We start from the raw sequence: 68,874 nt of genomic DNA, 5'->3' as shown, positions 1-68,874 counted from the left end.
CACTCCACCTCATTTTGTTTTTATTCTCTCCTCTCTATTAAGCTCTCTTGCTTCGTATTTCTGTGTGTGTGTGTGTGTGCGTGTCTGAAGAAACCTCTCCAAATCTCGAGACAGAGATCCTTGACCAGCTCTGATCCCTGCCTGGGGCCGACAGGATGAGAGTGGAGAGAAAGAAGTGGAAGAAAGAAGCAAGATTGAAATTTTAATAGGCTAAAGGGACTCAAGTCTTTTTCTTTAATAGCTGTCTCCCATATATCTCTAACCCCTCTTATCAAAACATTTATTCTAGCTGGGCTGTTACTTCTCCTCTTTCTCTGACACCATCTGTTTTTGTTTTATATGTGACTCTTCACTCGCCAGAACACTTTGTGCTTTTGCAATGGTATGAAGAATATTAAAAAGGAAAATCAAATAATGCCGGGTACAGGTGGTGCCACATGCTCTTTGTGTTTTCTTTTACTTAATTACGCACGTTATGTAATTGTGGGATTTCCATAACATGTTGAACAACTCGTGGCAGATACTGTGACGCCTGGAGACAAGTCCCTAGAAGATAAACAAACCGGTTTCCTGAAAGGTTTGTACGGCTGTCAGGTCTTCCCCCGACTTCCTTTAATCCACTTTTAGAACTGTCAAGCTTTCCATCGGCTCAAACAACATTTTTCTCTGAGGTTTTTTTTTTTTTTCAGCCATCAAGTTTTCTCTCTCGCCGTTGCTGCTTTACTGTCTTTGGCAGAAACCCTGGTCTTCCCTGTCTGTCGGTATGTGTCTGTATGGGCTGTGGGTGGATTAAATCTCACCCTGAGAGTCATCCGTGGTTTCTACTGGCAACAACACTGTCACAAGAGCTGACAGAGAAGATGTACATGTTTGTTTGCGTGTAGTGTGTTTGTGTACATGTATAGTATGTATACAGTTTGCGTCCACACGCCTTATGTGTGTTTGTATGTGTGTGTGATGGGAGAGCCCATTCTTGGCTGCAGCAGCAGAGAGAAGGTGTATTTGTGGGTTGTGAATTTCTAAATTTGTGTTGCTGTCTTGCTACACAGTTATGTGTTAGATGAACAGCACTGTGAGGAAATCCCATGTTTGAGCAGCGGAAGTCTGCTGGCAACGGGGGACAGTTTGAAAATTCACTCTTGCTGTAGTGTTGTGTGTGAGTGAGAACTGGGGGATCCTGTTGCTGTGAATCATTGGCAAGTTTTGGAGCTGCTGGAAAAGTATTTGCATTTCAGTCATTCCTCAGAGGAAATCAATACATATGTTTGAAGCAGTTTCTAATGTCTGTGGAGTACAAGAAGTTGAGTATTACAGGAATAGCCACTTGTTTAGATGAAATTATCCAGAGGCTTCACATTTTTCATGAATTGGCATTTTTTATTACAGTGTCAGAATTTGTTAAATTGATCACTTGTACCCATTTTACTTTATCAAACATTACTCCACTCCCTCCTTTTTCCCCTTAGTTTTGGGGAGACGTTATAGAATGGAAAATCACCCTGAGCTGTAATTAACCCCCCACTGCCTACGGGATCTACAGTCAGAGTGTGCGTGTGTGTGTGTGTGATTGTCTGTCGGAGTGCCAGGACGTGTGTGTGCTTGCCCGGCCAAGCCTAGGGACAGTCAGACACTCAGATTGTCTACACACACGCACACACACAAATGTATACACACACACACACACACACACACACACAATGCCCCCTCCTGCTTCCCTGCGGCTCTGAGCCAGCCGATCCAGGCTGGGATCCATCCTTGCCCGAGGGAAGGCCTCTCCTGCTGGGGCCACAATCCCGCTGACTGCCCATGGTCTGGACTTTATCCACTCCATCTGTGTGGCTAAGCGGAGACTTCAAGATTAGGCAGACTGATAAGACGGTAATAATTCTTTACTATCTGACAAAAACATAATCAGTAGGCTACACCAGCGTGCCTAGACAACAGCAGTCTGGAAGAACGTGCACACATCCTCTGCAGAGGGTTCTCAAATGACTGAAACACAATCAGAGAGGCATTCAGAGCCAAGATCTCTTTAGTGTATGTACAGTATGTTTATAAAGATGATTGGTTTTTGCAGAATAGTGCAGAGAGACAGATTTTTTTTTACAGTGCACTCCAACAAACATTGCAAAACAATGCATTTCAGCACAATACTAAAAATACAGCTGGACAAACTGCATTACAATGCATCATAATCACCCAGCAACTTGCAACATACAATATGTCACAAAACAATGCAACACAGCTCAACAACAGCACATTACAGTGTTGCAACACAACAACTTAAAAACACAGAAACAACAAAAACTTACATAACAGCACGGCTGTAAAAAATTTGCTACACTAAATCACTATAATTATTAGCTCCATTTTTCAGTTGATGAAATTAACTATATGTACAATTTTTAGGTGCGTAGACTCTGAGTATTTCTGTTTAATGCCACTTTATACTTTCAGATGAAAATATTGTACTTTTTTTCCAAAGCTACAGTTACTAGTTACTTTTTAGATTAAGACTCAGATCATTAGTTTATAGAATCTGTTTATGCATTACTAGAGATTCAGCTGGCCAAACATTTATAAAGGAGTTAAAATTAGCTCCACTTTGACCAACTACAACATTTAAATACTGTTCTTATGTTAACGCAGCAATAATGATAATTGAATAATATCCAAATTTAACACAGAGGGGACATTCTGCACAATGAGTACTTTGACCATAGATACTTTACGTACAGTATATTGCCAATACTTCAGCATGTTTTGAGTGAAGGACTTTTTTCCAAATTTTTTCATAGTGTGATTTTACTACCTTTACTTAATTTTACTTCAAGGAAATGGTTTAAAAATATATTTCCTTCTTGTGTGGTACATATCTCTCTACATTTTCTTAACTGATTTTTTTGACCTGATTTAAATCTGACATGCGCCAGTTGTGCTGTAAAAACTGTGTGGGTGATATTTGTTTCAGTTGCTTTTCTTTTTTACTGTTTAAAATGTATTGTTTTCTTTTTTATCTTATCAGCTGACCTTCCAGTTTGACTTATGTGTCTTTGTTACGCTTCTTCGATCTTATTATGGCTGTAGTGGGGTTGTTTTTGTGTTTTTCTGTGTTCCTGGTATAAAGTGAGCAGCTGGAGGGCGCGTTCCCAGCTCCTGCGATGGGCGGTGGGGAGAGGGAGGGGGTGGGGGAAAAAAATCACACTGCCTCGCTGCTATTGGTTGGTGTCACCTCTAGGGGTGGAGCCAACGCTAGACAAAACAGACAAGTTGCGCTCCAGTGATTTCAATCAAGAGTTGCAAGCGTTTGGTGTGTTACACTTGTCTAAATTGCTGCGAATACTACAGTAGAAGAGAAAACTTCGAGTTTAGTTAACGTGCGCCTATTTACGCATTTAAATCGTCAATTAGAGAGGCTTTCATTAATCCTCGCTTACTAGTTGAACTTGTTTCTGTGGAGAAGAGGAGCTATGGATTTGGTGCGTCTGGTGTGTTTGGCTCTGAGCATCTGCGCTTGGTTCGCCTCTGCGGAGAGACACAGCGTCTACTGGAACAGCTCAAACCCAAAGTAAGTGATAATCTGTGCGCGCGTCTGTTTGAGTAGTTGTAAAGGGTCAACCATACACTGCTGTCTGTGTGACTGTGTGTGCTTCTGCTGATGTCTCGAGTGGATTTAACTGTTTTGTTTCTTAAAATTTGACATCTGTAAAGTCTCATCCTATATTCTTAGTTACCTCAGGCCCCTGAGGCTGCTCACTCTGTTCACCTAAGCTGTTGTTGTTTTCATTCATGTGACAATTAAAGGGTTCGCGTGAGGTTTTAAAGTCAACCTTGTATGGTCCACGTTTAAACTCTCTTAACAGGATTGCTGCTTAGTGTATCAGGCTGCACAGTAGCAGTGTGGAGAAGCAAAGGATGGGCAGCAGATGCCCAGACAGATGGACAGATTCACCACTATATTTAACCGCAACACACATAGACACAGACACTGGCTACACTAATAGTAATAAATAGACTGACGAGTACCAACTTGGCCAGTGACGCTGTCTGTAGGGTCTGCACCTGTGTGTGCAGTGTGTCATGCAAAAACTAGTCTATTATTATTATTACTGATATCCCACCAAGACTCTGTCAGTAGGCTATAAAAGTGTTTTTCTCATTTGGGGAGAGTGGGCAAGCAAGCGTGTGTGTGTGTGTGTGTGTGTGTGTGTTTGTGTGTGTGTGTGTGAGTCACAGAGAGAGAGAGAGAGAGAGAGAGAGAGAGAGAGAGAGAGAGAGAGAGAGAGAGAGAGAGAGAGAGGCACATAATGCTGATTATTTTGTTTTGAGGTCAGAAATGTAATGCTATCCGACCACTCAGTGGAATCGATTGAGCTTGACAGACGCGCAATATCACAGCGCGATTTATTGAGCTTTTAGCGGCGCTTGAAGTATTATTTTATAACCGATCTGAAACAGAAGGACGGGTCCCTGCTTGCTGCTGCCGAGATAGGTCGATTAAAACCCGCCACCGAGACGAAACAAGGGCAAAAGCCATTATGGCCTTTTTAGTCTTGTCTTGATTACATTACTGGCTCTCTAATTGCCCTTTAACAACGACAATAGACGCAGGGCTTTAAAAAAAGGAGCCCCAACAAGGAAAACAATTGTCCTGATAATTGGATAAGGAGTCTAATGGAAAGTCCTGTCCTCATGAGGAGTGCTTGTGTCATGGGTTAGTCCATGTGTGACTCAGTGGCCCACCTGAGTTACACCTGAGTCACCTCAGACAAGAGGGCAGGGACTCTGGTTCAGGTAAAATGGAAGGGAGTTGTGTAAAACCAGAGGAGACTGGGTGAAAGGTGACACTGGATCTCTAAGTTTTAGTTCCTAAAAAAAAAAAAAAAAAATCTGATAAAGACAGAAAGATGTCAGAGAGAGCAAGAGGACAAGGGATGGTCTAATACAGAGTCAGATCTACTGTCAGTCTGCTGTCCCTAATCTGGCTCTGGACTATTTCTGCTGTCAAATGGGAGTTGCATAAGGACAATAAGCAAAATCATAATATAATGCTAATCCCTTTTTCGAGAAGGCTAAACATAGGCTCTGACACAGACAGACACTTCACACATCACTAACAGCTTGGCCATCACAAACATGTGAATAAATAGATTCAGTAAATGGCTATAAGTGCTTCTACTTCTATTTTATCTGCTACGAGAAGAAGAAAAATAGATGTCCTTAGAAAGTCAGAAACAGAGATATTTGCATGAGGACAATAATGGCAGCTAAAAGCCAAAGTGAAACTATAATCTGCTCGTATTGTATTTCTTTTGCCACATTTTACAGCTCAATCTCAAACCCAAACTCCCTCCTTCTTTTCTTTTCTTTTCTTTTTCTCCTCTCTTCTCCCATCTTCTCTCTTGTCTTGACTAAAAGCCCACCTGCCTCAGACTGTCCCCAGTGATCAATCAGTCACCTGTTCAGAGGATTATATAGATCCATCAGCAGCGGCTGAAGGCAGAGCGCTGTGGATAATTGATGCTAATTGATTCTTGGTCTGATTGTAAGCAGGGGTGATTTGTCTTTAGGTTGAGGACAGTGACCAGATGGCAGCAGTCTGCCTATTCATGTCGGGGAGTATAGAGATGTGAAGTACTGACAGTAGCTTAGGTGTGTGCGTGTGTTTTTCCTCTAAAGACAATTTACTGTACGTGTGTCTGTTTTTGTGTGTTTGGTTTCACTAACTTGTCAGTTCAACCTAATGATTATGACTTAATCCTTCCTTTTATACCCTGTAGGGATATGATACTGTTTTTCTCAGTCTGATCCAGTCTTGTTTTCACACTACATGTCTCTGCCTGTGTCGACTTTATGAGTGTGTGTGTGTGTGACAGAGAGAGGTTGAACTTGTGCTGCCCTTACCCAACTTTTAACGGGAAGTGATATTATTTTTTTGTTGTAGACTTGATTGTTTCTGTGTGTGTGCGCCGTCACGTCAGAGTAAAACAGGGAGTGGCCGTTACCGTAGGCAGCCTTACCGAGACATGATAAATGTGTGACTCACACTTACACACACTGGGGGGCAAGAGGGAGGACTTGGATGTTAATATTAGCCACAGCCAGCATTCCACCCCGCTGTTACTATACTCAACTCTGTCAGCTGTGTTCTTGTGTGTGTGTGTGTGTGTGTGTGTCTGTGTCTGTGTATGTGTATGTGTGTGTGTCTGTCTATGTGTGTCTGTACCTGTCTGTTCCTCTCCCCATCTTCACTCCTTTCCCTCTCTTTAACAGCTGGATCTCCTCCCAGACTGGCTGCTGGCCCTAAGCCCTCCATCTCCTTCTCTCAGCTTCAAGTGTATTCAAGATTTTCTGCACAGATATGGATGCTATTAACACAGAACTCCGCTGCCGCCTTTATGCCTGTTATCTCATTATTTGGCACCTTTCTTGCATCTCTAGCAGACTGAGATGCTTCCCACTATCTGCGCAAATATCTTTATCAGGACTTTGGTGTAATGTAATATTCTGTTTACGTGCATCTGTGTCTGGCTCTGTCTGCCTCGAAGCAGAGGGGGCCTGCCTCAACACGTTCATGCAGGCTGGAGAATGAATATGGGGTGAATGAAGGTGGTCGATGTCACCCCCCCCTCCCCCCCCATACCCGTCACCCCTCCCTGCCCTTCAATTCCAACTCCAACATTTTATATTTTGCTCCCTCTCTTTCCACTCATTATTTACCCCTCCCAAGCCTGTGTCCCGTCTGGTTTGTTGGCCGCTAATCTCACCACAATGAGAGCACACACACACTAACATAGATTACAGACGGCTTGTAATCTGACCATCTGACCCATAGACACAAAACCATCATCCTGCTGGCTATATTCTATATATATATATTTATGCTTCTGTGATCCTGTTATGTAACTTGGATATATTTCATTACTCTATTTCTTCTATAGTCTGTGTGTGTGTGTGTGTGTGTGTGTGTGTGTGTATGTGTGTGTATCTGGGTGGGTGGGTTATGGTGTTATGGTGTATATAAGTTACAAAACAAACCTGCAGTTGTCACAGTGGATCAGTCCTGACATAATCTCCCAGATGGGGTTCATCCTACATCAGAAAAAATCAATTACAAGCACCACAGGACATCTCCATTGAGTTTGTTATGAATGCTTCAATATCAAAAGGCTTTTGTAACTCCTGTCCTCTTACCTAACACGCTTATAAAGTACTTGCATACCTTCACACATGATAGCACACAGCAGCACCTGGGAATTAGTGACCACGTACAGTTTACAAACTGCAGTACGTATTTAATATCTGCGTTTCAGGTCTGTGAATGCCCCCCACACCCCTGTTCACAGAATCCATGTATCTCTGTTTTTTCTCTGCTCTTCCTCTCGCTTCCTTATCTGTGGTCCAGACTTCCTCTCCCTCCCCGCTCCCTCCCCTTTCTCCATCAGTCCCCCTCTTTCTCACAGACCTTCCTCTGTTTTTGCCTCAGTAGATTTCCACCGGAGGACAGAGCACCTCTTAGCCCTGAGAGAGGCCTACTTTTGCCAAACGTTATCATAGTATGAGTGGGCAAGCAAGCATGTGTGTGTGTGTGTGTGTATGTGTATGTGTGTGTGTGTATGTGTGTGTGTGTGTGCGTGGTGTACTATGCTCATTCATAGCATTTCAGACATACCTTGGCTTTGCTGTCCACTCATATAGCCCACCATCGCCCCCTGAAGGTCGGAATTAGCAATAATCAGATGGATTTGAGGATATTTAGTTTTGCCTCGATTAATTCAAAACTTTTTTTTTTTTCAAATATAAAGTTATTGAATATTTTATGTAAATTATTGGAAGTCACTGAACTTGTTCCCTCCGGCTCTCTCAGGCAGACAGACACAGATTAACTCTCTGTGACCCCCCAACATATTAAACAAAGCATGATACCGTTTGGCCTTTTTCTATTCATCACAGACAGAATGGAGAGGCTACAAAAAGGGTAACTGGGTGAAAAGATTTGGGGGGGGCAGAGAGGAGGAGGAGGAGGAGTAGGGGCGTGGATGCAGGGTGAGAGAAGGGTGAACTGGAGAAAGGGATTTGTGTTGAGAAATTAGCCTGGATGAAGAGCTCTGGTATATTATGTCAACGTTAAGAGAGGGGACAAAATAGAGGATAGGGAGAGGGGGGGGTGGGACGATTTAGTAAGAATAAAGGAGAGGGAGACAGAGGGAGGAGAGAGTGGACAGTGATGGATGAAGGGAGGGAAGAAGTTTGGAATTGAATGAGTGAGAAACGGCAGTGTTGACAATTTTAAACCCTCTCATTCTGCAAAGGGGCCAAAGGGATTCTCGGCATCTTAACTATATCATGCACGCGTGTATAAGCAAATGTATATTTGCAATCCGTGGAAGCTGAAGAGTTGAGTGCTTGGATTGATAATCCTGGCAGGAACTGCAGATTGTATTTGTGTGTAGTGGAGGAAGAATTCCCGCTGGGTGTCTTACTGCAAGAATATGAGATAGAGGAAGAATGGAGGTAGATTACATTGGAACCTAATATAGAAAGACATTTCAGTGTATTAGATTGGCTCTAATAGAGTATCCCACTAGTGAGCAGCTAAACCCATTAGAACCACTGACAGCTCCTCAGCCTGTGTGAAAGGAGGTGTGAATCTGCCATACCACAGCAGATTAATAGGGTATTACGTGTACACCTCAAAGTAAAAGTGTGCGAGAGTGTGACTGGAAATCTGATGAGTGTGCCATGTGAGAACATTGTCCAAACCGCAGCCCCCTGTTGTGACATTCCAGTGTGTGCACACTTACTACTGATTACCTGCAGAGCAAATGGTGGGGGATGCATCTGTTTAGTGTTTCAGTGGTGCTGACTCGCTCCCAGAGTGTGTTGTGTATGTGAAACAAATATCTTCAGCGCTGACTCAGATGCTGGTGTGTGTGAGAAGTTGCGACCCTGAACTCTAACCCCGGTGACCCGGCTGCCAGTTTGAAACACTCCCCAGAGAGAGGGGGAAAGACAGAGTTCCTGTGTCAGTTGTTTGACCAAAAACCAGTGAGAGCTCAGGGGACAAATGGAGGGACAGCAGAGTTGTCAGGGGGGAAAGGGGGGGTGGGGGGGGAGGAAAGAGGGATGGCAGGGGAAAAGAAAAGAAGAAGAGACAATGGCAAGGCTTCAAAGCTCCAGTGAAGCGGGCAAAGTGTCAAACAACTCACCTACTGTCGTAACCGCTAGTGCTACAACCATTTTATACCCTTACAACACACGCACCTTGCCCGCTGCCGCCAACGCTACAGTGACTTAGTAGTGAGAAATTACCTGGAGGAAGAAAGACTACAGCCACCTTCAACCCTTGCTGTTTACCCACACCTCAGTCACATACACACACACACACACACACACACACACTCAAACACACAAGGGGCTCCAGTAGGCCTTGATAAACAGATGTGCTCATGAGCCCGGGGCATGAGACACCCGGAATAAGGGTCTTCAGAGAATCCCTCTCCTGTGAAAACACACTCACATAGGCACGAGGGAAGAAACAGTGTGGAAATTAGGTTTGCAACAATGTTAGCACACTCACACACCTGGCTCCCAGTCTCACATAGCTATCACATTCATGCGACTTTCACTCTCCCGAGAACTGTCAGTCAGAGGCGAAGTAAGACGCGGGGAGATACAAGAGTCTCCAGCATGTCGAGAGCTTTGATGAGTGAGACGTAAAGTTGGAGCGTGAGGAGGATGGAGGGAGAGGACTTGTTAAAGACACGGTGGAACAAGATGGAATCAATGAATTGCAGTTTCTCCCAGTTCCTTGACTTCTTGTCACATAAAAATAACTCAATCCACCACACGAACTCTCATTCAAAGATAAACAAATTTCAGATGCTTTTGGAAAAACACTAAAAATGCACTCACAGTCATATGAGCACATATATTACACACATCCACACCAGTCAGGGCAGTGAAAGCTCCGTAGGGGGTAAGGTACAAGGGTTGAAGAGGCCCTGTAGCCTTCAGGCATTCTGTCTTTGGGGAGGGAAAGGGTATAATTACACCCCATTCATTCCTCCTCCCCTCCTTTTCTAAAGAACACATTGGCCCCAGACCCCTAACAGCTTTTAATTAGCAGCAATGGAGGAGGGGGAAATGAGGAGGTGAAGAGAAGGATAAAAGGAGAGTTTTTTTTTCTTACAAGCATGACTATGAGCCGTGAATGAAATTAGCAACAGAATCTTTCTGTTTTGTTGGCTTTTGACAAGCTTGTGTTTTCATGCGGAGGTCAGCCAGGCCACTAACAAGGACACAGTGTGGGAAAAAAGGTGTATCCTATACAATTTCAAACTATTCTTCACTTCAGAGGGAACCACTCCAAGATCTCCAAACATCTTGTTTTCTCCAACTCTGTTATTACTGGTTTGACTCAAAAGAAAACAAGTTACAATGAGAGTTGAGATTATTCCGCCAATTAGTGTCTTTCCCTTTCACTGACACACTTGCACTCCCAAACACACACACACACACACACATATACACACAAATAAAGGCGGCATCCACACCTGCACAGGAGTGTACACACTCACAAAGAACCTTTTTTTTGAGAGAGAGAGAGAGCACTGATTGCTGATTGGAGGGTGGAGATCAGCCTATTTGCCTTGAATAACAAGTGTAGAGCTGTGCTCAGCTAACAAAGCATGTTTTGACAGGTAGGTTAGCGCTAACCAATACACACACATACACACACACACACATAGGGGCAGGAAGGAGAGGTTAGAGGCCCACGTTTGGAGCCAGTGTGTCTGTGACTTGGCCAGGGGGTCCTAACAGGAGCCACAACAACAGGAGAGGGGGGGGGGGGGTCAGAGCCGCTACGTCCCACACTTTGATGCCGAGGCACACACTTACAACTCACATAAACAATGGCAGACACACAGGAGCTGTTTTGTTGTCACTTTCACTCTCACACAACACAGAAACACAAGCATCAACAAGCAGTCACTCAGTTTAAGCACAGATCAAATTTACGGATTAGAGCTTGTTACCCCCTGAGGTTGTAATCAGAGTAATACCCAAATTATCAATCTTTCTTCACCTGCCGGCTCTTGGCTGATCTGACAGCAGCAGTCACACATCACAGTTACCGGCATATTTCAGCCTCACCTGGATCATCATAACTTTAAAGGAACACATTTTTTACACATAAATTCTTTTCCCCAAGTTCTCTAAACGTGGAAATTTCACACAACTACCTGAATCCCTCCACTTATATTCATGCTGAACATTTTTGCCACAAATGTGCAGTGACTTTACAGGATTTGTACTTATTTTTCACTGTTTCTCTGCACTTCATTAGGACAACAAGCATGGGAAGTGAGCAAAGTGGAGACAAGACGGCTCAAAAGAGCCATAAAACTAAATGAAGGGTAAAGATGAAAAGAGAGAAGGAGAGCGGCAGCCTGACTGTCTCCACCCACTCTGTCTCTGTCTTTGAAATCAGAGAGAAATTGAGAGAAAGAGAGACAGATAGAGGCTGCAAATTAGGGTGAGAAATCTCAACAGTAGCTGCAACACTAATGGACAAACATCTAGGTGGAGAAATCTTTGTGAAAACTGTTTAAAAAAGACTTGACAGAAAGAGTCACTGAGTTGAACAGATAGAAAGAGGGAAGCAGTGGACCAACAGAGAAGGTGAAAAGAAGGATGGGGAGAGAGCTGTCATTTAAAATCTTGTCCACTTGTAAGCAGTTGAGAAGTGAATCTGCTGAAGGCGAAACGAGGAAAGAGAGAAGGAAGGTGTGTTAGTGGGATGGCGGTAGGGCTTTATGAAATTCTAGGTGTGTTTTTCTCGTCTGAAAACTAAGTGAACAAGTCCAGCCTGATCAGGCTCTTTCTAATTCTGTCACAGTGATGGGCTTGTGCAAGCACACTGAAACATGTCTACTAAAAAACACCCTCACGCGCTACCTGGCTTACGCCCTACTAGCTTTACCGGTGTATAAATGCGCCCCATGCGTGAGTAAGTTTGTTTTCTGTGTCTATGTGTGATCTGCCCTCATTATTCTTAACGGATGCGTTGTATGAGCCAGGTTTCCAGGGTGTGTGTTGAGCACGTGTACAAAATCCTAACAGACAGCTATAAGCCTCTATTATTCATGTTTTTATTCATATTGTAAAAAAAAATGCTGAAGGGTAGGACATTTGTCAGTAACCACCTCTTTCTTCCTATGTCCTTGCAGCTTCCTGTGGGATGAGTACACAGTGGAAGTGCGTATCAACGACTATCTGGACATCATCTGCCCCCATTACGCCCACGGCGAGGTGTCATCACATGCAGCTGAGCGCTATGTGCTGTACATGGTGGAGAAGGAGGACTACGAGGTGTGTAAACCTCACTCCTTCGACCAGCTCCGTTGGGAGTGCTCGCGGCCCTTCGCTCCCCATGCTCCTGAAAAATTCTCTGAGAAGTTCCAGCGTTTCACGCCCTTCACCTTGGGCAAGGAGTTCAAACAGGGAGAGAGCTATTATTATATCTGTAAGTATTTAATAGCAATATTCATTGCAGTATATAATCTTATCACGCTCCTGAGAAGCTTTCTTATATTAAAACTTTCCCTCTTTCTGACTCTTTTCCAGCCAAGCCAATGCATCACCATGGCGAGGATTGCCTGAGGCTGAGAGTGGATGTTGTCGGGCATAAAGGCTCTGGAAAGAACCATCTAGACAAATCCAAGGCAGAGGAGACAGGGAAAAGCTTGGATGGAGGAAAAGTGAAGTTTCCTGCTGCTGGAGGAGTGCATAACCCCTCTAACCGGCTCCCAGCAGGTGAGGATTGTTTTGTAAAAAAACATACCAGACAGATGCAAAATAGTTGCAACAGTCATGCATCTGAGAAGACCTCAACTGGGTGTGTTTACCATGACTGAATGATGAAATCCAATACTGACTCTTCCTCCCTTTTTTTTTTTTTTTTTTCTTAGACGATCCTGCTGTGATGGAGCCAAATGTTCAGAGGAGTATCGGCAGTTCAGGAACACAGCTGGACTCCTTGTCAGTCGTCTTTACCACAATCTCAGTCTTGTTATCCCTGATGCTACACTAAGGCTTGCTGGGACACCATAACAGAGACAATGCTATAACCTAATGCTGGTCATTGGGACCATGAACACTCAGAGATTTTTTTATGCAGATTTTTTATACGAGCATGGAGAGAGCTGTTGTTGCGTGTTTGTGTGTTTGATGTGTTTGTTTGCGTGAATGTGGAACGTTGATCGTTCCAAAGAAGAGGACCTCAAAGATGTTTTTTTTATTACTTTATTAAAAGGATGGCGATTCTCATTTTTGACCATTTAAGATGCACACTTTTTTTCAGCCGCTATGAGCAAAACTGTAAGCAAACCGATCAAAAATAATGAATTTATTAATATCTGATTGAAAATTACACAAGGATTACAACATCCTCATGATCATGTCTTTTTCAAATGTTCATATCATCGGTACAGTAATTTCTCAGACTCTCACTGCCATTTTTCTTCATTTACATGTAGCGAAATTATTAATTCTGTGTTTTGGAAATGTTGTCGGCTAATGCCAACGTTATGTAGGATTTTTGTCATGTTGTTGTGTAGCACTCAGCTCCCGGTTATTCAAGTATCTGTCAAAGCATCACTGTTACATTCACTCAAGAAGAGAAAATACACAGAATCAGGTACTGTGGTTTAAAATGCGCCATACATAAAATATCTGACACATAAGTAAACAAATTTGCTAATGGTTAAATCTCACTTGTATGGTTAAAAAAAAAAAGCCCAAATGATCCAAAAATCAGAAACAATCAATTCCAGAAAAATTGCATACATTTTTCAAGCCATAAATCATCATCAATCTATTAGTGTTGGAAACCACTTTAAGAGAATCAATTGTAAAAGTCATAGGTATTTTAGGGAGCTGCGCTTTTTCAGCGCTTATTGTTAATTTCTGTTGTCATGACAGTATGATGGTACACTGGCAGATGTTTGCAGATGCGATCCAATTGTTGTTATCAAACCTCAAACTGAAGGGATTTCCGAGAATATGTTTTGTTTTCTTATCAGACCTACTTCTTGTCATTTTGTAAATGTTTATATGTAAATTTGTACATAGAAAAAACTATAAGAAACTGTTTTAAGATGTGAAATATTTCAGTGAAATAAAAGAAATGTGATGTAATAAACATTTCTGTCTGTTTTTCATCAGTTAAATATATTTTTGCACTGAACACTGACGTCATTGAGATTTTGATGGATGACACAATGTTTTGGCAAAGCTATCCATCTCCTGTCCGATGAAATCTCTCCAGCCCCCCTCCACATTTCCACCCCCAGGTCTTTCCCAACCTCTATTTTCTCATCCCCTCTTCTCTGCCCTCTCTGTCTTTCATCCCTTGTGACACAGTTTGCTCTGGCTTAGATTTCACAGTCTGAAAACCAAACACTAGGGACGAGAGGGGGGACGATGAAGGAGCGAGAGAGCCGGTTAGTGCAGGGAGAGAGGCCCACAAGCAAACTGACAACTGGGTGTGAAGGTGTCACTCTCGCCTCCTTGCTCACACTCTTTCACTCTTTTTTTTTGCCCTTTCTTGCCCTGTCTTTACTACTCTGTGCATCCTCCTTGGAGGGAAAGCAGAAGATCCGTCTTCATTCCAACATAGGAATGAAGATGAGCACAGCACTCTGCAAACCTCAGAGCTGACTGAAAACTGTCAAAAGTCACCATCCCTTGTAAAACCACGCAACATATACATTCAAAACCAGATCATAAAAATGAGTTATTTGTTTTTCCATCATCACGTCATAGCTTCATATATTCACTGCAGATGATCACACAGTCGCAGGGAGCTTGTGCAATGTAACACCCATGTAGATGTACTGTGGGTTAATGCAAGGCAGCCTTTCAGTGTACCTGATGGAACAGACCAAACATGGTATTCGCTGTAATGTGGGACTCAGTAATGTGTCAGTTCAAGATGATGTCATATAGCAATATGCAACAATGCAGTCAGATTACATACTGTAATATGGACAATTTATCAATTATAACACAGAATAAACAAATTACCAGCAGCGGAGGAAGTCTGCATTTAATTTCCTGCTTGCATAAAAGTGAAGCAGATACTAATTGCAAAGAATGGTTTCTGTTATTGAATCATGTATATCTATAAATATCACTGTTGAAATCCCCCAAATTGGAAATATTAATACAAGGAAACAACAAAAATACCTACAATTTTAAATTTGTACAAAATGTATTAACTTCTCAAAAGGCAAAAACCCTCCTATCTCCAGTTTATGGGGATTCTCCATGCTTTCATTTCACTCTCTTCCTAAGATTGAGTATAAATTCTTTAAAACTTTGCAATATTTTATGATCTTGCAGTATCAGAATCAAGTTTATTGCCAAGTAGGTTTGCACATACAAAGAATTTACTTTGATGTTGTGATGCATAATGATCAAAAGATATGAAGTAAGAGAAAATACAAATATCACAAAAGTTGAGTCATCATAAATAATACAAAATAGAAATAGAACATTGCCATATATTTTGCAGAATGTATTTTGATGTATGAATCTCAATTTACAAAGTATTTGGTAACTATGACCATCAGATACGGCAGATGTAGTAGAGTAAAAAACATATTTTCACCTGAAATATTGTTGAGTCAAGGAAAAAAAATGAACATAGTTATTTTCCATCATTGATGGTTATAACCTGAAATATGTAATAGATGATATAATGAGTGTACTTTTGAAATACATGTGAATATTCTAAAGGTATGCAAACATCAATTCATTATTGGATTACACTAGCATATACATGTGAAGAGCATCTAAATATCAAGGATAGACAAATATATATTTGTAATATTAAATGTGCATTTTGTTTGCATAACACTGCAGGAGATTCACACAAAAAAGGAGAAGAAATTACAATTTAATAACAGAAAGATCAATTACGAGCCAGAAAGATAAAACTGCTCAACAGTTACAGTATTATAGAAAATGCCACTGAAGACATAACAAATTAAGTGAAAAAAAAAAAAATCAAATGTCAAACAGATGCAAAATTTAAACAAGACTAGAACAAAAAGAAAATGAAGGCGAGGAAAGGAGAAAATTATACATCAAAGACTGTTGTTAAAGGTCAAATTTGAGAGCTTTTTGAAAAGTGTAGAGCGAATGAGGATCTGTGGGAAGAGCTCTGCAGTGATTAGTCCGCTGAAAGCCTCATCTACCCCTTTCAGCTCTGATGCTCAGTCCTGACAGCTGGACACAGGAGGTGAAGCCGGCTGATCTGAGGGTCTGTGATGGTGGGCGAGGTAATAAAGGTAAGAAAGAAAGTTAATAAGGACTTTGTAGGTGATTAGAATGAATTTGACCTGAACTTTGCTGAAAGGGAAGGTAGCTGTAGTTTTAATTAAATGATGAAATATGGATTTCATGGACATCTTAAATGCTGGATGTAATATCTATGAAATTACTCTGAGTAAACTGGAATAGTCCACTGACCATTCCGCCCCAGTGGAATGCGTTTTCAACGTCATTTTGAACAAGATTGTGAGAGTGAAGGCACATTCAAAAACAATATGAACAAAATAAATGTCAACTCAAGGCCCACTTACTATTACTTAATATTACTATTACTATTCCTGCTCTGACATGCATTCAAAAGCTCCAGAAAACAACTATAAAATGGACCTCAAGTTATATTTCTTTTGTCAAAACAGGCATGAATTATGTTATTGTGATGATGTTTGCATGCACACCTCACATGTACATGCATTTATAACACAATTCAACTGTCTATATGTCATATTTTTTTACCCTACAATTTGTTTAACCAGTACATTTCAGAAAAGTCAAATATGCAAATATCCAACTGCTCATCAGTCGTTTCATTTTGACTCTTCTTGTTATGTGACGTTTATTTATCCTGTATATTAGTTTTGGGGATCAATAAAGTTGAATTGAACTGATCTGAACTTCTATGTTGCAGAAGCTCTCTGACTTCCTTCCATACGTTGAGTCAAAAACACAGATGTACTACAAGATTTTTAAAAAAATTATTATTATAATATTCTTATTATACATCCATGTAGAATCAAAACTCTTCAGCCAGCTCACTCAGTGCACCTTCCACGTTTCTTTACGTGATTACGTCACGCGCGAGTTCCGCCATCGTTTCAGCGCCCTATTGGAGCAAACACACCCACCTGTTTTATCACACAGCAAATCAGCTTGCAGAAAATCTCAGTACGCTGATTGCAAACACGGAAATCTAGCGAGAGAAGGAGCCCGTGGGACGTCAGCGCACTGTAGTTATTTGCTACCTTTAATTTCATTGCAGTTCCGGTTCCTTCTAATCAAAAGCGCGAAAAATACCAGAAGCGGCGGTGCATCTGTTTTTACCCCCGTTCTATGGATTTGTTGCAGCTGCTATCATGGGCTTGCATCGTGTTTACAGTCGGGATGTTCTCGACTGGACTGTAAGTTGTAATGCTCATTATAGTGACATGCAACATGGCAATTTTTCATCCTCATTTGTTTCTGCAACGTCATGTGTTTGGTAGTAAATAAGAGAGTGGTGAGATGGACGGAGCTGTTGTGAAACTGTTGCACTTGCTTGTTTGAACTCCTGTCAGCCACATGTAGGGATGGTGACTTGTGAAGGAGTAACTTTATCGCCTGTGTTGACTGTTTTTCTGCCTCTCTCTCTCTCTCTATTCTTGTGTGTGTTTGTAGGACCGACCTGAAGAAGATGCACGAATCCAAGAGTGCTGACAACATCCAGTTCCTCCCTTTCCTCACTACGTGTCTTAAGTGAGTGTGTTTGTGCACATACCCTGATTTTCCACTATGATCAGCATCACTGTGTCACACTCTGGTCAGCACATCTAATGCTCCTCTTGTTGTCATAGTAACCTGGGTTGGTTGTATTATGGGATTCTGAAGAGAGATCAAACAATTGTCCTGGTCAACGTTATCGGAGCTTTTCTGCAGATCCTCTATGTCGCCACGTACCTCCACTACACAAAACAAAAGGTCAGTATGCAGATGGAGGAGGTCCAGCTCAGTTTGGGTGTGTTGTGTACACACCTGTCTCTTAGCATCTTCCTGTGTTTCTTTTGTTTTGTTTTAGAGGCAGGTGATGACCCAGACGCTTGCTGCAGGAATGGTGCTGACCTGCGCTTGGTTCTACTTCACCACGTTTCTTCCGCCAGGAGACACTCGTCTCAGCCAGCTAGGCCTCACGTGCAGTGTGGTCACCGTCAGCATGTACCTGTCACCGCTCACTGACTTGGTATGAAACATATGCATTACAGGCAGCATGTAATAAGTCAAATGTACTTTTCTTTTCTTACTGGACTCGTATATCCCATTTACACCTGGTATTAACATGTGATCTGTATCTAGATACGTTATCTGGATAAGAAAAAAATGCATGTTAATGCAAGGTGTAAATGCACTTAGAAAGCATTGTGTTCAGATCTCGGCCAGGTGTAAATGCAATCTGTACAGTGTGACCACATTCACAAGTAAAAAAAAAAAAATCCATACAGCAAGTTGAAAGGTCACCTAAGTCCACGTCTGCCTGCCAGCTTATGCAAGACCTGCAAACGTTGGGAGTAGTAGAAGTGGATAAAAGTCTTCCCTCTTAACAAACAAATGACGCCAATCCGCAGCATTGCTTCCCGTGACCTAAGACTCGCCATGTTTGCTGAAAAGTCTGCCAGCCTCGCCCACCTAATTTGCATATCAAGATCCGATCTTAATGCAGGCACAGATGAGAAAAGGAGAGTGCATTTTAATACCAGGTATAAATGCAAAGACCCATAGACAGAAGAGTCATTATCAGGAATGTATCCAATTACAGATCATATGTTAATACCAGGTGTTAATTTGGCCATAGATAACGTATTGGGTGCTGAAACGATTAGTCCTCTAATCAATCAACAATTTTAATAATTGATTAATATTTTAAGGCATTTGTCAAGCAAAAAAGCCAAACGTTTGCTGGTTCCATCTTCTCAAATGTGAGGATTTGATGATTTTCTCCTTTTTACTTGTCTGTAAATTGCACATCTTTGGGTTCTGGATTCATCATTGGACAAAACTAGCAATTTGAAGTCAAATTGGGATCTCCCAAATTATGATGGTTGTTGTTGACACACATAAAAAAAAAAATTGTTTCGTATGATTTTTTTTTTTAGGAATTTATATGATTTCGGTAACTACCATAATGATACTCTTATTGTTTTATTACAATTTTTTTTTTGAAAGATGGTAAACAAGAGAGTGAGTTATCGCTCTGCTTTTAAGTGTAACTGTCATTTATGGTAACTTGTCATGGTTGCTTTTCCACCCATTAAAAACCAGAAAAAAACATGTCAAGCCGATTGCATTTCAAAGAGCAGCTTGAACATTATGCAGTCCATCATCCCAACGCCTCTGCATTATGTTGTTTATGTTCTGCGGCGCCGAAAATTAGATAAATCAAAGTAAATATGGCGCCATATAGCTGCCGCCATACAGTTTATCTAAACACAAAAGTCTGTTTTTTTAAATGCAAAGGTTGATTTTTGTAAATCAAGGGCTGTTTCTACATGTGTCACAGTCGATATCAACATTACAATATTCACTTGAAAACACACTTTGCTTTTTGCTTCACATTGTGTAACTTTACAACTTGCTGTGGCATGTCAGTGTGATTTCCACCTTAGACTCTTATTCAGTACGCAGCATATTTAGTCCTCCTCTCTGACCTTCTCCTCAACAATTATGTGCCATTGTGTCTCCCACACATAGTTTGCACAATCAGCTTTTATTTACCAGTGAAGACATAAATCCTCTGATCTCTCTCTTTCCTTTTTGTCTCTTTTTGTCATCTCGTTGCTCAGTCTACTATCCTGTTTGTCTCCTTCCCTCCATCTGCCTCCACCGCTCCAAATGACCCCCAGTCAGTCGGTTTCCTGTCTTTCTTCTCCTCATCTGTGTCTTCCTGTTATTCTCGGTCTCTGTCTGTTTATACCTTATATCCCCTTGGTTACATTCTGTTGTCTTATTACAGTCTATAAATATTGTGTTTGCACCTCAGAACTATTCAGAAATTACACTAAATGAGCAAACTTAACGCTAATCGTCATGATTATTATCTTTACCTACCTGAGCTTGTAGTTTTAAAGAGAGCATCTAGGTTGGTTCAACTTGGGTCTTATATTTGTTGTTTTGGACGTCATTCCTGTTGGTCGTAATAGAATATTACTCACTAAGTTAATTATTGATGTCCGGAAATTTAGCTAAAAAGAAGTCAATCACGAGCCATCAGACAATCAAACAAAATTGCAGCTTAGCCAAACTCATTTTAAAAAGAAAACAAAAGCAAATTGTCATAAACATCCATCACACTTTACAGGCTTTGACTTTCTGTACTCACCGTAGTCCTGCGCACACAGTTGTCCTGTGCAATTAGAGATTTTGAGTTTTGAGTTTCTTGCCTTGTCGAACTCCTTGCTCCAACATTGTAGTGATGTTGCCGTGTTCCCAGATATCAGCAATTATTTTGGTCAGTTTAATGTTACAGTAACCAATAGTAACAATGGCCAAAACCTAAAAAACAACCCCCAAGTTGTAATGAAGTTGTATTTACTTGTTAACCAATTGTTGCTCCCATCCTCTGTCTCCTCCCTTTCAGGTGGAGATTGTGCGTAGCGGTAATGTGCAGCGCTTATCCTTCCCTCTGACTGTAGCCACTTTCTTCACTTCAACCTCCTGGGTCCTCTACGGCCTCCAGCTGAACGACCACTACATCGTGGTACGACACAGAGAGAATATGCAACTGTGTCACATTGTTAACAGCATGTGTAAATACAGCTTTTAACGCTGATTTGATGAATGATTAATATCATTAATGTCTTATTTTTCTGCTTTTGTGTGTGTTTGTGTTCATCCCAGGTTCCAAACACCCCTGGAATCTTCACCAGCCTCATCAGATTTTATTTGTTTTGGAGATTTGCGTCTAATCAATCACCTTCCTATAAGGCTATGCAGATATGAGGGAAAGGGATATAAAAAGGGGGAAGTCATGACAGATGTGATGACTCCATGGATTGCTGCAGCAAAGCCGTCCCATCGATTGTCTTGACTGAAACAAACTGTTAGTGGGGCGACACCACTGCTAAAGTGGAGATAATGTCTTGTTTTTGTTGACTTTATCACTTCAGGAAGGGATATCAAGGAGCACAATTAATCAGAAAAGTGGTGAATTCAATTGAGTTCAGCAATTACAGATTTTTTTTTTCTGCAGCTATTTGTCAAACCTGCAACCTGTCTCCTCTTCATGTCTTTCAAGTGCCTTCTGTTAGGTCATGGTTGCCATTAAAGACCAATGGCATTTCCTGATCTACCAGAGTTTCTTATCTGTGCATAATCCAGTGAATTGGATTGAAACTTTCTTATGTCATATTATCCAAAGATTTTGTGGAGTTGTAACTTTAGCGGCTGCTATTTTAATATCTCATATGGTTGCTCTGTTTACTGTTACTCATATGTAGTATGAACCACTTTCATATCTATTCAGAGTTGCCTCTGTATCACCATATAGATGATATATTAAGTCATATCAGTGGCAGTAAGTTATATTTGTGTAGAATTGTTTTCTATACATTTTTATGTGAGATTTTTTTTTATACAGAATGTGTATAATGGTTTATGTCCAAGATCAAGTATTGTTAATGCTATTTTTATAAACTCTTATATATGAGATTAAATAAAATGCAAATGAAATTAACACCATAAGATTCGTTTACAACAATGAATGGTGCTTTTTTTTCTGGTGGTTGCTTGTCGTGGTTAATGGAGTCTCCTCATTATTATCTGTAATAAGGACATATGTTATGCAAATTAAACAGCTCTGTGTCAGCGCTGATCACTAATTTCTAAGGGATGTAAGATCTTAAAAGATGCCATGTAAATAAATTTTTACCTTCACCATCAGTGATGTTTATTTGCTGATTGCTTGTTAAGCTGTGAACATGGAAGAGATGAAACATATTTTTTTTTTAGCTCAGTAAAGCAAGAAAGCTGCACTTGACCCTTTGAAGTGGGAAGATATGCGCTGTAGTACGGAGGTTTTGTTTTGGGTGCAGTAATGAGCTTACATGCAGATGTGTGGATATGTGTGTGTGTGACTGGGGTGGTTGTGCAAGAAGAGACAAAAGCTTGTTTGATGGTGCAGCAGTGCGAATGAGCTTGTTTGTGTGAGTATGTTGATACAGAGAGGGCAATGGTGGGAAAGGCCACGCCAGAGGTTCTCATCTCATGTGTGTGTGTGTGTGTGTGTGTGTGTGTGTGTGTGTTACATTAGCCTCTCTTCCTGAGCTCAAAGAGCCTGCCCCTAACAGAGCACACAGACACAACACAGTATTGTGCTGAAATTGTGTGTTATGTAGGAGAAAAGCTAAGCTGAGAAGACTGGAGGTGGGAGATAAATGGACCATGGTTGAAAGAAGGAACAAGAAAGAAAAGGGGGAAAATGTGACAAAGCAGAAGGGAATGTAATGTAAATTAGACTGAGGTAGGAGACAGTAAACCTGGAACAAGAATAAAGGAATTCTTATGAGAAACTTGGATTTGACTTATGCTGTAATTTTGCTGTAAAATGATAAAAGTTTTATAAAGCAAGACAAGCTGTACTTAGGCAGCAGCTAAATGCTAACATCAGTAAATTAACATGAAGGTATAAATTTAGCATGTTAGCATGCTAAAATTTGCCAATTAGCACATAAAGTGCAGCTGAGGCTGAGTGGAATGTCATTAATATTTCAGGTATTTTGGTCATTATCCAAATGGACAAATTGAAATGTTGGCCAGGTGATGATGCTAGCTGAAAAGTCACCAAAGATATTAGCCTACAATTTCCTACATTTGTCGAGACATTTCACTCAAAACCACAAATGTGAACCTTGTGTTGACACTAGAGGTAGTGGTGACAGATGGGACTGACAAAAAGTAGTCCGATCAAAGCCTTTTTTTTCATTCAGGAAAAGCTGGGCTTTGTATAATTATCAGTCTTATCGCCTCTGTTCTTCTGTTTTATTAGTCAAACATAAAACCACAATAACAAAAAATTTATGACAGATCTATGACAGAATAATAACTGGTATAAAAAGAAGGTTTGAACTTAGTTGTAATAAACAACAAATGACATTTGGTTTTGACAGTTATCAATTATCAGTCATTCTGTGTTGAGCTGAGTCTACTTAACTCAATGCACTGTCTGTCTCAATCTACTTGGATGAGAGGAAGGGCCCATTTATTGGAATATAGCCTAACTTTTTGTCAGTGGAGACCAACTCAAATGGTACAAAAAGTATCCCAAATTATCACAACCCGCCCACAACTATTTTTAGCTGCCTAATTAAGTAAAAAGTAGCCCAACTGGGCGGAAGACTGCCCCATCTGGCAACACCGGCAAGAGGAAAAGTAAGGGGGTCCCCAAAGTCAGCAGGAATTATCGCCTAGAAACCATGAATATCTGTACAATATTTCATGTCAATCCATTCAGTTGTCGTTGAGATATTTATGTCCAAAGTGGTGGACAGACTGAGCTTTGCCAACAAGGCTATAAAAATGTATTTTAAGAAAACCTGAGACAGGATAGAGCAGGCGAGTGAGTCAGTTTCATCAGGTCTGCTCTTGACGAGAAATATAAGCCAACATGTCCTGATAAACAACGCAGATACAGTCAGCAGGAGAGTGGGAGCCTTGAGAATAGAAATTAGTCATTTAGGAGGAAAAGGAAGGTGGGTGTGGGGTGGTGGGGAGTTAGCGGTAAGAAAAATGAGTAAATGATGAGTTCTGGGAAGATAAGGGAGGATTGGATGTCGTCCATTCTAGGAGTAAAAAGGCAGACATCAATAAGGTTGGACGGACAAAAGCATGGAGTCAGATAGAATGGCTGGACACACCCCTCATTAGAAACTGTGGCTTTATTATGAAGAGACAACGTACAATGTGTTAGACAGGAAACCAAAGCACGGCCCAACACTGGTGTGTACACGTTTTTGGTCGACAGCCAAATAGTAACACGAGGCCTATGTTTTGTATATGAGTGTTTGTAGGGGTGTTGAGGAGGGTAATCAGCTGAACAATGAGTTCAGCTCACAAACAGGATCCCTCTGTTTCCTGAAGTAGAGACTGTCTCCTTAAACAACACACACACACACACACACATACACACAAGCTGACTCTTGTACTTTCACACACATCCTTTAAATCACAGGCGTATACACGTTATATGTACATTGTGCTACCATCTCTTAAGCAGACACTCCCACAGTCTCTCCCCCACAAACACCATGTGTGCATTTAGATGTCTATTTTTGTCATTATGGGCGAATTCTGATCCATGGGTTTTGTTTCCCCCGTAATTACACACAACAAAGTCCCTGCTAACATGCAGTCCGCTGCCAGGCTAGTGTGCATACTCAGCATATAAACACACACAGCGCACAGGGAGGCAGTCAGCAGCCTGTGCACTTTCTACCATCAGTAAAAACGCACCTGTCCCAGCTGCTGTTTTGAAGAGAACAAGAGGGGAAAGGAGGAATGTGCTTCTCTCAGTTTTCCTGCCAGCCCCTCACCCTTCGCCCACCTCCCTTGACTTGTTTATCTCATTATTCCCATGGTCAGCAATTACTCCTCCTCCTCTTCCACACTGTCATTTTATGTCTCTCTTGCTCTTTGTTGTGTTTTTCTTTGTCTTTTTTCCCAAATTGTATCTCTAATTACTTATATTTTCTTACTGCTCCATCTTGTACTCCTCTGAAATTATTTAGTGGTCCTGCTCCTACATTTATGAAATAGTCAGACAGCTGACTGCCATATTTTGTTCACTCAGATCATCTGAGTGATAATCAGGTCTGCTGCATGAAATTGTCAGCCAGTGTAAGATTTATATAGATTTTATGAGCAGAGGAGAGAGGAGCACACAAGCATTCTCACGTAAGAAAAAAAATCTGATGTGCAGCAGATTTCACAGATTTTCAGATTGACAGACACATAGAAGTCACCCAATTAACACTCATACTAAAGCTATATTTTTTTTTTATTGGTGTACATGTATATGCATGCACTCCCTTGTTTTTGGAAGCAGTTGGTGCTGTAGGTATTTATGGGCAACCATGTGCAGAGAGCAGCAAGTGGCTTTCTATTCCCAGTTTTACCACCTTCTCCACCTTTGTTTTGGTTTTGTAATCAGCATTTTTCTCCGCAGAGCCTCACAGCTGAGGGGCTCACGCAAGAGCTTTATGCATGCATGCGTTGTAGGTGACACACAGAGACCTCACCTTAGTTTCTCTCATACACACAATAACACATGCAAAAAATGTGACTCTTCAGCTCTTTCACTGTGAGAAAGACCTTTGCTCTATAACTCTGCCATGGAAATGGATTAACAGGCAGAACCTCCGGTGTGTCCTAAGGGTTTGAGGGTGGTTCAGTATGTGCTGTTTTCGGTCTCCCAGATTGTTTTACACTCTCCTCCTTCTTCCTCTTCGTCCTCTTCCCCCTGCCCCTGGTTCTGCCGGCCTTCAGCATGGGAGAGTGAAGTGATATGTGGACAGCTAGTCATTAAGCTGTCAGAAGACAGCCTATGGACCAAAACACTGTCAGCATGAATGAACATACACATTTCACCTGACATATAAATCATTCGTCAGGTATCCTTCTGTTTTACCAGCAGAGCACATCCGAGATTCAATAACTGTGCTTGACAGCGCTGGACGCAACACTAGCAGCATTAAATGCATCAAGCACAAAAGCTATTCAACTCATTTCAATAAAATTGCATCTGTCACTGTGTTTTGTTTCTTGATCATGTTCTGCACATCTTTAATAATAATGGCATAGTGATTGCAGTCGTGCAGACAGCAAATTATGTGAAGAACACAATTAAAAGTGAAACAGGTGGTGCAGTACAGTTCAAGACTTTACAAGGAGCTAATGTTTTTCCAGTCTAAAAATCACACACACACACACACACACACAAATACTCACAGAGCTTTAGGAGCTTTGGTCCTGTCTCAGCATGCTCGCTCACTTTGGCATCCATCCAGAACACACACATGTGGCAGATTTGTGTGCGTGTATAAGTGTGGATTTGGAAGTGTTTTTGAATGGTAACCATGTAAAGTGAATTTGGATTTGATTGTGCGGATGTGTGTGGGTGGGTCGGGGTGGGGGTGTGGTGGTGGTGGGGGGGATTCGTGTGCAGTGACATACAAAAATGTTTTTTGATGATTTTCACAAACCTCTGCCCGTGGCGGAGATCCATTTTGTCTGACAGTTTTACGAACCTTTTTTTCTTTGGGGAAAAAGTATAGACCACAGTTGGAATATGTGTTACTCAGGGGCGAGAATGTGTACGTGCGTGTGTGTGTGTGTGTGTGTATGAGTGCAGGACATACACGTCCGCTGTGATGTGCAGAGGTGCTGAGGGAAGACAGGAGACACAGCTGTTCAGGGGACTTAGAGTCTGTGCTTGCATTAGCAAACATTTCTGCAGCTTCCTGCACTGTGTGCACATTTAAAAGTTTGCTACATCTCAGTTCATGTGGAACTTACTCTGCATGGCTCTCAGCATTTTTATCAGTTTGCTTCAACTCTAAGCAAGAAATAAAGCTTTATTAGCTAGTTTCACTATAAGTAATGACTCCAAACCATTTTTGTCAAACAGTAACAACCATAAAAATGACCCCCGACTGTTATCTTGAGATATATGAGTATCTTATCTTTATCTTCATCAGACAATGAATCAACACTGCTCTAGTAAATCATCTTACAAGGAACATTTCACAATAATGTTAGATGGAAATTCAGGGGAAATTCACAACAACACACTTACGTGCAAACACGCGGATACACACTGGCTTATTATTTGTGTGGAGGGTTAAGATGTGTAAACAAAAGTGATGAACTATTAAGGGGCAACGATAGTGGAACAAGAGCTTTGCAGAGGTGCGATTAGGACTAGACGGAGAAAACATTTGACTGTGTTCAGAGAAATAACAGGGACCAATGTGGTGTCATTTTTCTAGTTTTTCTAGAATCTTCCGGATGTAACTCAATGAAAAGCACAAAGATTGGCTCAGAAGAACCACACAGAAACTGAAAGCTTTTAAACTGTAATATCTGACATTTCATCACAGCTTTCTTACCGGACAGGCCAATGTTGACACAAGATGCACCTGTTGCTTTTTTTTACAAGGGATACCAGAAATATACAAACAATGTCGGCCTCTAGTGGTGATTTATAATACTGCAAACTCCTGTAGCAGACAGGACACAGTCATCAAGAGCTCCAACTCTGGTTTGATTGCAACAGCTCCATACTGACGTTTGTTGTGTGTGATAGTTGTATTTGTTTGTGTTATTTGTGTTTATTGTTATATGTATATATATATATCTTTTATTTAACCAGGTAAAAGTCTCATTGAGATAAAAATCTCTTTTCAAGAATGACCTGGCCAAGGGTGCAGCATAAAGACAGACACACAACCATTCTGGTGTTACACAATGTCTATATTTCACCATTGTGGAATGTCTCTTTTTGTCACTTTGTCTAGGTGATAATAGCTTGTTAAAACAATGTTCTAACTACCAGTTCAACTGGCTCTGCCTTCTCTTATACTGCTGTTGAACCTTTGCCTGTCTCTCTGTGTTGCTGTCGTTCTGTATCAGGTGTCCTAAGGTGTGTCCTGGCACTGAACAGAGTAGGATTATTATATTTAAACCCTGTGGCACAAAAGATCCGCTGTACCTGTCCAAGCAGCTCTGGCACAGTGATTGAGAGTACGCTTGCCCTTACATGCAGGCATCACAGACTCAGAGACATAAGTTTCTCTCTGACATTCAAACAAGGAGAGTCTGTTTTCATAATCCCTGCTGGAGTAGTGTTCTGCTGTTTACAGTCAATCAAAATGTGACAACTTTATAACTAACGACAATTAAACTGCCGGTTATATTTGACCAAAAACATGCTAATTACTTTTGCTGTAGGGCGGGAACATGACAGGTGAAAATGAAAGGTTAAAGTTTCTGTCTTACCTCACATCACTGTGTTTACTGATAATATCATGAATACAAAGATTACAGTTCACTTTACAGCCTCTAGCCACTCTATAGCCCCATTATTTGACACAGAAGTGACTCCATGTTACTGTTATCAGTCATTTATTTTTATTTTTATTTCTCATGACATGATAGAAACATTCTGCCAGCAAGGCAAAGTCTAAATAAAGAGATTCTGATTTCTGAGATGCTACACTCTAAAGTCTTTCAAGTGCTGTGCTGTAATGCAAGTAGAGGAGTCCAGACACGTCATTCAGGACAGGACACACACATACACACAACAGAAAGCATGAAAGTCACAGCCTGAGCTCAGATAACTCTCCCACTACACACACACACACACGCACACACACACACACACAAACTCACCAGAAAAAAAAATCATATTAAATACCAAAAATACAGTCAGAGCCAGTTGAGTTGAAGAAATTACAGTATAGACAATCTGTTGCTTTGAAGTGATACATAACTGGGCTCTTACATTCCCCAAACATAACTGTAAATCAGTTGAAAACAAAAACAGTTGCAGTAAGAAAGATAAAGGAAAAGTCAAATTTAAAGTCAACAAGAGCTCATAAAATAAATAGTAATAATGCAGCTGATTACCATGCCATCATTCCACTTCCTGTGACGTCAGACCGGATCACTGAAATGTATGTGCAAAACACTTTAACACCACAGTTTAATACTGGACAAGTACTGTAGGCCATCTATGTTTTTAACATTCGTCAAAATGTAAAACACTGAAATGTATTCACGTTAACAGCATAATGAGAACATTATTCCTTGGAACGTTTTTTTTACTTTGATTTCTGCCTTAAGTCTGAAAACATTCAGGTAACTCTGAGCATGTTAACCCAGTCAAAACAACAAGTCTTTTTAAAATGCAAAACAGTGACTATATAAAATACCAACTGAGACTGTGCAGACAAAGAGATGTGATCCTGATGGAACCAGCAGAACGTCACAATTTAACAACAAAAATATGCTCACTGTCTCCAATTCTGCATTATATACGTCTTTTATAATTGCTGGAGCTACATATAAAATGAATCCCAAAGATAGAAAATTAGACATACAGTACATCTGAGGTGCTTTTACATGGTGACAGTCAGTTATCTGCATATATGTAAGTTATGAATCTTATTTACACCTGCATGCAACTTTTTGTTGCCCAACTATTCTGGGACAAATTAAGACAAGTGCAGGGCAGATTTTTCTTACATTACAAACAGATTTTTCTTTACCTGTAATAAAAGTGTTTGACTCACCCTGTCGACAGAGTTCTGCATAGTCTAAAATCACTTCAACCACAATGTCCATAGGAGCATTGCAAAGACATAGAGTAGGAAAGCAGGAAGAAAATAACAAACAGCTAGAGGAGACATTTTATATTTTCAGGCCAAGTGCGGATGCAGGATAAAGAACCACAAATATCTGTGGTCAGGTCTCAAAAATTACACCAAAAATGGAAAAAAATAACCATGTTCACAGTGACAGTTCAATCAAGTATCAAAGCTTAACAGGATCAAGGCAATTCATTATTTCACACATGGGAGAATAAGACCTGTCTGGTTTCATTACTGTAAATGAGACAAACTTTGATCACTGAGTGAACTGTGCTAATAAACTGCCTCCCTTGCAGTTTATTTACTTAGATTTGTTGGACGAGTTTGGATGGTTACCCTCCGTGGCGGCGGCTCCTCGATGCTCCGATTGGCCACAAGATCCTGCAGCTGCAGGGCCCCTCCGCCAATGAAGCAGAAAGCTGGACAGACAGGAGCTGAGCAATCCACATGTCCCTCCCACAGGATACGCAAAGAGTGGGCATCGTAGAAGGTGACACGTCCTCGGTCACAGTCCAGACACACGCCGAGTCGGGGTGGCAGAGGAGCGGTATGAGGGTGTGGCGGGTTACTATGGGAGCTGTTGTGGGAATGCGCTCCTCCCTGGCTCTGGCTCTGGCTGTCCCCTTGGCTCTGATTGTGACCATGTCCTTGAGGAAGCAGGATTTTGCCCATGCCCATGGTGAGGAAGCAGAAGGGAGGGGAGTCCTGGCCGTCTTCTGCTCCGCTGTCATTGCCACTGTCTGGGTCACAGCTGGAGGGGAAGAGAAAATTAAGCTGAATGAGAGAAAAGCTGTGTGAGGGAGGAAAATGTTTCTCTACCTAATGTTTCTGACCCACAAGTTTGAATACAGTCGGACCTGAAGATGTGAAATACTTCACTCCAGTAAAACATAAAGAATGTGGTGCATAGTGTAAGTACTGAATACTATGTATTAACAGTACTTAGTATTCAGTATTGCTACAGATACTGCACTAATTAATACTTTTAAATCAACAATGAATCAAATAACTACATGTGATGTGAAAGGAGTCAGCAGCAGCAGGGATATCATGTCAATGTGGCGTTTACAGGCTGTTCTGCTGCCCCCAAGTGGCCACAAAATCAATTAAAAATCAATTGATGCTTTAAGTATGTGGGAAGTAACAGTTGTGGCTTGGCTCCTAACCCTCTGTATTAGGGTGCGTTAATGAATGTACTTGCGTCAACAAAAGCTCTATAAATCAAAATGACAGAGGTAAATCCCATTCATATTTGAATTTCTAGTTTGGTGGTTCTTACGTTGTCATAACAAACAGGGACTTATTCTTTAAATAAACTTCCGGAAGACAATTAATCTGAAGACTTAAGAGACAATAACAGGATAGTTAAGAGTGATTTACCGAGGGCTGGCCATGTCCTGGGGGAGATGGAACCACTCTTGTAGCTTTGTCTCTTGTCCTACTCCAACCTGCATGAGGGAGGAAGAAACAGATAAACAGGCAGGCAGCTTTGGTCATGAACATTTCAAGTCAGCTTGTCAGGTTAAGCTGATTTTATGTGTACAATTTATTATACTAACAAGCCAACAAGTATCACTCCCACCTTGACCAGGTAGGAACCAGGCTCCACAGAGCACGCCCAATAGTGTCTGCCTTGAGTGACGGCCAAGTCGGCCACCAGCAGGTCAGAGGTCAAGTGGCAAGAAGTGAGTGTGCGGTCGGCAGCCTGCAAGAGGGAGAGGCCTGGCACACTTCGGGCATAGGTCTGGCCTTTACCCAGTGCCAGCCGATCAGCATGCAACCCCCAGCGAGAGTCTAAGGAGAAACTCAGCACTGGAAGAAGAGAGGAGTAAACAGGGAGGAAAAGAGGGGTAAAAAGGGACAGAGGTGGCAGGGGAGGTAAAGGAAAGGAGTCAGGAGGGAGGGAGGAGGGGTTAGATTCTGCAGCTGGGACAGAGTTGGGCTACAACAAGTCTGAACACACGATGGAGAAACAGCTACAGAAGAGTTGTAGGAGGCAGATCAGGAGAGAAGGTGTATTCAAAGTGAAAAGAAGGAAGTGGCTTTACCAGAAAATGTGGGAAATGTGGGAATAGAGCTGGGACATGTCCATATTGTTTCAAGTGATAAGAATGTTTTTGATCAAATGCTTTTTTTTGTAAGGGAATGACTGTAATAGCAAAACAAACAATATAACAGAACAAGACAGAATTTTTGAAAGTACAGAACGACAGACCTGTAGCAAGAAAGTCAGAGGTGGAAATAGTCTGACTGGGATGAAACAGGAATGCAGAACAAAAAAAGGAAGATTTGGTGCAGAAGCTAAAATGAAAAGATGTGAGAATGGAGGAAATCAAGAGATGGAGAGAAAAAAAATGACAATTAGTCAATCTACAAAGAATGATCCCACTTGTTTTTTAGAAGAATGGAAAGATGAAGCTTTTTGCAGTGAATGACATGAAAATAAAATAAATTATCTTGTATGTAATATGCATTAATATCTTACCAGGTGCAGGTGGAGTGTGGAGGTAAACCTCTTCACTGTACTCTCCAAACCCGGCCTTATTGCAGCCTCTCACCCTCAGCACATACACACTGTCCATCTGCAGCCGGTCAACCACAGCACTCGTTCCTCTAACTTCATCCAGACGCAGCCATGCTGTTGAAGCAGTAGGGGATCTGGTACCGCCCCATGTGGCTCCAACTACTCCTGCTCGTCGTTGGTATTCTACAGAGAAGTGCCAAGCCGGGGCCGAGTCCTGAGGGAGGCGCCAGCACAAAAACAGCTGGTCGTATGCTAGTGTCTTCTGAGTGTCAATGACCGGGGCCAGTGGGGCTGTGGATGAGATGCAGATTACATTAACATATCTGAAGAAGTAGAATTTCACTTCTACGTGGTTCATATCATAGAAACAAAGGAGCTCACAACCCACCACGTATAAACTCCAAGCTGTTGATGAGCTTGAGCTCTTTTGATGCGTCTAGGTGATAGTGTCTGAAGGAGGGATCAGCAGAGAGAGAGAAGCACTGCAGGTTTTCTATGGCCTTCACCAGCCTAGAGGGGTAGAGACACAAATTCAGGGATAAGTATGAAGAGAAAGATAACATACATGTGACAATTCAAAGACAGAAGGGAAGGCAGAAAATGGAGAGATGTCAACAGGCCTCTGCTGGAGCTACCTGTTGTGAGTGACTCTGGCAGCCTGTACGAAACAGGGTGGATCAGTCTCCTTGAGCAGCTCTTGGGTGAAGGCCATCAGGCCTGCGTGCTCCAGCAGGCCTTGCCTCTCTGAGACCTGAGAAGACAGTGCGTCTTCCCTCCTGTTGCGTGATCCCTCCAGGGCCAGAGCCAAAGCACCCTGACGCTCAACTACAGCCGAACCCAGCTCCCGAATACAGTGGGTCAGGTGCTGCAGAGCCACTGCGCTGTTCGCCTACAGAGAGACAGGAAGTGGGAAGAAATGAAGCTGCTGAGTGAAACAAGACTCAAAGTCTACAGCCATGCTAGTGGCTCTGTGAGGCTGCACCTAGGCCCAGCGGTGCTTTAAGCTAAAAGGTGACACATCTTAGTTTAGCGTGTTTGTATGCTAATATTGGCACCTAACATGAACCATAGCTGTCATCATTGGTTTTGCAGGTATTTGTTGATAAACTAAAGAATTAGCCAAATTAGAAATTTGACCTGATGATGGTGCTTTAGGGGAACACCAAAGTCATTAGGATTCATCCTGAGGGGGACATGAATGTGTGTACTGCATTTTGTGGGAATCCATCAAGCGGTTGTACAGATATTTCAGTCTGGACCTAAGTGGCGTACCGACCAACGAACTATCCCTAGAGCCATGCCACCAGCAAGGATAAAATCAAAGACAGACTAAGAATAACAAACACAGAGACAAGGGCTTGGCTATTGCCAGCAAACGAGTGTGCCATTGCACAGAGGCCCCAGGCCTCTAGAGGGCCCGCTTGTACTATCTCCCTTCAGTTGCAGTTTTAGTTACAGTAAAGTGGCAGGATATACTACACTATGTCACTCATCAGTGTAAGAATGTAGGCTTTTTGCAGGGAAACATGAATTGAATTTCAAGACTACATGCTTTCAATCAAAAGAAAAATATTAATGATTGGTTGTGTTTACCATAGAATATTGTTGATAGCTCAAGAACAAAATTCCTGCTTACCATGAGGGATTGGGATTTAACATCCCACAACAATAACATTACACCAGAGCCTGCAGCAAATATTGTTACACCTGCACAAAGACATGAGGGGATAGACAGTTTGAATAGCAAAACAGGAAGATGTGTGAGACAGAGAAAAGATAGTTCACCTCCATCTGTTTGATGGCAGCTTCCAGTTGAGTGATCTGGCTCTGTATTGTCTCCTGGTTGGCCAGGATGAAGTTGACTTCCTTGGTAACCTTGTCCTGTAAGACCGACACAAGTTGCCAACTCAATGCTGCTAACACCAGGATCCTGACAGTCCAAACAGACAACAGACACAAACTCACCTTGAGGGCCTGGTAGGCCTGTGCTATAGGCAGCACTTTGTGTCCATGGTGGACGCGACGGAGCTTACAGAGTGAGCACAGCAACCTCTGACAGTTACGGCAGTACCACTGCAGTCTCTCCTGCTCATGCTCTGTGCACGTTAGGACCTAGGGGACCACAGAGGATTATGGCACAATAATAATTGGAGAGAAACTACTCTATATTGTGCAGAAAACAACAAAAAAAAGCAACCTTTGGGCGAAAGTTGTTGGTGGGTAGAATGTGTTCGTGCTGGGCTCGGGGGGTTCCCCAGGGGTGGTAGAGTTTGAAACACTCGTTGCAGAAGTTGGACTTGCAGTCAGCACAGCCCTTAGAGGCCTCCAGAGACTGAGGAGGCTTACAGAAACCACACATGATAGCTATGCTGCCCAGATTTACTGTGTGTCTGTACCTGGAGGGAAAACAGGGGGGACAGGGAGATAAGGTTCCATTCTGCAGCAGTAAAACAAGAAAGAAAGAAAGAAAGCAAGAAAGAGTCATTCAAACTTAAGCGAGAGGGGAGAGAGGAGTTTGTCCTGCTCTCTTTTCAGTAGTTTGGAGTCCAACTCTTTAACTGCCTGACCTGGATACATCACCAGCTGCTGCCTTGTTAGTGCATCTTTCACGGTAAAACATGCATCGTCACATTTTCCTGACCGACACAACCTCTGCCTGCGGAGGAAGCAGCTGCACTCATCAAACTGCTGCGTGTGAAACTGGGAAACTGCCTATACCCATAACCCTCTCTCCACCCATCTCAGAAGACTTTTCCTAAAGCAGCTCCTCTCACTTTGATCTTCTCTATTTGAACTGATAAGAGGATGATTAACATTAAAGAAGGATGAGGAGTATTTCACTCCAAACTTGCTCAACATAACTTTGGTAAAAATTTAACCATTTTTACCACTGTTGTTGTACGCTGCACTTTTTGAGCTGTCCCTGCAGTCTGCTCTTAGGCTTATCCTTGGATCAGGGGCAAAGGAAAGATTCATTATTGAAACTCATTCCAGCAAATGATTTACTGCCTCATTTACAAAGTGGTATTGACTAAGCCCTTCATTCACTGCCTTTCTTCATCGCCTGCAGGACTGGTTAAAGGGATTTTTATTCAAAACCCCTGATTACTTTGTTTCTGATAAGACATCATCATAGGAAGAAATAACACACAATCCAAAATCATGTTTGAGAGTCACTGACAGCAGTTTCAGCTGTGACTGTTTCTGCTATAGGATGTACTGTATTTATGAATGTGTGTGTCTGTGCATGCGTATACCTCTCCACAATCCTCTCCAGAGTGAGGTTGCGGAGGCAGTCTGTCAGGCCTTTCTCTCCGAGCTCCACGTCCTGCTGACAGGAAGGACATGGAAACAGCATGGGGGGATGGGCCGTATCCTTCCGCCTCCGCCCTGGGTACGTCCCACACACTGGCAGATGCATGCAGGGTGTAGAGAGGACGAAGGAGGAAGAGAAATGGATGGAGATGGAGAGAGAGAGATAGAGGTTAGAGAGGAGAAAAAGTGAAAGTGGTGAGCATGGAAGGTGTGAAAATGCAGTCATGGGTTTAAAAGTTGAGAGATGGGGAATGGAGGGAATTCAGAGAGACAAACTTGTGAGTTGAAGAAGGAGGTGAACTCTTGTTCATCCCTCAAACTGTATATATATATATATATATATATATGTAGAGAACAATGACAAATAAAGGTCAGCTCACAGTGGAGGAAATGGTATTTTCTCACACACACACACCCTGAAAATACACCTGCCCAACAGATGCTTACTGCCTGTTCTGCCTCCTTGACTGTCTCTGCATCTGTGGCCCCTGCTCTACATGCACTTAAATAACTCATGAGATGTATGCATAAAGCTCTGGATGTACAGAACCATAAGATACTGATGTGTCAGCTAGATCAAAGCTGACCTATCACATGTGCATCACAATCATCTTTCCATTTTTAAATGATGGATATACTGTAGATATATATAATGAATATATATCAATCTTAATGTTGTGTCAATGTTATTTTGTTTCATTGATTCTTCATGTTTTGGCAATATTGTCATTCTTGGATCACTTAGATGCTGAGATCATTCAGTTTTTCTCTCACACAAGAGCACCTTCAAATCACATGCTTATTACTAGGCCCTTAGGATTTCATCTGTTGAACCAAACACACACATGCATACACATAATCCAGATCCCTCCACCTGTTCTGAGGACTCGCTCCAGGCGGTCGGGTGTCCTGGGTGTGGGTCTGCGTGTCTGTCGTGGGGAGCGAGTGTTGGGTGTGGAGGCTGGTGAGTTTGGCTCCGGGGGGAGGTCTGGAGGAGGGTAACCTCTTTGTACCAACACCTCAGCCGCGCACAGCAGACACACACTGTGCTGGCACGGCAGAAGGATGGGCTGCTTCACCATCTCATCGCACACCGGGCAATGCAGCTCCTTCTCCATACTCTTCATGTTGGACTGGAGAGGAGGGGAAAGGTTTGAGAATAGAGCTGAACAAGGAGTCAGATCAGAAACAGGCTGAGTCACCGGAATAAGTAAAGAATCTGCTGCTCTTTACATTCTGCACCTGCTGTGACCTGGAAAAAAATGTATATATGTATATATATATATATATATATATATATATATATATGTATGTGTGTAGGAGTCGAGAGCTACAGAAGGAGCAGCTGCAGTCATGGTTACGTAGGCTGGTGTTGGAGATACAGAGCACAGGAAGGGCAAATGTGTCAAAAATATAGCTTTCCCTGATTTCAGGTGTGAGCCATTCTCCTTCAATTTGAATGCAGTCCTCTAGCTTAATCTTTCTTTTGACAAATCCAGATGTAGTTTAGCAAGCTCGGGGATGCCTTACTGTGGTTGTAAGAAAGTCTGTATCCTAGAGGCAAGATTGTATGTACCTCATATCAGCAAAATAAAAATAGATTTCCGTTTTTCTGCACAGTCTGTGGCGTGGGCCTCGGTTTTACACATGCGTTTCTGATCGAGGCCAAATTCCAGTGTTGCAGCTGCTAAACGCAGCATCCCGTTTCTATGACAACGTGCATCATCTCTGCTTTCTCATCGTGTGCGGCCCGTAAGCCACGATGAAGCTACTCCAGTATATTGAGTATAATGAAACATACAGCGCTTATTCTGATTAAACGTTTGGGTCTTGTAAGCATGTGTTTCATTTGGGGCCTTTCTTCTATGTATCCATCTACAGAAGCTACAAGCTAGCTTTAATTGCCGAAACAAAGGATCTTTCCTTGATTCAATAGATGCAAAAAAAAAAATCTTCCAACGGAGGAATTTACTCTCATTCCCTAATCACATGGGCTACCCGTGCATTAGAAGGTGTCCAGAGGAAAAACGGCAAAATTCAGAGGTGAAATATCAAGGTGCACGACAAAAAACATGTATGATATTTTGTTTAAAATAAACACACAAAATGGAAATAGAATAAAACAAGGGCCATACTTACACTAATACGAACCAACGCGTCCATGATAGAGGTAAAGGTTTGTAACTCCGCTTCTGCCATGCTTTCACGATGCCAGCACCTGTGCTTCTCTCTGCGGTACAGCGAACAGCCTTTTTTTCTGGGGAAAGCCAGGGGCAGGTTATGTCTGTCGTGCCGAGCAAACGTCGGCCTGGACTGGTGAACATGCAGCCACAACAGATTTGCTGTAGATGCTTTTGATGTGCTTGATACGTGCTGTTGCGCACACGCTGGTCTGTGCAGTCTGTCTCCAAGAGGACAAGACTCGTGTTAGAAACGGGGGGGAGGGAGGGGTGGCATTTGGAGGTTTAGGCTATCAAAGCCGCATTGCCCAAAGAGCAATGATAAAATGGATCTTGGTAGTAATAAGGTCATATCAATAAACATTTAATTTGTAGCCTAATTTATACACATTGACAGTGTGACATCTCGTCCGGTGTCCTCAAAATATTCAGGTTAATGCAGGGTATTTTTTAATAAGAAAAAATATGCATGTGCATAAATAACGCATCACTTCATCCATGTTACCTCCCAACGACCGATTATCAGAAGCCCTCTTTCTCAATATCAACCTCCTGGTCGTTGTTGTGAAAGGTTGTAGCCTATTTGTAGCCTCTAAATGTTCATATAGCATAAATAATACGCCAAATTGATTGTGACCCAGTTTCTAACATTGCCACTAGATGGAAGCATTGCGTCTGTAGTTCTCTTTCAATTGTTGTCCGTGTCCGGAACCTTTGAACGTTGGTTGTTCGTCCGGTCAGTAATAAAGAATGCACCGGCTCGGCGGTTGTTGTAGCAACCATAAAGCGTGAACGTTGTGTCTATGTTGTGTTGACTGTTTTTGGTGGTTCGTAAATAGTAGCTTGAGCTTATTGACGTGACGATAAATTGATCGAAATACTACCGTGCTGTCTACGTCTAACTGACGTTTAACTGCGAGCAACTTAGATGAAGTTAGCGTCATTATCGGACTCTAGCTAAATGAGCAAAATACGGTAACTTAACAGTAACACTGAGTAGCAGCGAGGCACATTTAACTGCAGAAACCCTAATTACATCGTTTCGCCTGTCCATCACTGGTTTCGCGTTGTTTTCAGTTTACACACTTTGTCTTTTTAAGTAAATAGCTGCATCCTTATGATGTCGGCTGTCAGCAGCCTTGTACCTGCACGGTTCCTGACCATCATAGCTCACCTTGTCATTGTGATCACTATCTTTTGGTCGAGGGTAAGTAAGACAGCTTTATCATGTCTTCTAAACCAGTGGTTCCTAACCTGGGGGTCGGGACCGCACAAGGGGTCGCTGGATTATTCGAAGGAGTGATGATAGGATACAGAAAAAAACACATTTTGGACACACAAAATTATGATTTTTTTCAAGCTTTCTTCTAATTTCTGCTTTATTTCTTATGGATTTCTGTATTTTACCTCCTCAAGTCTCTAAAAATTATTCAAATGAAACAAATCCTCTTTCTAGAGCTGAAAGGTTAGCAACTATTTTGATAATTGAATAATTGTTTCAGTATTTTTTTAAAGCAAAAATGTAAAAAAAAAAAAAAAAAAAGAAAAAGGAAAAAAAAAGGCTTGTTTCAGCTTCTCAGATGTGATGATTTATTGCTTTTCTTTGTTGAACATGATGATAAACTGAATATCTTTAGGTTTTGGACTGTTTTCCTCCTGAGCTATTTGTAATTTTTGTTTTACAGGAAAATAATGTGAAGGCCTGTTTGCCTTTGGATTTCACACAAGAGCAATATGACAATGAAGATAGAAAGTAAGTAAGATTATGACATATACACGTACACACACTCACACATCCATACTGGACTAATACTGTACATCTTTCTGTGTCACAGGTTGGTGGTGGCACTAGCAGTCACTCTTGGTCTGTTTGCTATAGAGTTAGCTGGGTTCTTCTCAGGAGTGTCCATGTTCAACAGCAGCCAAGGGCTCCTGTGTATCCTTTACACTGTGGCTCACACTCGCTGATGATGCAGTTGTTGATATACAGTATGTGCAAGTATTTTATTATAATTATAATTTTATTTGTATAGCACTTTTCAAGCTAAGAGCTTCACTATGTAAATAAATAAGACTTGTTATCAGGCGAAAAGGCGAGTCTATGAAAAAACGTCTCAAGACAGGACTTAAAAGTAGAAAGTGTCAAAATGTGGTGAGAATTCATCTTAGTCAGAAATTCAGTGTCACATTAAATATCTCTCGTGATGACCGCACAACTGTATCAAGTGTTACTTGAAATTGTACACAGCTGGCTCAAAAGATAGGGGATACTAGGAAGTTAGTCTAGTTTTCAGTTATAATTCCATGACTCCTCCTCTTCACCTACAATAGCAACAGGAGTCCATGCCAGTGCCTCAGTGGCTCTGCTTTTCTTTCTATTTGAGCAGTGGGAGTGTGACATCTACTGGTGGATCCTTGCCATTTGCAGGTTAGTATAAACAGTATATATATATTGTGGAGGTTTTTTTCCAAAAGTGTTTTTTCCCTGACGGATGTTTCACCCAGCACTAGCGGTCCACTGCAGCGCCTCCGTCTCCTTGTCTTTCTTTGTGTTTGAGAGGTGGGAGTGCTGGACATATTGGGTTATTTTTGCCACATGCAGGTTGGTGTTTGTTTGTTGATGCGTAGGCATGTATTAACTTTCAGGGAGTAGAGTGAGAGTGCAAGTAAACACAATGAATTATGATTGAATGTATTGTATATACTGTGGTTGTGTCTACTCCTACATTTCAATCTCTGTGTTTCCCTCTAGTGTGCTACCTGCCTTTGTGGAGATTCTTCTGTTTATTGCTGTTTTTGGACTGAAGAAGAAGCCGTTATGAAAGACAGACCTGATGTGAAATATACAAACTAGTGTGGATGTAATTCCACACCTCTGTTGCAGTGTACCAACAGACACTCTACCTACAGAATGTCTGCTGTCAATTTAATGATGTACAGAGGAATGAATTGAAAAGCGATTTTTGATTGTCTTCTGCACATACACTGTAACAACAAACTAATCTACAAGCCACTCTGTCCAGAATGACTTTTATATTTTTATATTTTGTGGATTAAATTAATGTAGAAAAGGCATTTATATTATTATGTTTACTTGTAACGTGTCCCGAGTAATTAGTTTTGAAAAAATGTGTCAGAATGTAAATTCTTTGTTAAGAACTTAATGCTTATTAGTAGATAAACATCAATATACTTTTCTTTTACTGTCAGACTGTCTGTCAAATTTTCATGGAAAATGAAGCTACTTTAATCCCCAATACATTTTGTACATTTTTCTGTGAAACTGTCAGTGGTTGTCTATTGTTTTTGCTTTGAACTGTTTTCGCCTCCAGGGCACACCGTCCTCATAGTGGGTGTACAAATCCTGTCTCCCTCACCCAGATTGGTAGACATGACTACAGCCGTGGTGTTCCAGTCTTTTAAAGCATAGATTCACAAAAGTCAGACAAAAGTCTGTCTTAAAACGACAGCCAGGTGCCCATATGAACACTGAAAGACACCTTCATACTGGCTATTAAAAGATCAAATACACTTTCAGTGCAAGTGATGAGGGCCAAAACCCAGTGTGTCCTCACAGATATTTTGTGCAAAAATGCATTTAAAAGTTTATCTGAAGCTCATATGGGGCTTCAGCAGTCTGAGTTAGTCGTATCAAGTGGATATCTGTCACATTTACAGTCTTTTTAAGCTTTAAAATACATTTTTGCACAGAAGGAGGCTTGTGGACTTTGTCCCACATCACTTACATTGTAAGTACATTATGTATATAAACAAAGACACAAAATAACAGAAGGTAATTATTTAATAGGGGTAACCATTTGCAGTATGTAAAGCATTCTTTTACTAAATTCTTTTAATAAATAAACATCTCCACATTCTCTTTACATATGAATTTCATGTAATAGAGACATCAAACAGATTAATTAAATAAATAAACATGGTAGACTATAACAGAATACTAAACAGACAATTTAGTAATAATTTAATACAAAAATAAACTAAAAGGATACAAGAGACATAATTTTCTACATTTCAGCTCTTTGTTTTTGACCTAGCTAATATCCATGGTGACCATATATTCATAAGAATGTCTGTTTTCAGCTGTATTTTAGCTGTGACCTTTTCAATAATGAATCCCCATTCACTTTCTTGCCATTGTTGTTTGAGAGCTGCGGCTGCAACTCTCCACAACTCTCTCCACAGCTGCAACTGCGGTTGATTGTAATCTTTTGTTGTTGTAGTTGTTGTTATTGCTGCTGTTTGTTTGTTTTTATAGATTTTAAGAGTAGGGTCCTTAATAAATACATTTTCTTTTTCACCATTTGATTTCCCAAGGTAGATGCCTAAAATGAATAACTTTGGGTCGAAGTGAAATTTTATATCCAAGATTAGTTCTATTTGCTTTTTATCATCCTCCTAGCACCCCTGTGGTTTTGGACAGGCCCATAATATATGTGAGAGGTCTTCTTGGTGGCCACAACCCCTCCAACATAATCCTGAAGAGGACTTAATGATTTTAATATACTGTTCAGATTATACATCCATTGTTCGGGTTCTTTGTGAAAAACACAAAAGGTCCTCTCTTAATTCGTGGCCCCGCCCACTGGTCCCACCTGTTATTTGGACCGGGTGATGATGAGATTTTTAGTTCCTACATCCTGACGTTTCGCTTGCTCAACGACGTTAAACCTGAATCACACTGGTTTCACTATAAATACTCCAACTAAACATCAAATCATGGGTATGTATTGCACGCTTAATGTATCGTTCAAGTACTCTTGCAAAGCGAGTTTGTGGTTGTGTAGATATTGTTAAACTGGAGCGTCCAGAACTAACGTTAATCAGAAACATATAGCTTTAGCTTAGAGAGCCGAGTGATGCAGTCCAGCAGCAGTTTTCACACTATCGATACTTAACAGTTGGGAGATTAAATTTGCAGGCTCCACTGTGAATATAAAACATTACATTTTCCAAATGAATAGGTGATAATGTGGGTTGGCTAACTAGAAGCTAGCTGTGTATCGGAAGCGTTTACGTGCGAACACTGACGTGGCGTTACGTTGTTAGAGTTAACTCAAGACATTCAACGTAATTTGAAAGAAGACGCTGAAGTTAGCTTCTGATTCGGGGCTAAGGGCAACATAAATAATGATATTTAGCGGCTGATTCTCCGTTTTTGTACCACTTACACTTACTTACGCTGTTTAAACCCACTTTCAGGTTTATGAAACTTTTAATTTGCTTATGAAAACAGAAAATAGGGCAGTTTCACTGCTTGTTCCCACTTAGATCACATTACACTAGGTCCAGATCAAAAGCCACTAGACTTGTCAAATCTGGACTAGATTAACAAGGAGCCTCCAGAGACTCATTAAAACACAATTTCAGATTTGTGAAGCCTTTCTTCTAATTATGAAACATGAACGAAGGGCGATTTCACTGATATTTCTCCATCCAGACCACATTAGACCACATTTCAGTTTTCACAAATAGAATAAAGGTTTCACAAATCTGAAACTGTTTTAATGAGTCTCTGGAGACTCCTTGTTAATCTAGTCAGATTTGACAGGTCTAAGTATAGTGGCTTTTGATCTGGATGTGGAAAGGCAGTGAAATTGCCCTTTTTTTCCTATTTTCATAAGAAAAATTAAGGATTCATAAATCTGGTAGTGGGTTTAAACAGCGTTAAGGCTTTTGCTATGATGTCTAACAATCTTTCACAAGTGTAAGCAGTGCAAAAACTGAGAATCAACAGAAAAATAAAATATCATTATTTATGTTTCCCTTAACCCCGAATTGGAAGCTAACTTCAGCATCATGTATGAAAGGGGGCTTTTGTTTGACCTGATTTTTTTAAAAAGTTGATGCACTTGAAAGTTGATGGCATTCTTACTTTAACGACGATTCTCAGCAGCAGAAGGTCTTTCCAACACCAGCTCTAGTTAAAACATGTTCCTTTTTAGCTAAAAGAAACTAGGTTAAAGTTAGATACACCCAGCTGCTCTACTTTTTGTTTCGGCTTTGCAATTGATATTAAATTTCATTGTTTCTGATCAGGTCAAGAACATATCTATGAATTCTTGTACCAGTTTAGTTACAGCTGAAGTGTCTTGTCCCTCAAACTGGCCTTTTTAGTTGTATTAATGCTCCTCAATACATCAGTATCAAAGTAGCCTAAGTTTTTCTTGATGAGAAGTCTGGCACTAAAAAGTATTTTAATTGCATCTGTGTTTGAGAGGTGTGATTAAAATGAAACCCAACTTGTTTTTCCTTTTGTAGCTGTGAACACAGGCACCTCTCTAGTGCTGTCCAGTCTGCTGTCAGTGCTGGTATTTGCTGGGATGCAGATGTTCAGTAAGCAGCTGGGATCTACTGAGTGGCTCACCATCCTGGGAGGTTTCTTGGGCTCAGTCCTTTTCATCTGCTCTCTCACTGTATCCTTTTAATGCTTTAACACATGCTGCTGATCATTAAACTATCATTATATAGTAGCTCATGTATTGTTCAGGTAGTCGTTTGTTAATGAACATCTTCTTGTTGCCTTTTGTGTGCTTAATCTTTACTACAATACAGCATTTACAACGGAGACGAAATCAAAAGGAGAATCCAGATTTTTGAGATGTTTGATCTGTGTCATGGATTGAAAAAAAATCACTTTCACCTTAACTTTATGTACAGGCATTTAATAATTTGGAAAACCTCTTTTTTGGGAAGGGATTCCAAGCCAAGATATTCCCAGAGAGTAAGTGGTGATAACATGGAAGTCTTCTTTTCTTGCACTATTTCTTGCATGATGTTTAGTGTAATAGTTTTGCTAAGTTTGCACCGAAAATCTTGAGCAATATAGCAAATCCAGACATCATAATTTCAGTCTCTGCTTCATGGCAGTTAAGCCTTTTAACACACAGTCAGACAATGATTTAATATCTTATTAACAGTATGTACAGTACATTTTATCTCTAAGTATATTATTACTCCTCCAATAAATCATTCAGGCTCTGTTCCTCACTTGTATTATTCATTCTCCTAATTTCCAGTTCTGCTGTGCCTGTGTCTGTCACTGTTTGCCTCTGGTCTGGTGCATCGTGTCTGTGTCACCACATGGTGAGTAACAGAACCTCTGCAGTTCCCAAATATTTACTTCAGTTTTGCACTACACGGTATCTTAATGTATTTTAATTTAAATCTTATTGTCTTGCTTTGTCATTTTTTCCTTCCAGCCTCATATTCTCACTGTTTGCCCTGTACTACATCAACAAAATATCTGCCGCTCTCTACCAAGCAGCCGTTCCCTCAGTAACACCGGCCAAGGCTGCCAGCAAGGGCAAAAGGAAGAACTGAGGAATCGATGAATCTGTAGGGTCCCACTTGCATCCAGTTAATCAGTCACCCAGTTCTGTATTTTGTCAAAATCATTTGTTAAATACATGTCCTTTTGTTTGGGTTTCTTTAAGCCTTTTAAATTTGGTTTGGGGAATATTACTTGGAAAGTAAGACGAACCATTATCGTGGCTTAGCTTTTTCTTTTTCTTTTTTTTACAGAAATCTCAAATTTGAATCATAGAGAAATGTCCTTGGTATATGTAAGGTTGCAGAAAATAGCTCAACAGCTATCACATTCCATTGTGAACATTTTCTTTAGCACTCTTTTTAAACTGGTTGTAAAGAGATTAAAACACCCCATCAAGTTATTTGTATATTCATCAGCATTCATTTTGTAATTAAACACTGAAAGACTTTGAATGTGTTGTTCTTCTGTTCAGCCTCATTCAGGTTTTAAATATTAGACTGTGTGTTAGATTGGGGGGGTTGGTATCCTGTAATTATGAGCTAAAATGGTCAGCTGTTTAGGAAGAGGTGTGGTAGAAAGAAACAATAGCTTACGTCTCTCCTAAGTCACCAACTGTAGCCAAAATCCCCCTTGACCAATTTACTAAACCACAGCTGCCTCACGGTCATCAGTGGTAGACTCATTGCAGACTGAGACTATGTGTGTGACTGTTGGCTGAGCCATGATGACAGAGGACTAACGCGCTGCTCAAAAGTCTTACTTGGATAAATAGATTCAGACCAAATACATATCTGAAATCTATAACTGCAGTGCATACGGTAAATTTTCTTCTCTTAAAAAGTTTTTTTTGTGTGTGTGTGTGTGAGAATGTTGGCAGATGTTTAGAGCTCATAAGGCTGTGGGGTGAACATTAAACACTCAATCAGAAATAATACAAATGGGTTTTCTTGTCAAAAAAAAATATCTTTGTATATTTGCTCTATTTTATTTTAGACAAAATAAGACCGTATGTTTAAAAGGATCAGTGGTGACCTGAAGATTAAAGAAATGGCCTTGTGACAAGGAGGTCTCAAGCTTCGAACACTGGACCACAAGGATAAATCTGGATCTGGAAAGTGAAATCACCTAGGTGCCCTTGAGCAAGGCTTAACAGTTCTAGTGGAGCTGCTGCATCGCAGGTGTTAGTGTGAACAGGGTGTTCCTGACAAAGAGGGTGAAACTTCCTTGGATAAATAAACACTTAAAATATCTTTAATATGGTGTATGTCTTATTTTTTATCAATTTGATGTAAGTTGGCCGGTTGAAATTAAGGAGGGCGTTGTCATTAATGAATATTAATTGCTATCCAGGGAAAACAGATGCAATAGGAAATTAGATCAGATGAAGTCATGTGAACCTAGACCACCACATATTGTATGTCGCCAAAACATCTTGACTCAGACAACCAGTTATACAGGCCCAAGCTTGCCCATCTGTAGCATGTCCCAGCATCCTAGGTGAGGGATTATGCATCAGTATTTTTTGTGTGTTACAACTGTTTTGCCTCATTTTGCAGTCGTCACTTTGATGGTCTAACTATAGATTATATGCATTTGTACAAAAACCAAATTATGTGTCAAAGTTTGTTTTTTTCTAGGGATGAAAGTTGGAGCTTTCTACAGAATTTAGGGAGTTCAGACATCGCTTGATAACACTTTTAAACAACTGTGGTGTCAGATTATGGTTTCATCACACGGTTCATAACGGAAGTGTGTGCAGGGATGGGATGATATTTATACATTCGCGTCATTTGCCGTCTCCCTCTGCCTTCGCCTCTGTATCCCTCCCTCTCCCTCCCTTCTTATTGGGCGTTGCCTTGCTAACTATAAATTGCTGAATAAACTTTCAGTGAGCCCCCACACTCGTCACCGAACCACATCCTACACATTTCTGCTCGTTTTCTGGTAAGTTCGTTATGATCATTTCGACGCCTGTTTCTCTGATTTCGTTGTTTTCTCGCGTACTTTTTTAAAACAAAGTTGCTGAAGTTGTTGAAAAAAGTGTATTACTTATTATGAAGAGTAAAGATCGCTCACCTCAGTTGCTTCAAGCAGCTTTAAACTTGTAGGCTACATGGGAAAGCTGCTTTTTCGCACTTTAGGTTTAGTCTGTAAAATGTTGAACATGTTTTATTGTCTGGGCTCTGGCGTTGTTAGTGCATTACGTCAGGCTTTCATCCTCTCTGACAAGTAGCGGCTGGCCCTCTGTTCAACTTCCCTTAAGTTATTTCACTCTTCTTGTCTTTAATTCCTGTACATCCATGTTCTCTGAAACTCGAGAGGAAAAAGCAGTTGGAAGGGAAGAAAAGCAGATGGAAAGGAAACACAGAGGCATAGTGGGAGTCTTGAGATAAGGACTTCAGTTTGTGCCAGAAACTGATGTCTAATATCCAAAGAATTTGCTCTGAGTGCCAGTAAAACCAACACCCACATCCTCACCTAGTGATGTTAGTTTTGGATGGAGTAGCCCACTGCCTCATCGCTGCGTTACCCTAATATGGGATTGCAGCCATGTTGAATGTCTGTTAAAAGCTAAAATGATACATTTTACAGAAGTATAATTGAAAATCTGTTGTAACTTTGATGGTCCAGATGCAGATTGAGGTTTAAACGGCCTACTTCCTGTATTGTTGGGTAGCAAAGCTACAGCTGTCACATTTCGGTAGTGAGGCAAAATGTTTGTGTTTTTAATGATATTTACTTATACACTTGTCTTTCCTCCTTTCAGCACCTCTTTCTGCAGCAATGACTGACTTGGAGAAATGCATGGAGTCACTGATTGTGATATTCCACCGCTATGCTGATGAAGACGGTGATGGAAAGACCTTGACCAAAAAGGAACTGAAAAAACTGGTTGAGAAGGAGCTACCCACCTTCCTGAAAGTAAGCATCTTCAAATCTAATCTCTAACCTGAGTGCTGATTTATGTACAGATGTGTAACTTATTGCTCTTACTGTAACTTCACACCCCGAATTTGTCTCTCTTGCTAATGTTCTTTCAGACTCAGAATAACCCCAAAACTGTGGACCATATCCTGAAGGATCTGGACCAAAACAAAGATGATAAGTTGGACTTTGAAGAGTTTCTTCCCCTCGTCGCTGGTCTTTCAATGGCCTGTGAGAAGTGTTACATGCTCCATCAAAAGAAGGGCAAGAAGTGAAAGGGAAATAAAAATGTTGATTTTTTTTATAAGAAAATTTTGTAGCACAAATGTATGCCAGACTAACAAGTAAAAACAACCTTTGACAAGATTTCACCTTCTGTTTGTCTGATTACTCTTGTATACTAAAACTATTTTAATTTCTCGAGTAAGCCACCTTCTGGTTGCATTGTTATAGTTTCAGTTGATCTGTGCCATCTGTCTCTTGAACACATAGGACCATTTCAGTCAAAAGAAGCTGCCAATGCCAGACAAATACCTCTGACATTCTGAGGATGTTGATGACTACACATCAGATACACGACATATGACCCATCAATCTTTCTTGACTGTTCAGTCGAGGCAGCAGTTTTTATACACATCTTAAATGGTTCAATATGGGAATGTGCTGGTATCAGATGTGTGTGTGCTCCAACCTGAGTGCTGCACACATGCCTCTTTGTTATGAGTTTATGAGGTAGGGCTATGCCAGACAAGCATGTTTATAAGTGCTTATAATATTTGCTGGGGTTTTCTTGTTTTTTTCTTGTGTTTTTTTTTTTGGAAATGGTATTGTTTCGGTCAATGTCCTCCTTCAGCTTAGCTGCCAAACTGCTCATTCCTTTGTGTTTTCAACTCATTTGCACAACATTCTTCTGCTATCTCACACAAGGCAGCCCACAGATGTAGGCAGGAACAAATTACTGAATATAAAGTAGCTAAATCAAGGTGAAAGTGCAGCAAAAGACATGGGTGACTGATGATCAGATTTTTACAAGTCCTATATACTGTAAGGCTATATATGGGAGTTATTTGAAGATAGCAAGTGACTCTGTGACTCCTTTTATTATTCCAAAGCATTAGGGTAGTAAGAGCAAAAACACTTTGTCTTTTCAACCTGATTCTTGGCATTTGCAAGCAGATGTTAGAAATCTTGCTATGAACAGAAGACACACCCACTCTAAAGGGATCAGCCAAGCCTATAATGCTGTAAAAGTTATTAAAAAAAACATTTAAAAACAGTGCCAAATATAGTGGGTTGTCAGTTTGGCCATTAGGCTGCTGGTGTGTTAAATAAACTTATTTCTCAGCAGACATTTTGACTCTCACAGGTGTTACTAATAACATTAAGGATGGCTCCATTCTATTCAAGTGTCCCAGTAAGTCATGACAATGTGACAGTTGTGACAGCTGACAAGCACAATACAGGACCCTGAAACTGAAGCAGCTAAATGGAATTCAGTCATCACTAATTTTACATGTGACATGTCAAAATGCCTAATGGAAGAAGTTATCAAAAATGCAGTCCATGATAACTGTTAGACATACAATGCAGAAGGGGTGCTGGGCTTTTAAGGCTGGAAAAAACATGCAGATGTATGTTAGCATAACAACTTGAAGGACACTTCTGAGGTTACTAAATCAACCTATTAATTCATGCAGGATAACAAAATAACAGAGCACACCACAGCAGGTCAGCTGAGCAGGTGAGGAAATTGAGTGACAGTACCAGTGACAACAGAGTATTGCCTACTTGACAAACAAGAGGTAAACCAGTCAAAGGCAGTCCTTGTTAGCACTGCTAAAACCCAAAAACAACAGTGTCAAATGCTGCACAGGTCAGTCACTCTGATAACAGAACACGTGCCAACAGGATCTTACATTAAACAACATTCACTAGCAAGAACCATGCCACAACGATATGTCGTTTAAAGGTTTAATGGAATACAGGAGTTATTGAATGTTGTGAATAGATGAATGGATGTAGGTGAGGTAGAGGGAGATGTCATCTGTTAGGCTGGTCTGGGAGAATGTATTGAAGACCGGGCGGAGGGAGACTCAGTGTGGGGGTTCCGTCTCAGGAATATATATCCACCCGAGCTGATCGCTGGCCCCCAGACAGTGCCTAGAATGAGACATGAGAGAGATATGCACCGGATTGAATAGGAAGGAAGGGCTCAAGGGATGAGGGGATGAAGGGATGAGGGTAGGGATGAGGAAGGAGGATGGAATGATGAAGGGAAGGGGAGGGTGGGTCGAGAAATCTGAGACAAACAGGGTAGGATGGGTTGACCCAGCATAAGTAGGCTTGGCAGGTGATTAGAGGTGTGGTTGAGGCGTGGTTCTGCTCCCAAACCTAAGTTAACAGGTTAACTACATTCATTTTAAACAGTTAAAAAGAAAGCCAGCTTCAGTGCTGGATCTTAAACAAAAGCACAACTGGGGTACTGAACCCAGAGAAAACATAAATGTGGTGGTTTGATAATAATGGGAGTCAATGTGGGAGTCAATGTATTGTCTTTAATTCACCACCAGATGTCATCAAAGTCCTAAAAGTCATTTAGGCAGTCTGGTGGCTCACCCAGCATTCCTCTTACTGCTTCTTTCCATTTCCGGTCTCTAAGGGAGGACAGACTTTGTTTTGTAATATTAATGTTGAAGGGTACATTTTTTAAAAAAAAAAGTTTGTTATTTCCCCACACAGACCATCAATTGAAAGTGGGTTATAGATGAGAAATATTGTGTCACAGGGTCTGGTGCAGATATTACGCATTACTCCCTGGCTAATTATATAAATCTGTTGTTGATGCCAGTGCAGAAGACATGACCTTCCTGTTTTGTATTTTAAATGTATTAGTTTCTTCAAGAGGTGAATGATGTATTTTCTGAGCTGACCTTTTCACACACTGTAAGCCTACCTATGGATATAATTACTTGGAAAATATACATCACACTGAACAGGACAATAGGAATAATGCATTTTGAAAAACCAGTGACCAACACCCATAATTTAACAAATTTTCAACATACTTCAACATAATTCTTTCCATTGTGGTGTGACTCATGGTATGTATGTCACAAAGTTGTTCTGCTACTTTTAGGCAGTAATTGTTTCTCTTGAAGAGGTGGTGACTTACCTCTTTGCTTTTCTGGTGGATTATTACAGTATACTGATTATGAAAAGAGAACATAGCCACAGCAGCATGCAGATTTTACATTACATTAAAGCACTGTATATATTTTCTTAAATAACTGTACAAACATTAACTTCTGAGGACGAATGGCAAACAGATATTGAGAAGGAAGTTTAAAGCTATATCTATTCAGTAAGTAACCTTTTTAAATACAGTGTGAATGTCCATGGTGCAGACCACTGTAGACGTACAGAACCTCTCCAGCAGTGAAACTATACCCAATACCTGCTGGCAGAGTGTGGAAGGATGAACTTTTTTTGTAATTAATGCCACATGATCCTTCGTCTCTATTTTCCTTTCCTCCCCTGCAAGGAGAATCTGATAGTGTTCAATAAGTGAAAGTAATATGGGCTACCTGAAGAGAGGCTGGTGCTGGATAGTTTGAACTGACCTATAAAAGGGACTTGGCAGGGGGGCAAATGAAAGGAATAGAAGAAGAAAATGCTGCCTTTCAGCAGGCTTGGAAAAGAGGGTGGAAAATAGTGGTTGAGTTACATAACAGACCAGCAGGATGAATGGGAGTGACTCAAACATGTTCAAACACACAGTCAACACACTGACTGTGTCAACTTTGAGAGTTATTTGCAGCAGACTTGTAACTAGTGTTGAATTTATAGTACGATATTCCAAAATACACATAAGATTAAGTGTAAAGTATTCAATTTGTTTCCACTGGGATCCTAGATGGTTATGTCGCAGCACTGATGGCAGAAGCACATGAAACTATTCAGGAACCACAAAGAAACATGCATTCAAGTGTACTTAAAAGATAGGTTCACAATTTTTCATGGTAATCTTAAAATAATAGTCCATATGTGCATTTACAGAGTTTTTAATTGTTGTAATCATTCCTCCTGACCATTAAAAGATCCCTCCCTAATGCACTTTCAATGTAAGTGATGCAGGGGAAGTATATGAGGCTTCAGCAGTCTGATTTAGTCAAATGTCTTCCAAACTTCCAAACTCTTTTTAGTACAAAATTCCCTCTTTTTGTTTCCCTGGACAGTGTTTCCCTGTTGACCTTCAGTGGAGGGATAGCAACAAAAAGACAGAATTTTGTAGTAAGAAGACTGTAAGTCTGGAGAATGTTTTCTGTATTTGACTCATTTAGATTGCTGAAGACTCATATAAGCTTCAGATGAACTTTGGAATACATCTTTACACAAACCGAGGGCTGTGGATTTAGAAAGCACAATATGGAAGTGATCTTCAAATGGCCAGTATGAACATTACAGCAAGAAAGATCTGTGTCAATGTTCATATGTGCAATTGACTATTGTTTTAAGACTTAAAAAATAGTAAACCTATCCTTTAACATCATTCCAACAAGGAAATACAGTATAAAAAGTCTAACATTGGCTGAAACACTTGTTATATTTCTAAACTGTACACAAGAGGTTTTAAAATAAAAAATTCAGCTTGAAAGAATTGCAAATAAGACATTAAATATAACCTTTTTAATTAATATAGAACATAAACAAAAGTCTTGTGCAATCATGTTGCAAACAAGTCACATGCAGACATAGAAACATATCAACAAAAACATGCACACCCAGATATACGCACTTATGGCTGAAACTCACCATTTTGGGTTGGGCTGAACTCTACTGACTGTAACTTTCCATTTACTCTGACATATATTTTCCCTAGCAGGCTAACACTGAGCAGCTCTTCTGCGAAGAGAGAGGTTTCCCCGCCTTTATGATCTCTTCCATCTGTTCACACATCAATGCACACACACACACACACACACACACACACACACACGTGCATGGAAGCAATGTTGGCATTCAGTTTTCTCTATACGACACAAGCATAAAGAAATATTTTTACAATATGGCGAGACAAGACTGTCGTAGCTCGTTTGGGTGGAGTGGGGCGCATTTCCAAGGCATGAATCACTGCTGGTGTGTGTGTGTGTAGTTCTATTAATGACTCTGTGACTCTGTGTGTGTGTGTGTTTGTGTGTGTGTGTCAGACAGTGTGCGCCTACTCTTTAAGAGGAGGCTTTCCCCTCAGTCTGATATCAGTCTCACCTGGGACAGCTGGTGACACGGACGTGATCTCTCCTTATCCGGTGAACTCTAAGGTGAGTACTGATGAAAAGCAAGATATGGAGGGAGGGAGTTTAGCAGCATTTAATTCAGATACTGAGCATGAATGAATGCAAGAGAGAATGAAAGATGTCATGGAAATGACAGAATGTTGTTTGTAAGCTACCAGTATTATTATTAATCTAAAAGTTGCGTCATTTCATGGCACTTACTGTAGCTTTAATGAATGCTACTGCAAGCACAAGTTGCTCTGAGCATTTGTCAACCACCTTATAGTGTTGATTTTAAAATTTGTTAGCTCTTTCTTGTGAGCATTAGCAACATATACTGCATATTTAATTTACAAATACTGTTTCATCAAGTTTGACTAGATTCTGTTCATCCTGTATGTTTCAAAGGCATTTTCTTCTAATTCTCTGTTTATTACTCACATCAACAACACTTTTTTTTCTCCCTCAGATACAGCTATGGCTCGTCTGGAACAGGTCATCACAAATATTGTGGATATATTTCTGGAGTATGCTGATGATGAAGGCAAGAAACGCAAATTAAACAAGGATGAGTTCAAGATGGTGTTGGAGAAAGAAATACAAAGCGCTGAGTTAAAAGTGAGAGACTCAACACATTCACTTTACATGCACATCTATGTATAACAGGCGCAAGTTATCCTGTGTTTTATTCACCATTCATTCATGTGCATTTTAACTGTGAGAAAACATATTTTCCAGGGGAAAATCAATGCTAATGACATTGAGGAGGCCATGGAGATGCTGGATAAGAACCACGATGGCGAGGTCAACTTCAAAGAGTTCTGTAGGTGTGTCTCTGTCCTGGCCAAATGTTACTACGACAGCAAGACAGGCAAAGGTGGCAAGAAAGGCAAGGGCAAGGAAGGTGAACAAGAAGCCTAAAGATCAACTGCAAACACTTAAAGTGTTTGTACAACCATAATGTATTTAAAAATATTTTATACATATTGCATGTACGTACAGTATATATCATATCTGAGACTGCATACTTTGACAACAGATGCTACTGGCAACAGGATATTTGCATATCCGTTATGAAGCTCAAGCTGTGTTTTAAACAAGCATGCAAAATGAGGTTTTTCTTTGTCTTTGTTTTCTGTATTTTGGTTTACAAAGACGTCTCCATTCAATAGTGGTGTTAAATTAATAAAAACTACAATGTTTGATTTGTTTTGTGCTTCTTTGTATGTTCATTGCAATCACTGGATGTGTAGTTGCTTGCTATTTGATGCCATTATTATTGGGGAAGGAAACAAGCATGGGCTCATCAAACATTCAACAGACATCACTCACTATGTGCTTTGGTGCAGATATCACTGTCAGCAGTTCTTGAATGGAAATGTCACTTCTATTACTTCCAGTCTTGTAGTCCCCCACAAGTAAAAACTTGATGATACTGGCTGATATCAGATTCTTCTCATATCATTAAAGTCATTGCCTCTCTCTTTGTCTACTCACTCTTCTCTCTCTCTCTCTCTCTCTTCCCATCTGTTGTGTGAATCCACCTATTTGTGGCTTTTTGCATCTATGTATGAATCTGCCAGTTCGAGCTGAACAAACAGAATCCACCTGATCTGATGTCTGTAAGCCGGTCAGTTGAATGTATGAATGGTTCAACCAGAGTGTCTGTGATTGTGATTCTCTATCTCAGAGTCTTTTTTTAAAAACATGATGAAATTATCAACCCGTCAAAGCACAAGGGAATTATTGCTTAACCTTTATTATTTAAAAATACAGGAGGCAGTCATAAATTACCATGAAAAAGAGGCCTAGGTTTGTCATTGCCTACTTATTCCTTCAAAAGTTTAAATAGTTCTTCTCAGAGGATAAAGATTACAAGCAAATAATGCAAATGTGTCCACGTTATTTTTCTGATGACATAAAAAGTATCCATAATACAGATTTTATGTTAGATTTTTACAAGCATTCATGTGGATTTTCCTCCTCTCCATAAAGTGTTAACTCACTCACATTCTGGCCTGTCTGGAAACAAACATATGTTTCTATTGGTTCTTTTTTGCCGTTCCTGCCTCCCTGTCAAGGACTTGTGATTGGCTGAAAGGGCTGTCTGTCGACTAAAGTGTGCAACTGCAGGCAATAACATCAAGAATTTTTTGTGGGAATGTCAGGGCAGGTTGAGCGTTGTATAAGAAGGGACAACAGCATCAAGCAGTACAGATAAAAAGAGGATGTAACCTTTACGATTCACTGTATGGTAAATCAGCTATTAACCAAACTTTAAAAAAGAAAAGAATTGTTAGCGTAACTTGTGCATTTTTAAATCTGCATAATTCTGCATGGCTGACAATAAAATGTTAACTACTTATTTTTTGAAGTTTTTATGTTTATACATATGTCATATGTGTAGCTTCTACCTTTATTTGATTTTAAAACATCAAAGTGAATGACAAATGTTTCAGTTATACAATTCAGATGCACATGTGTATAGTGAGAAGAATATATTCTAAACTTGTGTCCAAACATTTGTACCTGTAAAAGTTTGTCTTAGTCGCATAATGTGATGTAACACTGCAGGAAATGTGATGTGATCACCATGTTCACCGCCTGAACTTATGTTACTGTATAGCTGCATTCTCCCTACTGCCTGCCAGGTGGAGCAAGTGTATCAAAAATACTGTCTTACTAGCATTACAAGCATTGTGTTTACAAATGCATCCTATTGTAAGTGAGAGTGTAAATGTACTGTTTTCATTCAAAGTTGGAATAGATTAACTTAAATCCCCTTCAGATATAAAATGTTTAACATATTTTCATGTAAACCTCTAACAATAAATTAAGTTAATAAGTGGTCTGCAAGAGTCCTCAAATCACTGGCTGCAGAAGTACAAAATTAAAAATGTGTGAACATAAATAATCCCTAATCCATCTTCCAGTCCACTGCGACATATCATAAATACTGAAGAGGAGAAGACACTAAACCCAAGTAAATCAAGTGTATGAATGTTTTAGTACAGCATGTCTCTATGTCATTTGTAAAAACATGTAGACATTTTTAAACCTGCTGAGGTAGCTATACTTTATTAGTGACTACACCATGAGGGAAAGATCGCAAAAGTCATAAACATGTCACATCTTGTTTTGTACGCACTAATGATGTTTTAATTAAAGTTCTGCAAGACAACAATGAGTGATTTTGCCGCCTTTGAAGTGATATGCAAACAGATCACCATCAAACACTTTTGGAGTCTAACGTTCTCATCAACAGGTTTTTTAACCTGCTTTTGTAACAATTAAATGTCACCACCAGACTCGACCACACCCCATGTGAAGAAAGAAACGACACCACTGCCTAAAACAGGAAACACCCTTGTGTAATCGCTTGCATCTTAGCAGGAGAGTAAACTGTAGGTTCCCTCCCACCTTTGTTCTTTCTTTTTATTCCCATCCGTGTGTAATGTGCAACCAGTAAGGCAAACTCATCTGATTCATCAATTGTATCAACTTCATATTGGCTATGGCACATGTAAATTTCAAAGTTGAATAAAAGAGAACAATAAGGAAAAAGAAGGAAAGAAAAGGAGATGAAGGATCACAAAATAAAGTATTCAACTTTCACCGTATTGGTTCTTGATGAAGCAGCGTTGGTGGCAAAAGCAACCACACAGAGCAAGTAGAAACAACGATCCAAGTTAGAAACAAACCTTCAAAAATGTATTCCAATACTGCTATGAAACAAATCAAATACAACCTAAAATACATTACATACATGAATTTGCATTGATTTTTTTATTAGTTTATAAGGCACTGCATGGTCTTGCACCAGTCTGTCTTATCAGAAATGCTTTTATTAACCAGGAAGGCCTCTCAGATCCTCAGGTTCTTCTCTTTTAGCTGTTCCAAAAAGCAGAAGGAAAACCAGTAGTGATGCTGCTTTCAGCCATTACGCTCTGCTAGAGCTGCTGGAACAGAGCTCCAGTGGATCTGAGAAGAACTGAAAAATGTCAATATATCAATTTTAAATTACTAAAAACCCATCTGTTAAAGTTTTTTTTTTTTTTTTTTAAATTATATGGTTCTGATGTAATGCTTTTATTGTTCAGTTCATTTTTTCAATTAACATTTTATTGCTTTATTGTAATCAATTTATTTCATGTAGTGTTTTATAATTTTAAGATTTTATTTTAGCTTGTCTTTTATTCTCTTTTATTTAGCTCATATTGTTTTTTCTTATTTTCTTCATGATCTCTGCATTCTTTATTATTATTATATTTTATTGTTTTATTCAATTGATTATTTTAAAGTAGATTTTTTCAAATCTTTTTCTTTCTAATCCATTATAATCTTTTATCATTTATTTATTTTATTTACATTTTACAAGTCACCTTGTTTTAACCTTGGTATTTTACTTGGATCTTAGCTTGCATTTGTCTCCTAATCCATATTTACAATCCTGTGTGTTTGTTAATCACTTGTAAAGCACCTTGAATTGCATTCAACTCATATGAAAGGTGCTATTTGAATGAAGTTTGATCGACGATCGATTGATGATATACAGTAAGTGGACACTGGCTTACAGACTAAGACATAAGGCTTTTTTACATGACGGTGGTTAAAGTAGCAATCTTGTAATCAAAGTCTCATCTTTGCTCCTGTTTGCAAAACACTACAAGTGAAATGTTGCCTCTCTCTCTCTCTCTCTCTCTCTCTCTCTCTCTCTCTCTCTGTGTGTGTGTGTGTGTGTGTGTGTGTGTGTGTGTGTGTGTAAGCTCTGTGATAGACTGGTTCCCTGCCAGGGCGTAGCCTGCTTCTTGCCCAGAATAAGCACCTAATGATTGGATAAATAGAAAATGAAAAGTTTCCCATATAATTTAGAACTCTAGTGGAATTAAGATAGCACAGACTCGTCTGCATACACAGACACATTTATTACATACACACTCACACGCATGGCTTTGACTTAAAATCACCATTTTGGACTACTTACTGTAACTTTCCGTTCACTCTGACGTACTTTCTTTGCAATAGGCTACACCTTGCACCTTCTCAAAAAGATGAATGATCTACTCCAACTGTTCATTCATCAATGCACACACATACACACATGCACAATGTGTGAATATTTTCTTTATAGACAACACAAACATGAATCCACCAGCTGAGCAAGGACAAATGCATTATCTATACAGGATGGCTCAAAAAAGACTGGGGAAGCTGGTTTGTGAGGGAGTGGGCCACATTTCCAGTACATGAATCATGTGTACATATGTGTACGTATGTCAGACATTGTGTTCTGCTCTTATAAAAAGAGGCTTTACCCTCAGTGTGACATTCATCTGGAAGCGAGGTGGTGACACAGACGTGATCTCTCTTCACCTGGTGAACTCTAAGGTGAGTACTGATGGAAAGCAAGAGGGGGGGTTTGTGGTATAGCAGCAATATTCAGATACTGAGCATGAACGAGTGAAACAGAGCATGACACATGCAATAGCAATGACAAAATGTGGTCTGCAAAGTGGCGACATGTACCACAGCTTTGTTCTGGGCTACTGTAAACACAACAAGCTCTAAACATTTTCCATCCTCCTTTATGTGTTTAGTTTGGCCTTCTGATTTCATAGGCTTCACAATATAATGTCTGCAAAAATCTTGGTAACAACTCTATTTTCTGTTCATCATGTATGTTTCAAAGACTCCTGTGCTTCTCTTTTAATTACTCCAAATCTGCTTTTTTTCATCCAGCTATAGCTATGGCTCGTCTGGAACAGGTCATTACATCCATTGTGGATATGTTTGTAGAGTACGCTGATGACAATGGCAAGAACCACAAGTTAAATAAAGATGAGTTCAAGATGCTGCTGGAGAAAGAAATTCAAAACCCTGAGATCAAAGTAAGAAACTGCACACTCAACACACTTTTATACATGACACACTCACTTATTCTGCTTCTCATTAAGCATTCACATGCATTTCATGCGGTTAACGGTGAGAATTTATTCTCCAGGCTGAAGTCAGTGCAGCTGACTTTGACAAGGTCATGGGGAGGCTGGATAAGAACCACGATGGCGAGGTGAACTTCAAAGAGTTCTGTAAAGGGGTGGCTTTCATGGCCATGTGCTACTACCGCAAGAAGACAAGCAAAGTGGAAGGTGAAGAGGAAGATTAAAAAGGTGAATGTCTATGACCCTCCCTTGAGGAGTTTCTAACATCATAATCTATTAAAACATGTACAAATGTCATATACTGTATGTACAGTATATACCTACATTGACAGCAGATGCTACAGAATGTGACATTCGATGTCTCCCTGTGTATTTGTCTTGAAAGTAGTGTCTGTTCAATACTGGCTAATAAATAAAAATTAAGTTGAATTTGATGTGGGCTTCTTTGTCTGTTTATGGCAATCACTGCATGTGTCATTGTTGTGGAAAGAAACAAGCATGGGCTTGACAAACATTCCCAACAAGTCCTAATCTGCTGTGTTCTCCAGCATGTATATAACTGTCAGTGTTTCCACAGATCAAGTCTTCTAAAGGTTATATTAAAGGATGGGTTCACATGTTTTAAGTCTATCTTAAAACAATAGTCAGGTGTCCATATGAACATTGAAACAGGTTTTGTTCACTGTAATCATCCCTCCTATTCATACTGACCATTACAAGATCACCTGCAAATGCACTTACAAATGGGTGACAAATTAAAGGAAAAACTGGTACACGTCTGAATACTTGACCCCTACAGCGAGGAATGCCTCAGAACAACTTTGTATTGATTTGCAGTGACCCATCCCTCTATGGGGACAAGTGGACCCAAACCATGCCAGCATAACAGAGCCATCAGATCCCCTAACTATAGGGGTCAATCATACAGACCTGCATCAGTTTTTCCTTTAATTTGTGCAATGTAAGTGATGGGGAACAAAATCCACAGTCATTGTTTTGAGCAAAAATGTATTGAAAAGTTTATCTGAAGATAAGATAAGATATGAAGTTTCAGCCGTCTGAGTTAATCAAGCAAAGTGGATATCTTTCACGCTCACAGTCTTTCTAGTAAAAACTTTCCTCTTTGTGTCTCGACGGACAGTGTTTTCCTGTTCAGCTGCAGAGGAAGCATAGGAACAAAAAGATGGAACTTGGCACTGAAAAGACTGTAACTTTGAAAGATATTGACTTGATTTGACTCATTTGGATAGCTAAAGCCTCATATTAGCTTCAAATAAACCTTTAGATACATTTTTGTATGAAAGGAGGATTGTTTTTTGTCCCGCATCACTTGCATTGAAAGTGCATAAAGACAGGATCTTTTAAGGCCAGTATGAACAGGAGGAACGATTATAACAAGAAAAACATAAGTTAATGTTCATTTGGGAACCTGACTGCTGTTTTTGGACAGACTTGAAAAATGTTGAACCAATCCTTTAAGAGTCATGACAATTCTCAGTCTCAGTCTCCATCATCTCTCTGTCATTTGCTTCCTTTATTTCTCTCCATCGATCCTTGGGAAGACCACCTGTCTGTGCCTATTTGCATCTACTTGTTTGAAAGCACCATCTTTATCAATCTGTCATCTACTATAGCTCAAGCTGAATAAACAAAACGCACCTGGTCTGATGTCTGTGAGCTTGAAGCTTGGTGTTGGATGTGTGAAAAGTTCAGTCATCATGTCTGTAAATCAAAAGAAAGGTATGAATTAAAAACAACTTAAATAAATAAAAAACCATCTAATTAATAGTATCTTTTTTGAAACATATAATTTTCATAATATTCTCAAGCTCTTGATGCACAGAATTAACTCCTCATTTTTTTTATCACAAACAAAACACAAGAGGCAGTCTCACATAAAAGTCTAAAGATGCCTTCATTCAAAAAATTGAACAAGGCAGTGTACTTATATTAATTTTTTTATCTTCAGTTCACTTAAATTACATGTCTTTGTTAAGTTAAAATATATTTTTCTAATAAAGTCCATGTAACTCTGTCTCTTTTATCTATAATAACTATTAATGTGTTGTTTAATCACAAACCATTTAAGTTCTTACATCCAGAAAATGGCAGTAATGCAACGCCAGCTGCAGTAAAACCCCAAAGAAGAAGATTAATGCGCTTCCAACTGCACATGCACAAGGCCGCTTGACTGCTTCTAGTTTACCTCTAAATCTTTCCTGAGTTAATTTTGTAAACAAGCCGTTCACCTGGAAGAGATGGGTTAGGGTACCAGATATTTCGCCATCTGGAGGTTCTGGTACTAGAGGAGATATTAGCATTATGGGAACATGGACATTTGCCAAAAGAATGGAGCCACTCAATTGTTGTCCCTATACAGAAACCTAGTAAAACAGCACATGAACCTGGCTCTTACCGCCCAATTGCACTTACAGCTGTATTATGTAAAATAATGGAACGTATGGTTACAGACAGACCAGTATAAATGCTTGAGATATTTTGTCCCCTATCAGAGTGGCTTTAGGGTTGGAGGATACACTATGGACTCTGCTCTAGTGCTAGATTTGGACATCAGGAAGGCCTTAGCAAATAAAGAAATAGTAGTGGGTGTATTTCTTCAAATTGAGAAGGCATGTGATATGTTTAGTGAAGGAGGGTTTAGTGACAAAGCTGTATGATGCTGGGGTACGAGGTAGGATTAAATTCCTGTGTTTAGGTTGGAATAGGTTTTGTTTTTGAGTAGGTGGGGATATATCCTGTAAGTAAAATATGGCTAATGGGATCCCCCAGGGAAGTGTAATCAGCCCAGCTTTGTTTAATGTAATGATCATTGATATTTCTTGTAAAGTGGGAAATGGTTTGGGTGTATCACTATTTGCCCTAGATTGGGCCATATGGAAAAGAGGTTGAAATTTGGACCATATTCATAAAACACTTTAGCAGGCATTGAATAAACTAGTGACATGGACAGAAGAATGGGGTTTTAAAATTTCAATTGCAAACTCAAAGTATGTGGTCTTTGGTTTAAAAAGAAAGCATCACAGCAGGACCTCAGGCTATATAACAAGCTTAGTGAAAGAGTTAAAACATTCAAATTTCTGAGCATCTGGTTTGAAGAAAGAATGATATGGAGGGTTCATACAGAGATGACAATGTCATATGATGTCTGGTAGGATCTGACTGGGGGGCAGATAGAGGAACATTAATGATGATAATGATAAACAATGATGATGATACAGGACAATCATAAGATCTGCAATTGATTATGCATGTATGGCTTATGGGACAGCAGCTTCCTCTGTTCTAAAGAAGCTGGATGTGTATGGGGTGCTCTTAGAATATGTTGCAGGGCTTTTAGAACAACATGCCCTTTTAATTGAAATGGGGGAAAACCACATTAGAGCTGAGAAGGAGCAAATTGTTTCTGAATTACTGGTCTAAGCTACAGAGTTATGGGTTCTTAATACCTGCTAAGTGTTTGTTTGGGGAGCACTGGGAACTTCAGGGAAGGAGTGGAAAAGTAAGGACGGGAAGTCTAGTAAATTCCTCGGGTGAGAGAGCACGGGAAGTTGGAGTGGAAGATTTGTTGATGAGTCCGGCAATGTGCAGGCCACCTGTTCCACCATGGCTTTTGCCAAAACCCGATGTAGATTTTTCAGTATTAAACAGAACCAAAAAGAAGGATGCAGGTGATCCTGTGACTTAAGTTTGTGGCTGGCTTAAAGACAAGGCAGATTACATACAGATTTACACTTATGGCTCCAAGAATCTGAACAATGGAAAAGCTGCAGTAGGAAGAAGTATTCCGCAGTTATAGATACAACATGGAAAACAGAAATCAAATGATGTGTCAGACTTCACTACGGAGCTTGTGGCAATCTTGCGGGTATTTGGATGGGTGGAGGAAGTTAGACAAGAAAAGATAATTATATACTCAGATTCTACTGCAGCACTAATGGCATTGAAGGGTGGGAAAAGAGGGACCAGACCAGATCTAATAGTAGAAATCTTGTGTGTTAAATCGAGTAACCGAGTTGGGGAACCCTGTTAGGTTTTTCTGGCTCCCAGCTCATGTAGGAATATAGGGGATTGAAGAAGCTGATAAAACAGCAAAAAGAGCTGTCAACAGGAAGGTATTAGATCCGGAAGTACGGTATGGGTGGGATCCAGGAAGTGATCTTGAATTAGTACTGAAGTAATGGAAAATTTGGCAGGCAAATGTGCCCATCTGTTGCCTGTTGAGCTTGAGTTTGCCATAAGTTATGATTTGAGCATATTTTTAAAAAGCTAAATGCTGGATCTGTGAGGATTTCTGATAATCTTGTCATTGTTTTGTGTTGTTAATTGATTCCCGACAATAAATACAACATTTGCATAAAGCAAACCTATCTTTTCCACTCCCATGTTGATAAGAGTATTAACACTTGGACAATGTCCCTTTATGTTAAATTTTGAACAGATAAAAAATGTGTGACTAGTTTGTGATTAATTTGTGATTAACCATGGACAGACACACACTATATTGGACCCCCTGTGTTATTTTCATATACTTGCTCTAGGTGGGTAAAGTCAATGTATCTTTAGCCGAAAAGAAGGTTGTTCACATCATATTTTGTTTGTAGCTCAAAGGTAAAAAGTGCATCAATAATTAATCTGTTAACATTCCAAATTTATTTTGCTTTATTTTCATTTATATTTTTATCATTTATCTTTTTGTAATCATCATGTTGCAATATTACAGGTCCTGATTGATATGTATGATGCGTGCTCCCTCGTGTCTGGCCAAGGCGCTGTTCTCATAACAGGTATGATCACAACTAGCTATTTAAATACTGCAAATCAGGTTGTCGGGATTTTTATTTTTAGAAACATTTATTAGATTACAGCTTCATTCTCTTGCTCTTGTTCTGAATAGCTTATTTACTTTTATATCTCTGGTTCTCTTAAAAACAAGTAATGGATTTTATTAGTTAATGGCTCCTGTTAACGTGTTGAATTTCAGATCCTGGCTGTGATAAGATCCTGGCTGTGATAGCCTTTTTCTGCTCCCTCCTTTATTGATGTGGTGTAGGCAGCACTGCAAAGCTTGCATGTGGTATGTTAACAGTCTTTTCCAGAGAAAACTGTTATTTTTACAAGTTAAATATCCTTTACTGGTAGTCCTGTTATTTTTCCAGATTTGAATGTGGCAGTGTGAATGTTACAGTTCAAAGACTTCAACTAGAGGCCAATTACTAAAACATTATAGGTTAAAACATCCACATTATGGGCGAAGGCACCCATTTCCTTGCCCATATATTAGTTGCCTATGTACATTCAAGTCATGGAATGCACTCAGGTCATATTTATGTAGAGTTCATAACAGAGAGACATCTCTTTTCCACTGGTTATCTTCAGTTCAAAATTTCTGATCACAGACAGAAATATCAAAAAGCATTTCCAAACCGAAAACATTCTGCCAAAGCATCACTACTTGGAACATTACCCTCACATGATTCAATGTTTTGGTCCTATAATTGGAGTCTGAAATATGCAATTTGAGGGCAAACACTTTTTTTTCAAGAATGTTGCTCTAACACTGTCAAGGAAACATCAGCTGATGATTGCCTATCACTCATGCTCATTATGTCCACAGAAACCTGTAGTTGTCAAATGTATCAGGAGTTCCTCTCAAGATGCTGAAACATGATGTATCATTGCCTATCCAGCACATGTTTCCAAACATGACAGGAGTAAACATGGCTAAAAGTGCAGAATGTAAGGGGATCAGCTACAGTAAAGAATAGTTTCTTACTGTAAATGTTGCAGTAAACAACTAAAAAGTTTTCTGCTTATTCATATTAATAAAAACAACTATAAATTGCAGACATATACTGTAAATAACAATGTGTCTTCAATCTTAATGGTCCAGTAATGAGATCAGCTCACTTTTACATTTAAAAACATGTAACCCCTAACATCAAGCACAAATGAAGATGAGACAAGTGACAGCTTCATGAAACTGAACATTTATTCAGAAGCTTTCAAATGTGCCAAGTATATTCAAGTATGTTTGAAAAAAGTACTTATCAAGGTTCATGCCCTTTCACAGGGGGTCAATGTAAATCTGTTAATTATAATATCCTGAGCTGCCAGCAAAACTTTGTCATGAGTCTAAAAAGCAACTGCTTTGCAAACTACTGTTTAGAAGGATATAACAGCACAAATAAACAGATTTCAGGATACACAGTTTGTAATGTCCTCAAATGTCCTCTGTTATAATTGGTAGATGGTTTGCACTAACTTCCCTTCATGAAGTGATGCCAAGTTTTTCAGAAAAGCTTGTTTGTCTTCTTAGGAATTACTTTCCACTCTCAGGGTTAATCACACTGAATTACCTGAAAATAACATGTAACAAATCACGTGTTATATCCTAGGTTTTAGTACAACTTGGCAATAAACTAAATATCTTTGCAGCAACCTGCAGCTTAGAAACACACTTGAGTTGAGCTAAGACAACCAGTATAATCACTCTGTCTTTTGGGGCTCAGCAGCCAACATATCTTAATCAACTTGGCTACATATCTGAATAGACTTCAATTGTTATGTGCTTTAGATAGAAGGCTATTATTAATTATGGAATGCAAGTGGGATAAACAAGGTGTAGGTGTAAACCAGGCCAGACTAATGTTTGCGTTCACTGATGTGTGGTTCAAGAGAAAACAGCCATCCGCATATAATCTTTAAACTAGACTTGCAAGAAGCAGTGAAAATACCAGTAATTCAAACTTCCAACTAAAGAACAAAACCTGAAAATGCTTTCTTGTGCTTGCCAGGTGCTTGCTAGGATTATATCAGTTTAATGTTAGCAAAAATTAAATGTAGTCACTAATTGGGTAACCAGATGCAGAAATGTAGTTCTATTTTTCTGAGTAAGATGTTACTGACCTTTTGGTTTGATTCCACAACGGAGGATGAACAGTGATTATATGATGTTGATGACTGCATGTGGCTTCTGTCCCTCCATTACTGCAACAGTGAAAATGAAGTCATTGTATTTTACCATCAAATCTTACAGTAGCCTTCTGTTAATGTCCATTCTTGGTTTTGGCTCCAAAAGGCATCAAAATTTACAGTATTTTAGCATATTTAGAGAGAACAGTACCTAACTGTAAGACTTTGGCTGTATTTTTACAGCAATTTATTACAGTGTAGTGTTAGAATTGTACTCCACTGCATTAAACTGAGGGTCCAGAAGCAAATTCCAATTTCCTTTTTTGAGTGTAAAATAAGTGAATAATTGGGTTTGTTTGCATCCATAAGCATTCTGCATATCATTTAATTTAACACTGTTTTAGTTTCTGTCATTGGCATGACACTCCTAAATTAAAATACAGGTGTATTGGTTCAGTAGAAAATATGGTTACATTTTCAAAAACAGATATACATGGCAACTGTTTCTTTTAGTTGAATACACTGACTGTGGATAAAACAATCATACTAATCATTTTCTTGATTCACTGATTTCTCTCTTGTATGGATGAAACATGAATTCATATTGTAGTTCACTTTTAGACATGTTTACTTCTAACACTGTGCTAAGATATTAATGTATGACGCCTATCCCAACCTAAAGCAACTAACCTGCGTACTGCTGTCCTTATCTTGAGCACATTTTCCATTCTACTATGAGATCAAATGTCAGTTTGATATAACACACTGCCCAGCTCATCAAAGTGTTCAGGAAGGAAGGAAGATCTGCAGGAAGGGAAATCAGCATCACTTTGGCTCCAATCACACAGGCATGTTTTACTATTTGTAGAAAACTTTATTTATTTATAGGTAGATGTTGATTAGTCTGTTTTGAGAAACCAATCACATCTGCAAATGGGCCCTAATGGGTCTAAAACTGTTGCTTGATTGTTGCTCACAAAGCCTGAACAGCAACTCCTGTGCTTGTTTCAAACAAATTGCTATTTTTTATTTGCAGTCAACTCACACTTTAAACAAAGATCAGTGACCGTAGCTGTGTTGAATGATCAGATGTATTGAGATTCAGAATGAACAACATATAGTTTGCCTCTCAACAAACAGCACAGCGACGTTTCCCTGATCCACACTAAAACTTAAGGCCTCTGTTGTCAGGTTTATCCATTAGTGAATGTTGTGAAATGTTCCGTTTTTGGTTGTGAAAAAGATGTTAAAGGTATACAATGCAGGATTTGTATACTATGCAGGATTTGTTTGTAAACACACAGCATTCAAAGTTGGCCCCTCCTTCCCACCTCACCGAGCAAGAGAGAGAGAGAGAAAGAGAGAGAGAGAGAGAGAGAGAGTTGGTCGAGCGAGCTAGAGAGTGAATGAAGAGAGCAAGCAGCGTTGGCTGACAGTGATGTGACATGGTCGCTATGCTACCAGTTTTGACTTCACACCCTTTGCGCTGTTATTGGCTGGGGGCTACACACCCACTGCCCAAAGGTTGACGCCCAGAAACATCCCAAACACAGCAAAATAATAAGAAAATAAATTACAAGCACAAAACAGGGTCTACACTGCCACACACTTCTAACATAACACTGTTTGAAGTATCTTGCTCTTTTCATTAAATTATTATATATGGGAAACCTGAAATGCAAAAGTTACTCTTTGGAATTCAGCAATCTGTGATTTCATAGTTTGGTTTTGTCCTTTTTTTATCTCCTATGTAAAGGATTCTGATGCTACAGCTGTTCAGAGGGAGCTTGAACAAGTCATCCTCGGCATTTACAGCATCAGTGTTGAGGGAGGTGATGCCACCATTCCTCCAGCCGATGTTGGAATAGTGATCAAGGATGTTGAAGTTCTGCATGACTTAGGTTACATCGCCTCTGCATGTGCATGCTTAATGGGTGTAATATATTCATTGAATCTCAGTTATCCTCAGGAACTGAAAGCTTCAGTTCCAAGCTGGATGCTTGCAGACTCTCAAACAAAGATGCTCAAGAACAAACTGTACGAATGAGCCAACCATCGATTTGGATGTTGAATGTCCTATGGAATACGCAAACTTATATTTTGGGCCAAAACTGAATAAATGATGTTTGAAAATAGCAGAGCAGGGAAAAACTACACTTCAGAAAAATGAGCAATGATTTGGCAAACTTTTGGAAAACTGCTACCATAAGTGAAAAGTGGTAGTCTAGTGGTGCGACAAAGTGACAAGTGAGAGAATATTGAATGAAAAGAAATTTGCTTGTAGAATTGACTAGTCATCAAAAGTAGAAACCTGTTGCAACATCCTCTCAAGAAAAAAACCTATGAATGCAAAGATAGATAGATATTTGATTGTAATCAACATCCACAAACAGCAATTAATTTTGGAACAATTTTAAGCTCCTATAACACTCAACAAGTATACACTCAGAGCACTGGCAGTAAAAGTCATTTTTTATCAATGGTGCTTTGTTGGAGCAAAACTGTGTTTGCTGCAGTACATGAATCTGCAACAGGGAAATTATACAGTACCTGCACATAAAAGGAGGGGTATTGTTTATTATCATACTACAGTCCAATTACAGTTTGTTTATTTTACAAGAGCATATTGTCAGTATCAGCGTCAGCATAAGCAGCAATAATACAAACTCACAAAGCACAGAAACAACCAGAGACCAATAATGCACAGGAGAGAAAGAGAGGAAGGAAAGGAGAGTCATACATTGAACAAACTTGAATTCCGTCTCATATTTCCTTGTATCCAATGACACCTCTCTGTAAACCAAAGTGCGTGGTAGCAGCCGCATTATTCCTGTTGAAACCACACAACCAAGCCAAGCAAACTAAGCTCCAATTTTGATCCATTGTTTCTGTCTAGCGAAACATCCAGCCAAACCATAGCTCATAAACTGTAATGAACTCAGCACTATTGCGCAAGTGGAGCTGCTTAACGGCCTTTTTTGATCCAT

At 40.1% G+C, this 68,874-nt stretch overlaps 8 protein-coding genes and 1 long non-coding RNA gene across 14 annotated transcripts; 7 read left to right on the top strand and 2 right to left on the bottom strand.

Moving 5' to 3' along the window:
• Positions 1-3,294: 3,294 nt before the first annotated feature.
• efna1b (ephrin-A1b) lies at positions 3,295-14,208 on the top strand. Its single transcript, XM_067601449.1, has 4 exons — positions 3,295-3,568; positions 12,234-12,529; positions 12,631-12,819; positions 12,975-14,208. Exons 1-4 carry the CDS (start codon positions 3,471-3,473, stop codon positions 13,094-13,096), a joined length of 705 nt encoding a protein of 234 aa, XP_067457550.1. The 5' UTR covers positions 3,295-3,470; the 3' UTR covers positions 13,097-14,208.
• A 3,098-nt stretch (positions 14,209-17,306) lies between these two features.
• Positions 17,307-21,224, top strand: slc50a1 (solute carrier family 50 member 1). Its single transcript, XM_067601448.1, has 6 exons — positions 17,307-17,516; positions 17,773-17,850; positions 17,949-18,072; positions 18,170-18,331; positions 20,723-20,842; positions 20,983-21,224. Exons 1-6 carry the CDS (start codon positions 17,449-17,451, stop codon positions 21,082-21,084), a joined length of 654 nt encoding a protein of 217 aa, XP_067457549.1. The 5' UTR covers positions 17,307-17,448; the 3' UTR covers positions 21,085-21,224.
• Positions 21,225-28,243: 7,019 nt separating this feature from the next.
• On the bottom strand, positions 28,244-37,760 carry trim46a (tripartite motif containing 46a). 3 transcript variants are annotated; one of them, XM_067601435.1, is made up of 12 exons: positions 37,486-37,760; positions 36,221-36,479; positions 35,289-35,439; positions 34,229-34,427; positions 33,997-34,143; positions 33,817-33,912; positions 32,667-32,920; positions 32,420-32,541; positions 31,993-32,322; positions 31,090-31,319; positions 30,888-30,955; positions 28,244-30,258 (listed from the first exon to the last, which is right to left on the bottom strand). In XM_067601435.1, exons 1-12 carry the CDS (start codon positions 37,543-37,545, stop codon positions 29,805-29,807), a joined length of 2,370 nt encoding a protein of 789 aa, XP_067457536.1. In that variant the 5' UTR covers positions 37,546-37,760; the 3' UTR covers positions 28,244-29,804. The 3 variants fall into 3 exon arrangements, with proteins under 3 accessions (XP_067457536.1, XP_067457538.1, XP_067457537.1); XM_067601437.1 differs by lacking the exons at positions 28,244-30,258; positions 30,888-30,955 and adding an exon at positions 31,723-31,808 and having other exon boundaries at positions 31,188-31,319; XM_067601436.1 differs by lacking the exons at positions 28,244-30,258; positions 30,888-30,955; positions 31,090-31,319 and adding an exon at positions 31,353-31,808.
• Positions 37,761-38,269: 509 nt separating this feature from the next.
• On the top strand, positions 38,270-40,815 carry LOC137191392 (transmembrane protein 107-like). Of its 4 annotated transcripts, none has more exons than XM_067601442.1 (6): positions 38,270-38,325; positions 38,627-38,733; positions 39,212-39,279; positions 39,362-39,462; positions 39,858-39,954; positions 40,279-40,815. In XM_067601442.1, exons 2-6 carry the CDS (start codon positions 38,644-38,646, stop codon positions 40,346-40,348), a joined length of 426 nt encoding a protein of 141 aa, XP_067457543.1. In that variant the 5' UTR covers positions 38,270-38,325; positions 38,627-38,643; the 3' UTR covers positions 40,349-40,815. The 4 variants fall into 4 exon arrangements, with proteins under 4 accessions (XP_067457543.1, XP_067457544.1, XP_067457539.1 ...); XM_067601439.1 differs by having other exon boundaries at positions 38,291-38,501; XM_067601443.1 differs by lacking the exon at positions 39,858-39,954 and adding an exon at positions 40,032-40,086 and having other exon boundaries at positions 38,286-38,733.
• Positions 40,816-42,123: 1,308 nt separating this feature from the next.
• krtcap2 (keratinocyte associated protein 2) lies at positions 42,124-45,269 on the top strand. Its single transcript, XM_067601444.1, has 5 exons — positions 42,124-42,267; positions 43,806-43,960; positions 44,205-44,268; positions 44,564-44,630; positions 44,747-45,269. The coding sequence occupies exons 1-5, from the start codon at positions 42,264-42,266 to the stop codon at positions 44,865-44,867; spliced, it is 411 nt and encodes a 136-aa protein (XP_067457545.1). The 5' UTR covers positions 42,124-42,263; the 3' UTR covers positions 44,868-45,269.
• Positions 45,270-47,601: 2,332 nt separating this feature from the next.
• s100a10b (S100 calcium binding protein A10b) lies at positions 47,602-48,108 on the top strand. The gene is made up of 2 exons (XM_067601447.1): positions 47,602-47,739; positions 47,859-48,108. The coding sequence occupies exons 1-2, from the start codon at positions 47,602-47,604 to the stop codon at positions 48,015-48,017; spliced, it is 297 nt and encodes a 98-aa protein (XP_067457548.1). The 3' UTR covers positions 48,018-48,108.
• Positions 48,109-49,699: 1,591 nt separating this feature from the next.
• Positions 49,700-52,792, bottom strand: LOC137191397 (uncharacterized). Its single transcript, XR_010930401.1, has 2 exons — positions 52,555-52,792; positions 49,700-49,902 (listed from the first exon to the last, which is right to left on the bottom strand). It is a non-coding gene; the product is annotated as an uncharacterized lncRNA (long non-coding RNA).
• Positions 52,793-52,904: 112 nt separating this feature from the next.
• s100w (S100 calcium binding protein W) lies at positions 52,905-54,674 on the top strand. The gene is made up of 3 exons (XM_067601445.1): positions 52,905-53,060; positions 53,485-53,633; positions 53,754-54,674. The coding sequence occupies exons 2-3, from the start codon at positions 53,493-53,495 to the stop codon at positions 53,934-53,936; spliced, it is 324 nt and encodes a 107-aa protein (XP_067457546.1). The 5' UTR covers positions 52,905-53,060; positions 53,485-53,492; the 3' UTR covers positions 53,937-54,674.
• Positions 54,675-58,356: 3,682 nt separating this feature from the next.
• On the top strand, positions 58,357-59,353 carry LOC137191395 (protein S100-A6-like). Its single transcript, XM_067601446.1, has 3 exons — positions 58,357-58,403; positions 58,755-58,903; positions 59,017-59,353. Exons 2-3 carry the CDS (start codon positions 58,763-58,765, stop codon positions 59,176-59,178), a joined length of 303 nt encoding a protein of 100 aa, XP_067457547.1. The 5' UTR covers positions 58,357-58,403; positions 58,755-58,762; the 3' UTR covers positions 59,179-59,353.
• Positions 59,354-68,874: the final 9,521 nt, after the last annotated feature.

Source organism: Thunnus thynnus, chromosome 10 (genome assembly GCF_963924715.1).
Source record: "Thunnus thynnus chromosome 10, fThuThy2.1, whole genome shotgun sequence".
Lineage (NCBI taxonomy): Eukaryota > Metazoa > Chordata > Actinopteri > Scombriformes > Scombridae > Thunnus > Thunnus thynnus.
The sequence above is the reverse complement of the archived record's forward strand: the minus strand, read 5'-3'. Positions and strand labels throughout refer to the sequence as shown.

Excerpts from the sequence above, each read along its gene's own strand:
- efna1b (XM_067601449.1), top strand. The coding sequence starts at position 3,471 with ATGGATTTGGTGCGTCTGGTGTGTTTGGCTCTGAGCATCTGCGCTTGG. Across the intron at positions 12,530-12,630 it reads AGAGAGCTATTATTATATCT|CCAAGCCAATGCATCACCAT; the intron begins GTAAGTATTTAA and ends ACTCTTTTCCAG. Across the intron at positions 12,820-12,974 it reads CTCTAACCGGCTCCCAGCAG|ACGATCCTGCTGTGATGGAG; the intron begins GTGAGGATTGTT and ends TTTTTTTCTTAG.
- slc50a1 (XM_067601448.1), top strand. The coding sequence starts at position 17,449 with ATGGATTTGTTGCAGCTGCTATCATGGGCTTGCATCGTGTTTACAGTC. Across the intron at positions 18,332-20,722 it reads TGTCACCGCTCACTGACTTG|GTGGAGATTGTGCGTAGCGG; the intron begins GTATGAAACATA and ends CCTCCCTTTCAG. Across the intron at positions 20,843-20,982 it reads TGAACGACCACTACATCGTG|GTTCCAAACACCCCTGGAAT; the intron begins GTACGACACAGA and ends TGTTCATCCCAG.
- trim46a (XM_067601435.1), bottom strand. The coding sequence starts at position 37,545 with ATGGCAGAAGCGGAGTTACAAACCTTTACCTCTATCATGGACGCGTTG. Across the intron at positions 32,921-33,816 it reads CTGCCATCAAACAGATGGAG|GCGAACAGCGCAGTGGCTCT; the intron begins GTGAACTATCTT and ends GTCTCTCTGTAG. Across the intron at positions 31,320-31,992 it reads CCACACTCCACCTGCACCTG|TGCTGAGTTTCTCCTTAGAC; the intron begins GTAAGATATTAA and ends CTCTTCTTCCAG.
- LOC137191392 (XM_067601442.1), top strand. The coding sequence starts at position 38,644 with ATGATGTCGGCTGTCAGCAGCCTTGTACCTGCACGGTTCCTGACCATC. Across the intron at positions 38,734-39,211 it reads TCACTATCTTTTGGTCGAGG|GAAAATAATGTGAAGGCCTG; the intron begins GTAAGTAAGACA and ends TTTGTTTTACAG. Across the intron at positions 39,955-40,278 it reads TGGATCCTTGCCATTTGCAG|TGTGCTACCTGCCTTTGTGG; the intron begins GTTAGTATAAAC and ends GTTTCCCTCTAG.
- krtcap2 (XM_067601444.1), top strand. Across the intron at positions 43,961-44,204 it reads TTTTCATCTGCTCTCTCACT|GCATTTAATAATTTGGAAAA; the intron begins GTATCCTTTTAA and ends CTTTATGTACAG. Across the intron at positions 44,269-44,563 it reads AGCCAAGATATTCCCAGAGA|TTCTGCTGTGCCTGTGTCTG; the intron begins GTAAGTGGTGAT and ends CCTAATTTCCAG.
- s100a10b (XM_067601447.1), top strand. The coding sequence starts at position 47,602 with ATGACTGACTTGGAGAAATGCATGGAGTCACTGATTGTGATATTCCAC. Across the intron at positions 47,740-47,858 it reads AGCTACCCACCTTCCTGAAA|ACTCAGAATAACCCCAAAAC; the intron begins GTAAGCATCTTC and ends ATGTTCTTTCAG.
- s100w (XM_067601445.1), top strand. The coding sequence starts at position 53,493 with ATGGCTCGTCTGGAACAGGTCATCACAAATATTGTGGATATATTTCTG. Across the intron at positions 53,634-53,753 it reads TACAAAGCGCTGAGTTAAAA|GGGAAAATCAATGCTAATGA; the intron begins GTGAGAGACTCA and ends CATATTTTCCAG.
- LOC137191395 (XM_067601446.1), top strand. The coding sequence starts at position 58,763 with ATGGCTCGTCTGGAACAGGTCATTACATCCATTGTGGATATGTTTGTA. Across the intron at positions 58,904-59,016 it reads TTCAAAACCCTGAGATCAAA|GCTGAAGTCAGTGCAGCTGA; the intron begins GTAAGAAACTGC and ends TTTATTCTCCAG.